General features: G+C 39.7%; 1 protein-coding gene across 3 annotated transcripts; it reads left to right on the plus strand.

The window, feature by feature from the left end:
- The first annotated feature begins 2,331 nt into the window (after positions 1 to 2,331).
- Positions 2,332 to 41,157, plus strand: RRAGB (Ras related GTP binding B). Of its 3 annotated transcripts, none has more exons than XM_054470935.2 (11): positions 2,460 to 2,549; positions 4,069 to 4,102; positions 6,948 to 7,047; positions 12,071 to 12,154; positions 14,059 to 14,125; positions 16,126 to 16,348; positions 33,479 to 33,574; positions 35,756 to 35,878; positions 38,215 to 38,306; positions 39,585 to 39,700; positions 40,629 to 41,157. In XM_054470935.2, the coding sequence occupies exons 2-11, from the start codon at positions 4,091 to 4,093 to the stop codon at positions 40,724 to 40,726; spliced, it is 1,011 nt and encodes a 336-aa protein (XP_054326910.1). In that variant the 5' UTR covers positions 2,460 to 2,549; positions 4,069 to 4,090; the 3' UTR covers positions 40,727 to 41,157. The 3 variants fall into 3 exon arrangements, with proteins under 3 accessions (XP_054326909.1, XP_054326910.1, XP_054326908.1); XM_054470933.2 differs by having other exon boundaries at positions 2,477 to 3,173; XM_054470934.2 differs by lacking the exon at positions 12,071 to 12,154 and having other exon boundaries at positions 2,332 to 3,173.
- The last annotated feature ends 30,932 nt before the right edge of the window (positions 41,158 to 72,089 follow it).

A 72,089-nucleotide genomic window follows, 5' to 3' on the forward strand; every position in this document is an offset into this window, starting at 1 on the left:
CCCTTTGGAGCTGCCACTGTGGGAAAATCACTTAGTAGGCTATTGTGGATATCTAGGCCAGAGATTATGATAGCTGGAACAAAAGGAGCGGCAGAAAGAATAAGAGCAGGCAGGTAGTAGAAAATAGACTGATCATGACCTGGTCTCATTGACACGTATGGAGGGCAGTGAATCTAAAGTGACTTCCTGGTTTGGGACTCAGGATCTTTCATCAGACAAGGAAAGCCAGAATGGAAGCTTGTTTCGGGGTAGTTGGTTGGAAGGAGACAAAAGATTAGCTAGTGATAGAGCGAAGGATCACTAATCAGAGTAGAATAACTTTTTTCTTGAGGCAAGGCAGTTGTGGAGAAAAGGAATCACACAGGACTTCAAGTGGAAAGTGTGGGAGCAGACAGTGTAACTGCCCAACGGGTTCACCTTGCCTGCCGCCTAGACAGAGCTGATTTATCAAGACAGGGGAATTGCAATGGAGAAAGAGTAATTCATGCAGAGCCAGCTGTGGGTGAGACTGCAGTTTTATTACTCAAATCAGTCTTGGAGGATTGAAATTTTTAACAATAATTTGGTGGGTAGGGGCTTGGGAAGTGGGGAGTGTTGACTGGTCAAGTTGGATATGGAATCATAGGGGGCTCTAAGTGAGTTTTTCTTGCTATCTTCTGTTCCTGGGTGGGATCGCAGAACTGGCTGGGCCAGATTACTGGTCTGGGTGCTGTCAGTGAAACCAGGAAAGTTCCCCTATCCCCCTTGCAGGGCATGCCGCAGACAACCCGCTGCTTCACAACCTCTACGGGGAGCATGCAGACGGGCAGGCTGTGGGGCTCCGACCCCATGGCAAGGTCTAGGGGTGAATATAACATTTGGGTGGGAAGGCAGGAGTGCCTATCCTCACTTAGGTACATGGGCACAGGCCCCAGGGTGGAGCCCTAGCCAGGGAACCACCTTTCTCTGCCCAGCACTTCCCTGCCCCGCTCCTGTATCATAAGCTGGTGCATCTGAATGCAGGGTCTGCAAAGCATATCAAACAGTGATCTTAGGTTTTAAAACAGTGATGTTATTCCTGGGAGCAATTTGGGGAGGTTCAGACTCTTGCAGCTGGAGGCTGCATGGCCCCTAAATTGTAATTTCTAATCTTGTAGCTAATTTGTTAGTCCTGCAAAGGCCGACTGGTTCCCAGGTAAGAAGGTTTTTTTTTTTAGTGGGCGGGGCGGGGGAGGCGCGGGGAGGGGGAAAGGGCTATTATCAATTTTGTATCAGAGTTAAACTATAAACTGAATTCCTTCCCAAGGTTAGTTCGGCCTATGCCCAGGAATGAACAAGGACACCTTAAAGGTTAGATGTAAGATGGAGTCGGTTAGGTCTGATCTCTTTCACTGTCATAATTTCCTCAGTTACAGTTTTTGCAAAGGCAGTTTCAATAATAGTACCCTGTTTCCTGCAGTTTCTCTTCCTTCCTTCCCTTTTTTTCTTATCAAAGTAATATATGTACACACTTACTTGTAAATAATACATGTAGTATATCATATATTAATTATAAATAATATAATTAAACTACACATGTATTAAAAATAACAACATATTTATAACATATTATTTAAGTATTAATTGATTATATTAAATATAATTAAATGTCATATGAATATCTTATTATTATATACCATTTATACATTATAGAACTATATATAGCACAGAAGGGCTTCAGATAAAAAATAATAGTCCCCTGACATATCACGACCTATCCCCTACCCCATTCTCCAGAAGCAACATCTTTGAACCCCTCTGGGCATTTTTCCTGGTATGTATATCCCTACTAGTAGTCTTTCTGTTCTCAATTCTAGACTTTACTTATTTATAAATGGGGTCTCGCTATGTTGGCCAGGTTGGTCTTGAACTCCTGGCCTCAAGCGATCCTCCCTCCCCAGCCTCCCAAAGTGCTCGGATTAAAGGCATGACCCACCACTCCCAGCCCTAGACTTTATTCATTGACTTCTTACTATGGTACTTCCTTCACTTCCTGTTTTAAACAAGTGGGAAGATGAATGTGTGTGTTAAAATTCCTGATGAATCCCTGGTTTCAGCAATAACGATAATTTATACAGTACTTCCTATGTGGAAGACACAGTTCTAAGTGCTTTGGATGTATTAATCATTTAATTACAAACTCGATTGCAAGAATTAACAATAAAAAGCAGGAAGGCAAAGACAATGCTCGGTCTTGCCAGTCAAAAACCATTACCGGTAACCAGCAGTAAAAAAGAGAAGCTCAGAGGCACTGAAATTGCAACCGGCTCCTTTAATTCTCCATAGCGGATGGGTGGGGCCAGGCCCACCCACATTAAAGAGGCTGAGGCTCCCAGCGCCCTACCCCGCCGGAGGCGCGGAGCCTGAGCCAAGGCCACGTGACGATGACAGACGGCACTCTGGCTTTCCTGGAGCAGTCTCTATGGTATTCTTCCCAGCCCACTCGTCCCTTTGGTAGCGGCAGTCACGTGACAGACTCCGGGTTTACGGCAGATGCCCACGTGATCCTGGCCTGCAGTCGGGTGGCTGCGGTGAGATACCTGGATTCCTGAAGGGCGGGTGGTTAGGTCGTAACTTCTGCCCCTGCCGGCCGACTCTCCGAGCGGCCGGGCTCGGAAGCCACGAGCCAGCTGAGGCGTTCACCGCTTAGTGCCTACGGCACGGGTCAGCTCTTTCTGCCACCTCCGCCTTCGCGGTCCTCACCTCTTTGCGGGTGAAGTTACCTTTGGGTTTCCAGACCTTGGGGCCTGAGGCCCAAACTCGGGACGAACCTCTAACCCACCTCTCTTTTCCTGTCATTCTCCAACTCTTACTTTGTACCACGGAATCACTTGGCCTTAGAGCTAGCCAGCTCGGCCGTGCCTTGAGGCCAGGTTCGGGAGATAAAGGTAACCGTGGGGAAAGCGGCCCCCCAGTGGACAAAGGCGGAGGCAAGAATAGAGCAGGCCTGAGGGCCATAGGCGATGAGAATAGGCGGTTGAGGGGTGAAAAAGAAAACAAACAAACAACAAACCCTGAAGAGTACTGAAGATTTAGAAGGGACTGGAAAGGACTTGTTGCGCAATGGAAGAATCTGACTCTGAGAAAACGATGGAGAAAGAAAATCTGGGGCCGAGAATGGATCCACCACTAGGGGAACCGGAAGGATCGCTTGGGTGGGTGAAGGGTATTATGTCAAACCTGGAAGTGGGGGTGTTCAAATTGAAAAGAGTATTGTGAATTAGAACACTTCTCCCCACCCCACCCCATGATAAATTGCTTTGATTTACCATTAATATTGATTGGTATTATGCTTTGGACGACAGGATAAACTGGAAAGCGAATTGGTGCTAACTGAGCCGAAACAACCCTTGGGAAGGGGCTGATAGTCCTGGTGGTGGTGCTGGGGGAGTGTTCTAATTAAAGCAGTTCTGAGTTGCTTTGAATTATAAGCAAAGGAGATTTGCTGTCACCAGGTTGGGGATGGAAAGACTAGAAAGAAGATTTGCATTTCCAGGTCAGAGCTTGAGGGTGCTTTCTGTGCCAATTTGTACCTGAATTTGAGACTTACATCTACTTTGTGCCTGTGATGAGTGAAATAGGGCTTGGAAGGACAGCTGAAGGACTAAAAAGATACTTCCAGATTTTAAAATTAAGAGGCTGAATGTTTTTTATAAATAGAAGGTATTCAATACTCAGTCCTCAAGTAGAAGATATCAATATATTCTATTTTTTTAGAAATAGAAGATATTGTTTGATTAAAGCAGCTGTGTTGCTTTGATTAAGATGATGAAAAATTGAATCTTGAATTTTAATGGCTCATTTGTATTCCTAAATAAATCTTCCTAGGAGTTCTCTCTTGAACTGCTAATTAGGAGATAGAGAGCACACACACAGTTTTATAATTTAGGAAAATGGGGCCTCTATTCATCTGAGGTCTCACACACACAGCTGTACTCAGCCGTTGTACTAAACATGCTGTTTTGTACCTCCATGTTTATTTATACTTCATTAATTTCAATTTCTAAGGGAATTGGATCATGGAAACTGTTTTTTGGTTTATATCTGCAGGTGGGTGCTACCAAATACAGCCATGAAGAAAAAGGTAAGACGTGTTAGATATGTCAAAACCGTGAAGGTAAAGGTAAGAAGTTGATATTCAGGAACTTTGTGACATATATACACCATCTTTTCTGGACTATTGCAGGAGCCTTCTATGTGGTCTGTCTGACTCTCTTCTCCTTGTATGCTATCAGATTTAATTTTTCTAATATGAAAATCTGACTGAGTCATCTACATACTTAAGAACCTTTAGTAACTTCTTTAAGCCCATAGAATAAAATCCAAATGATTTCATGGCCCTTTAAAATCTGTTCCTGACCAAACCCTCTGCCACACTTATGCACCCTATCACAGCTGTACAGAATTTATTGTTCTCCAGATTTACAAATTAATTTGCACTTTGTGTAAGCCATATACCACACACCATACAGGCCTCTGCACATTTATTTTTAACCTAACTCAAATGTTACCACTATAAGGTCTTATTGAGTTCTTCAGATGGAACTGGACACACCTTCCTTTGTGCTGTCATAGTACTGTGCCCTACGTTGGGGTTTAGGCAGAATTGCTAAGAGTGCAGCTCAAGCTAATTTCTTAACCTTTTGGGGCTTCAGTTTCCTCATTGTAAAATGGTAGTAATAATATTAACTGTATCATAAGATTGTTGTGACGTTTAAATTAGTAAATGCCTGTAGAACACTTAGATCAGTACCTAACATGATTAGCCTTGGTAAGTCTTTCATAGGCAGTTGAAAGAGGTACATTGTATAAATTAATAACTGAAGGAAATGTACCATATTTAGCCTTAGCTTCATCTAATAATTCAGTTCTGTAACTACAGTTTGCTAAGGGAATGTTCTTGATGAGCCTGTCTGAAGTTGCTTTCATTGAGAATGCCTAAAAATACAGAAATTTCTACATGATTAAGAACAAAAATTAGCTTGATTTAATCATTCTACATTGTATACATATATCAAAACATTGCATTGTACCTCCTAAATATAAAGAGTTATTGTTTTTCAGTTAAAATTTTAAAGTAGAAAAGCAAACTTTTTGTAGCAACTTTAGACTGGCTCAGCAGTGACATTTCCTTAGTGAGATAGTTATATAGCTAAATTTTTAGATTAAATCAAGTCTGAGTGTAGTATATTTTAATCAATACTCCTTATATTAGTTATTAGAAATTTGTATAAATTATCTTGGGATTGAAGGTAGAACATAGGTTCCCTTTATTTGAAAAGCAAGGTAAGGCTGGGCACGGTGGCTCATGCCTGTAATCCCAGCACTGTGGGAGGATGAGGCAGTTGCATCTCTTGAGGCCAGGAGTTCAAGATCAGCTTGGCCAACATGGCAAAACCCTGTCTATACTAAATATACAAAAAAAAAAAATAGCCAGACATGATGGTGCATGCCTATAATCCCAGGCATGGGATGGCTGAGGTGGGGGGCTCAGATGGGGTGGCTGAGGCATGAGAATCACTTGAACCCGGGAGGCGGAGGTTGCAGTGAGCTGAGATCATGCCACAGCCCTCCAGCCTGGATGATAGAGTGAGACTTGGTCTCGAAAAAAATAAAATAAGAAAGAAAGAAAAGGAAAGCAAGGTAATTGGAACTATATTTCATAAATTCTAGATTTGAAAGGACTCTCAAAAGTCACTTTACTAAATTCCCTTTTAGTACGAGAGTATACAACATCATTGACAAGTGCTCTCTGTGTGAGATGCTGACATTGACAGGAAGGCTGCTTCCTGTCATGAAGCATGAAGGTAGACCTTCATGAGGCTACCCTTTCCCTTGGACAGTTCTCACTGTCAGATACTCTCTTGCTTTCTATATTTGTTTTGATAACTTGCTTGTTCTTTTGATGTACATACTTTGAGCATCTGTTGTATGTTAGGCACTGGAGGTATGAGGGGACTCTCTCTCCCCTTCCAGAGCTCAGAGTCTTCTGAGAGAGAAGGACAGACCCCCCCAAAATAAGTAACTGCAATGCATTATAGTCTTTGCAATGAAATAACAGTGCCATGGGAGGACAGAGGTAAGACACTTAAGTCAGCCTAGAGCATTAGACTCAGAATATCTTCTTGCAAAAATGATTACTGAACCAAGTCTTGAAGGATAACTGCAATTTAGCTGAAGGAAGAAAAGAGAATGGATAGTTTACTGGCAGAGAGTACTACATGAAACAATGGCACAGATGCAGGACCTCCCAGAGGGCTGGGAGCAATCAGAGGGACTACCAGCAGTTCAATTAAGTGTGGCTGTAAGCTAAAAGTTTCAGGCCAGGTGGGACAGGAGATGAGGGATGAGAAGTAAATAGACTAGATCAAGGAGGGTCTTATATGTAGTCTAAGGACTTCATCCTGCAGGCCATGGAAAGCTTTTGAAAAGAAAAAGGAGGGACAGTAATAAATGGAATAAGAGCATAGAGGGAAGTGGAAGGGATGAGATCAAAGGCAGAGGTGAAAAGATTGACCTTGAGCAGAAGGAAGAAGAACTTTCAGTTATATTGCAATCTTCTGCTAGGTAATTCGGTTAACAAACATTGGGTTATGATAGAACAGGGTTTAGTTTCCTCTAAACGTGGTATTTTTCTAACCTGTTTCTGAACATATTAACCGTGCATCTTAATAGCATAAATTCAGTGTAATTCTGTCACCTAAAGGATGTGTGTCCTGTGACAGGTAAGTGCCTGGCTTCTGGAATTCTAAGTATCTCTGCATTCACCCTTGGTTGGGAAGAGTTTAGTTAGTTGTGAGTATCCGCACCAGGTTGTTGGTACTGTCAGTTCAGGAAAATATCAAATCCAGGAGAGGAATAGATCCCTTTAGACTTGATTTGCTCTAGATTACTAACTTTTCCTTTCCTTTTCCCTACTTTGTCCTTAGGTGCTGTTGATGGGTAAAAGTGGGTCTGGTAAGACCAGCATGAGGTCTATTATCTTTGCAAATTATATTGCCAGAGACACACGTCGCCTTGGCGCAACAAGTAAGATGTTTTATCTTATTGTAAAGTCAGGTGATCTTAACTATTAATAATCTGCATAACACACTTGGTTGCAGTACCTTGGGGATGCAGAGAGGTTGGGGGATTTGTTATGGAGCATGTTTACCCTTTTTGCATTCGTTTTCAAAGAGTTGTGGCCTAATTCCAGTTACTGCTGCTTGCTGTCTTGGGAGAGGTTCTTTTCTTTCTAGGTTGTTTATGAAGTGGATTGCCCTTGTCCAACTTTTTGTTTATCCTGCTATTTCTTAAACAAGCATTGTTTGTTTGTCTTGTAGGGAGAGTGTTTTTAACTCTTATACAAAGGGAAATCCATAGATATTAACAAGCATAACAGTAAAATATCCTAAGATTTTTTAAAGCAATAGTTACACCTTGTCTTCGTTAAAAGGTAAATTACGGTGGTGGGAAGGAAAGAAGTTAACTTGATCTGTACTCTGCTACTTCTTTGCTGGATACACATAGATGATCTCATTAGAGTTTTGGTTCTGACTTCGGGAATATGTTGTTGCCTTTTATAGTTTGAGTGTTAGTATGTACTAATTGGGCTGCCATGGACAGTGAATGTAGGATCCTGGGAGAGCCCTTCTGTCTCTGGGTTGTACTGCCATTTCATTCTGCAGCACTCAAGCATTTCTGGATTCTGCTTGGTCCTTGATTTTTTAGGGAAAGGCCACCCGCTACTCTATACAGTTCCTGAAGTTTCAAAAACAACATTTTAAAAACACAGTATGTTTCAGACCCTAGGAAATAAAGGAGAAGGAAACCTCATTTCTGTTCTTATGGTGCTTGGAGTGTAAGTGTAGACTCTCATAATTGGGGCAGCTTTGTTGACTAGAAAGCTGTTTCTTGAATGTATATATATGTATTTTTTGAGATGGAGTCTTGCACTCTGTTGCCCATTTTGGAGTGCAGTGGTGCAGTCTTATCTCCTGGGTTCAAGTGATTCTTGTGCCTCAGCCTCACGAGTAGCTGGAATTACAGGCACCCACAATGACGCCCAGCTAATTTTTGTGTTTTTACCAGAGACGAGGTTTCACCATGTTGGCCAGGCTGATCTCTAACTCCTGACCTCAAGTGATCGGCCCGCCTCAGCTTCTCAAAGTGCTGGGATTACAGGTGTGAGCCACCGTGCCTGGCCTATTTCTTTTTTTTTTTTTTTTTTTTCTGTTAGCTTGTTCTCTTTCTGTTCTCTTAAGCCTCTACAAATATTTGAGGATAGTCAATGTCTCAGTTTTTCCTAGCCATCTCTTGCCTCACAAATCTTTTTTTTTTTTCTTTTTGGAGATGGAGTCTTGCTCTGTCATCCAGGCTGGAGTGCAGTGGCATGATCTCAGCTTACTGCAGCCTCCACCTCCTGGTTCAAGGCATTCTCCTGCCTCAGCCTGCCAAGTAGCTGGGACTACAGGTGTGTACCGCCACATCCAGCTAATTTTTTTTTATTTTTAGTAGAGATGGAGTTTTACCATGTTGGCCAAGCTGGTCTCGAACTCCTGACCTCAGGTGATCTGCCTGCCTCGGCCTCCCAAAGTACTGGGACTACAGGTATGAGCCACCATGCCCGGCCATCTTGCCTCACAAATCATGTCTTCCTTAAGTTAAAAATGTCCAGCTCTTCCATCTGTTTCTCATTTGACATATTTTGAAACATTTTTGGGGACTTGTTCAAACTTGTTTACATTTTTCTTATGGTACTGAGAGTTAGATGCAGGTGGAGTCTGATCAGGGCAGAGTGGGCCTATCACATCTCTTATTCTGGACATTACATTGCTGTTAGCACAGTCTAACATGTATCCTCCTTTTTTGGAGTAACTTTCGTTATGAGGAGTCTTACTAAAAAACTCTTTCAAATATGTTCAAATTCCCTTTCAGATATGTTGTTATTAAAACACATACCCTTCTGGCTCTTGTGCAGTTAATATTTTGAACCAAAGAATAAATGCTTACTTCTATTAAATCATTTAGTTTTGTTTGTTTTAGCCCATGATATGTTCCTGTACCCTTTGTTTGTTAACTGTGAAATCCAGAACAAGTCCAATCCCTTTTTCCTCATCCATAAAAAAAGGGATTGGATCCTATTTTCATTTTAGCTACTTATTCTCTTATCTGATATATTAGCTATCTTTTCTAACTCTAATATCTGATACGTTAGCTATCTTTCCTAACTCCATGAAGTTTGTACATTTGATGAATATCTCATCTAGTTTTCATCTAAGTCATTGATCAAAAGTTTTGGTCAGGATAGTGTCCCATGGCCTGTCATGCCTCTATAATTGACATCTGTAGCTCTGGCCTCTGGAAAGTCCACCTGTCCAAACTTCTCTCTGCTTGATTTGATAGATTAAAACTTTTTTTTCTTTCAAGTTAAATATCTGGGCTTAGTTACCCTTATGGTTTCAGTAGATTAGAGGAAGCTAATGGTTATTGAACAACTGTTATTTGTCAGGCTTTTGTGTACTGTTTTATTTACTTTAGTTCTCATATTAACTTCATTTTTATAGAGAATAAAGAAGGAGGTACAACTTAGAAGTTAATATTACTGAGCTAGGAAGTATCAGAGCTGGAATGTCAATCTATGCTCTTCCTTTATTCCTTATGCCACATTCTATCTAGCTTACCCTCTGCTAACAATTCCTGGCAGACTTATTTTTATTTCTGTTTTAAATTCTGCACACTTTGTTGAAGCACCTTTTTCTAGTCCAATTGCTGTTGCTGTTTTTATATAGCTGATCAGAGTTGACTTATTACCCTGAATCCAGAGAACAGTCTTGCAACCAACATTTCAGAGCTATTCAAACTGCTTGAAATAGTTTTGACATAACCTGGCAGCCTTATTGTGAACAGAATTTTGCAAATTGTATGAACCCTATACATTAAGGCAAACCATTTATTCAACAAGTACTTTTCTGGAACTTTTTATGTAGCAGGCACAGAGAACGGGACAGAGCTCTTGCCCTTAAGAATATCTCAAGCAGGACCTTTATTACTAATACTTTGTTAGTAATCACTGTATCTCCTTACAGGTAGTGAAAGTATACTTTAAAATATTATGTTGGTCTTAAGGCTTTAGAATATCATCATTAGCTAGTTTGTCATTGCTAAAGAAATACCTACATTCTATTGCTGAACTTATAGACAAGTTCAAAATACATATATAGTGCATTGCTTTTTACTTGATAGTCCTCTTTATGTAGTTGCTGATTTTCTTTAAAAGTAGTAAGAGTACTTTTAAAATATTGCATTGATTTTAATGTTTTAGTGTTTTTCTGGTTTCTCATTGCTGAAAATAGTCCAGTTTTATTTTGTTAAACTTAGAGCCTACTGTGTTTTGAAATTTGAAGTAAGAATACATGATGGTGATATTATTAATTTATTAGGGGGCTGCTAAAATGTATTTGTTGGAACAGTAAACTTGTCAATAAAAATGATTATGAAGTATTTTAGTCTCAAACACTGTTGACGGCTCCAAGATTTCCTACCTTCTCAAAATTCTCTGTTCCCTTGGCTTTTATTTAATGCTCTATTACCCTGGTTTTCTTCCATTATCTTTAACCATCCCATCCCTCTTTAAAAAAAATCTTTATCATAGTATTTTCTTCTTTCTGCCCCGTAAGTGTGTGTCATTCCCCAAAGCTCTGTTCTTGGTTCTTTTTAGTTGTTCTTGTGATAATAGGGTAGGAAGACTAGGAGAGCTAGAGAGCAATATATGGAAGACATGAGACTAAAGAGGGAAGCAGGAAGTGGGTGGTTAGATCATAAAATGTCTTGTAAGCCAAGTTAGTAGGAACTGAGGGTAGAGAGAGTTTTAAACAGAAGAGTGATATTTTACAGGTCCCAGGGATTAGGGAAAATGTTAAAAAAAAAAAAAAAAGAAAAGCAACATGAGCAGATTTATATTTTATTATTTTTAATTTTCAGTTTTAATTACAAAAGTAGTACTTGTGAAAAATTCAAACATTACAGATGTGTAAAAAGCCTCTTTTCTCCCTCACTCTCAGGCCTGCTTCCTAGGGACAACCACAATTAGTAGTTTTGAGGTTATTCTTCTGGCCCTTTCTTTTCTGGGTGTATACAATCGGAGAGACATGGTTTTTTTCTGTTTAAAGAAGAATAAAAATCTGCATTTTGGAGAGAGATCACTCTATCTGTAATATGGAGGATAGATTGGAGGGAGGCAAGGCTAGAAACAGGTTGGTAAGTTAGGAAACTATTTTAATAGACCAGGTGAGAGATGATGGGGGCTTGATTTGGGCTAGGGTGATGATAGTGGATATGGTGAGAAGCAGATAGATTTGAGATCTATTTAAGAGATAGAGTCAGCCGGACTTCCTGGTAGATTTGGGGAGAATGATGAGGAAAAAAGTGGACTGAAGGATGAAACTGAGGTTTTGGCTTAGGCAACTGGTTGAATTCACTAAGATAGAGAAGACTGAAAGAGGAATAGATTTTGTAGGAAGAAAGGGGAAATGATGAGTTACATATACTTGGATACATTGAGTTTGGGATACTTGTTCATTCAAATGGAGATTTGTAATATATGTCAGAAAGGTAGGAGAGAAATCTGTCCTAGAGATACCTGTTTCTGAGTTGTCAGTGTCCAAATGGCAAATAAAATAATAAGAATAGATTAGCTTGCCTTGGGGAAGGTGGCCAAGGATGGAGTCCTGAAGAACTCCAACATTTAAGGGACAGAAAGAAGAATAGGAATTGTAAGGGAGGATCTGCCAGAGAAGTTGTAGGTATGATATCAGAGACCAAGAGAAGAGAATTTTTTGAGAAGAGAGTAGTCAACAGTGTCATGCTGCAGAAAGTAAGACAAGGACTAAAAAGTCCACTGCATTTGGTTATGGGGCCATTGGTCACTTGATGAGAATAATTTCTATGATATGGGAGTAGAAACCTGATTTCTATCCCATGTGCCCCATGTCTAAACAGTCACTGACTCCTGTCACTTCTTTTGTTATTGTCTTTCCCTTTCTCAGTAGCACTTCTTTCCATTTTTTTTTAGTACTAGACCGTATACATAGTCTTCAAATTAATAGCAGTTTGAGCACCTACTCTCTCGTAGACTCTGTTGGAAATACAAAGACATGTAAGATATGATTCCTTTTCCAAGGAGGGGGAAGTAAAGGGGAGAAGGGAAGTAGTTTGAGCACCTACTACATGCCAGGCACTTTATGTATGATAATTCATTGAATCCTCATAGTAATCCTGTGAGGTCAGTGCTATGCCCCGCCCCCCCCCCTTTTTTTTTAATAGAAGAGGAAACTAATACTCAGAGCTTAAGTGACTTGCCCAAGGTCACACAGAGAGGTAGAGCTGATATTTGAATGAAGATTTGTTCGATTCCAAAGCCTGTGCTTTTTAAAATAATGCTCTGCAGCTTGTGATGTAGTTTATAAGAAGATAAAATTGCACAAAAGTTAGATAGCAGTCAATTTAAGCAACAGCTTTGAGATAGTCATAGGAGAAATATCACTGTGTGATTATCACAAATTGTATAGATAATAATTCCTAGACTTTGATAAATTTTCAGGATAAAATCTTTCATTATTACTCCTTGGGATTTTTAGTGCCTGGCAGAGAGTAGATGCTTAATAAGTGTTTGAATGAATTCAGAGGGAGAGATGATGGTAAGTAGGGGTAGCCAGGCAGGGCTTTTAGAGGAGGTGGGATTTAGGATGGCTTTTGAAAGATGAATGTATTTTGAAAGAAAGATGGGGAGAGCTTTCCAGGCAGATGAACAGAGTAGGTAAAGAATAGAGGGGAGGGAAGTGTAACTCAGAGGTCGCAAACAGGCAGCCTATATCCTAGATAAGGCCTGTAGATGTGTGTTGTTTGGCCCATGTGATGTTTTCTAAAAATGGGAATTAGTTATCAACATGTAAAAGTTTTCATAAAAAGATGGATTTGACACTACTGCTGAAAAACTTAAAGATCTGGTAACCCAGAGCCCCCATTCCTGCATGGCAAATGAACCAGAGCTGAGTAACTGCTGCTCACTCTACTGTCTCATTGGGTAGATGTTTACATTCCATATGTGGCCAACTTTGCTCATATACGGTTACTGGCCTGGCCCCTGTTACCAAGTTTGCGACCCCTGGTGTAAAGTATTTTGGGGGTTGGGGAAGCAGTGGGGTTTGGGAGGACTGTGAATAAACCAAATTGGGCTGGAGTGAAAGGCTTTATTAATGTGGATCATTGGGGAATGTATAGGTAGATTGGAAGCCAAATTGTGAAGGACCTTGAATGCCTCCGCATAGGCATGGAGGAGCCATTGAAAGTGTTTTGAATGGGGAGTGACATGTTCAAAGTAGTGTTAAGAAGATGAGCCTGGCAGTAGCCTGTAGGATGAAGTAAAATTGAGTAAGGCTTTTTGGTGGGGAGGTCAGTTATGGAGCTATTGTAGTAGTGTAGACATGAGATGATAAGGGGCTTCCTTAATGTTTGTGGTGGGTTATAAAATAAGGAATGGATTTGAGAGAGATTACAAAGGATTAGCAATGTGTTGAATGTGGATAGAGGAGTCAAAAGTGGGAAAAAGTTAGGGTCATTAACTGGAAAGGAAATCAATAGCAGGAGTTCATTTGGTTATGTTTTATGTTTGGTTTTTGTTACTGTTTTTTTTTTTTTTTAATTTTTGTGTGTATGTGAGGTTGGTGGGGGCAAGTGGGACAGGGAAGACTGATTATATGGTATATATCTATTACATGTTGAAATTTTAACAGTATTATAATTGGAGATTGTTTCTGCTCTAAGTATTAAACTACTAAAAAGTAAAATGACTTACATGAGAGCCAGTTCTGTAGCCCAGGGTAGTTTAGGTGCCTACCTTGCCACTAAACCACACTACTCAGCTGAAAATCACCTTCTTGTTGTGGCTTTGAGCATTTCACTCCACTTTGGTCCTTCTAAATTTCGTGGGTTAGTGCTTTGCTTATTTTGAATTTCACTTCACCTGCTATAATTACTAGATTTGTCATATTTGTCTTCCAGTTGATGTAGAACATTCTCATGTTCGATTTCTGGGAAACCTGGTATTGAACCTGTGGGATTGTGGTGGGTAAGTACCATCTGCTTACTTGTTTGTGAAGCCAATGTCGGTAATCATGGCATCTAGTATATCAGCATGGCGAATACACCTAGAGTAACTATCATTTGTAATAGATTGGATAGAAATTACTTTAAAATTGACACTTGAGTCAATAAACATCTCTGACTTTTATGAAATTGTGAAAATGCCCTCTGTATGTGACATGTTTAAATAGAGCTAATCCAAGCTCCATCTAGGTATCTGTAGTTTGGGATAGATTATCCCCTTTTGTGGAGGAATAAATTAGGTTTCTGTCTCAGGCAGCCTGACACCAGTGCTGAACTCTTAGCTGTCACACCATACTACTTTGTTCTTAGTTATAATATGTCAATAATTTTCTCCAGGCAGTCTCAATACTGTAGATCAGACACTGAGCACACATTCTCTAGCTAAGTTACCTACTTTTTGAAAGAGTAGGAGTTAGCTCTTCCTCTTATGAGCAAAGTATTCACCACATATTCCATCACAAATGTACACACACTGTGGATGTATGCTGGCTATGGTGCATCTCTGTGCTGAAGGAGCAGTGTGCACTGCACAGTGGATAGCAGCATAGGTTTTGGAGTCAGATTGGGGTTTGTACCTCAGCTCTGTTAGCTGTGTTATCTTGGGTAAATCATTTAAACTCTCTGAGCCACAGTTTCTTCATCTGTACAGTAGTGAAGGCAGTGGTACCAGCTCATAGGGTTGTTTTGATGATTAAGTAAGATAATTTATACAAAGTTGCATAGCAGAGTGCCTCACAAAATACATAGATATTGTTAGCTCAGTATATCTCGCTCTTAGCATAGAGCCAGCCATAGAGTGGGTGCTCAGTGAATATTTGTTGAAAGAATAATGGAGTAGCTAAATACTCTTTAAGAAAATTACTCCATTCCTGCTAGCAGATGGATCACTTAACATCCTAGCACATATCTCCATACAAATCCTTCCTCTTTATCATTGGTTCTAATTTTCTAATCTGTGTTAAGACATTAGTCCCAAGTCCCTTGCTTTTAGGCACTAAGATGTGATGATCTTCATTTTTAGAGATAAGGCAACTGAGGTCCAGGGAGATTATGATTCTGCTGAGTTCACACAGTTAATTAATAGCAAAGTTCAGGACTAGAACCTAGGTTCCTGATTTTTTTCTCCTACTACCGGATGCTACTGTTTTCTGCTGGCCAAGTGGTAATTGAGAACCTCCTGGAAAGCAGCACTTAGCCTAACGAGCAAAGAGCAACATTCTGTTAAAAAGTTACCATTGGAGTAATTTTCATGTAGTTTAGAATATTTGACTATTGAGTTATTCATTCAGCAAATTTTCATTGAGTACTTAACATTCCATTAGAAGCTGGGAAACAATGAAGAAGAGTAACAGACATGGAACTTGCTGTCTAGGGAAGTGAATGGTATTAATGAAAAACTCACAAACAAGTGTAATAACTTGTGGTAAATGTTAGAAGAGGAATGTATTGATATAAGAGCCTATGCTTAGTGGATTGACCTGTCAGGAGGCCATGGGTAGTTTCTGTGAGGAAATATGGATTGAACTGAAATCTAAAGAGACAAGCAGGAGTTAACTAGATGAAGAGGTGGGGGGTAGCATCTGAGACAGAGTGAACAGCATGTGTAAAGGCCACATAGTGGATAAACCATGTGCCACTTGAGGAATTGAGAAAAAGTCAGTGTGTTTAGAACATAAGGAGAGGAGCAGAGAAATGGATCTGGTACAGGAGAATCAATGGGACCTGGTAAGAAACAGAAAAGGGGCTGCACCAAATTGTTGACGTGCTTTGCAAACTTCTTTTGTTGGCTCAAGTTGTTGCTCAAGAGGTGAGAAGGTAAGGCCAGACTTATTTGTTATGATTTGCCCTTTAAATTGAAGCCTTAAGATTATCTTTCACATTGATCAAGCCAGCAAAAATAGGTTATAAGGAGGAGTGATTGAATTGAGGATTTGCTTACTTTATATATTTTTTTTCTATCAGGCAAGACACCTTCATGGAAAATTATTTCACTAGCCAGCGGGACAACATCTTCCGAAATGTGGAGGTTCTGATTTATGTCTTTGATGTGGAGAGCCGCGAACTGGAAAAGGACATGCACTATTACCAATCATGCCTGGAGGCCATTCTGCAGAATTCTCCAGATGCCAAAATATTTTGCTTGGTACACAAAATGGATCTGGTACAGGAGGATCAACGGGACCTGGTAAGAAACAGAAAAAGTGCTGCACCAAATGCTTGACATGCTTTGCACACTTATTTTGTAGAGGTATAGGTAAATTTTTACCATTTTTTCAGGAATAAAAAGTCAGCAGAAGTTTTCAAAGTAAAGTTTTGTCATTTACTTTAACTAAACGCTCTTTTAAACACATTTTCAATAAGGGAAAGATTTATTAGTAAATAATTTTCAGAATTAGGCAAGGAATCTGTCCAAGTGATCTCACTAAGCAGCATTTATTTATTTTTAAAATATATTTGCTGCCCCAGTTTTATTGTCCTTCAAAGCAGGGAGATAGTGTCAAGGTTAAGACCCACTAGGAGTGAGATGAAGAGAGGTTGCTGCTTTCATTAGATTGACTTAGGAAACTGGTATGTACCAGGTCAAGTGCCAACCACAGTGTGTTAGGCACTATGCCAGGTCCCTCATAATTTCACTGATTTACTAGATTTCTCTTTTGTGACATGGGAGTTAGTACACACAAATTTAAACCAGAGAAGGCACAGTAGCGGTGTGATGTCACCAAGATAGTGGAGTAGGAGATAACCAGTCTTCATTCCCCTACAGAAAAACAAATATAGATAGCTATCCACAAACCAAAATAGCCCGGAGAAGGCTCAAAGACCCATTATAGAAAGACATAGTAAAATGGGTAAACTCCTGCTTAGCTGTGAGACTCCAGGATTGGCAAGTCATATAGTCTAGCTTCAATATAGTGTGTCTAGTTTGCTCAATATAAAATAAGAGGATTGGATTTTAAGGTCTATGCTGAAAGAGAAGATCCTCCTGTATTTCTAAGGGTATAAAACTAAGGAAAGCAGTTTTAGGATATGCTGGTCATATAGAGGAATACAGTTTCTCTTTGAGTTGGAGTATAAGAATCTAAGGAAATCCTTTAATGAAAGAATTTTTTGTAATTGCTGTGGTAAGGAATACTTTTTTATATGACTAGTTACAGGATTGCCTCCACTGTTCTAGTGTTTTGGTATTTATAGGTTAGCTTATAGGCTTTCAAAAACCATTTGAAGGGTTCCATATTTGACTCAGAAAACTGCTTTTGATTATTTAGTAGTCTTTTTAGCTCTTTCTCCCTCAACTTCTGTCATGAAGTATTAATTACTATTTAATACCTAATAATTAATATGGTTTTACTTCAGCAGAAAATCATGTATGTAGCTTGGGTCTTGAGTTTTTGAGGGCCTTGTTATTGCTCTTGCTGTTTTATTCTCATTTCCTTTAAAAATCACTTTATTTCCTAGCCAAAATTGCAGTAGAAAAACTTACAGCATTCCAATAAATGAGCTCCTTTAAACATTTAGAAGTGTTTTATTCACTTGTAATTTTCTGTTTTTTTAGTATTTTTATTTATTTTATTATTTCAGTAACTTTATGGTTATATGTGGTTTTTGGTTACATGGATGAATTTTACTATGGTCACGTCTGGGCTTTTAGTGCATTCATCACTTGAATAGTGTACATTATACCCAATAGGTAATTTTTCTTCCCTCACCCCCCACAACCTCCCCGTTTCTGTGTCTCCGGTGTCCATTATACCACTCTGTATGCTTTTGTGTACCCATAGCTTAGCTCCTACTTACAAGCGAGAATGTGCAGTATTTGGTTTTCCATTCCGGAGTTATAAACAAGATAGTTTGACTTCCTTTTTTCAGTTTGGATCCCCTTTATTTCTTTCTCTTGCCTGATTGCTCTGGCTAGGACTTCTAGTACTATGTTGAATAGAAGTTGTGAAAGTGGATATAATTGTCTTTTTCCAGTTCTTAGGGGGAATGCTTTAAACTTATCTCCATTCGTTTTGATGTTGGCTGTGGGTTTCTCATAAAAGGCTCTTACTATTTTGAGGTATGTTTCTTCTGTGCCTAGTTTGTTGGAGGTTTTTTATCATAAAGTGATGCTGAGTTTTATTGAATGCTTTTTCTGCATCTATTAAGATGATCATATGGTTTTTGTTTCTAATTCTGTTTATATAGCGAATCACATTTATTGACTTGTGTATATTGAACCACGCTTGCATCCCTGGGATGAAACCCACTTGGTCTTGTTGAATGATCTCTTTGATGTGCTGGTAGATTAGGTTTGCTAATATTTAGTTGAAGATTTTTGCATTTATGTTCATTGAGTATATTGATTTGTAGCTTTCTTTTTTTGTTATGTCCTTTCGTGGCTTTGGTATTAGGATGACACTGGCTTTGTAGAATGAGTTAAGAAGGATTCCCTCATTCTCAATGTTTTGGGACAGTTTCAGTTGGATTGGCATCAGTTCTTTGAATGTCTCATAGAACTTGGCTATGAATCTATCTGGTCCTGGGTTTTTTTTTTTGGTTGGGAAATTTTGGTTTTTTTTTGAGATGGAGTCTCGCTCTGTCGCCCAGGCTGGAGTGCAGTGGTGTGGTCTCGGCTCACTGCAAGCTCTGCCTCCCAGGTTCACGCCATTCTCCTGCCTCAGCCTCCCGAGTAGCTGGGACCACAGGCGCCTGCCACCACGCCCGGCTAATTTTTTGTATTTTTAGTAGAGACGGGGTTTCACCATGTTAGCCAGGATGGTCTGAATCTCCTGACCTCGTGATCTGCCTGCCTCGGCCTCCCAAAGTGCTGGGATTACAGGCTTGAGCCACCGTGCCCGGCCGGGTTTTTTTTTTTATTACTGATTACGTCTCACTGGTTGTTAGTGCTCTGTTCAGGATTTCTATTTTTTTTCCTGATTCAAGCTTGTGTGGTTGTATATTTCCAAGAATTTATCCATTTCCTTTAGATTTTGTACTTTGAGTGCATAGAAGTGTTCATAGGAGTCTTAGTCATCCTTTGTATTTCTGTGTTATCAGTATGATGTTTCCATTTTCATTTCTGATAGAGCTTATTTGAATCTTCTTTTCTTGCTTTATCTAGCTAGTGGTTTATTAATTTAGTTTATCTTTTCAAGGAACCAACTTTTTGTTTCATTGACCATTGTATTTTTTAAATTTATTTTCAATTTTCTTGAGTTCTACTCTAATCTTTGTTATTTCTTATTTCTTTTCTTCTGCTAGCTTTGGGTTTGGCTTGTTCTTGTTTCTCCAGTTCCTTGAGGTGTGATGTTAGGTTGTAAATTTGTGATCTTTTTGTCCTTTTGATGTAGGCATTTAGTGCAATAAACTTTGATCTTAGCACTGCTTTTGCTATATTCCAGAGATTTTGATAACTTGTGTCAGTATTTTCATTCATTTCAAAAAATTTTATAATTTCCATCTTGATTTTATTTTTGACCCAAAGATCATTGAAGAATAGACTATTTAATTTCCATATATTTGTATGGTTTTGAGAATTCCTCTTGGAATTGATTTCTGGTTTTATTCTGCTTTGGGCTGATTCAATACTTGATATGATTTTGATTTTTTAAAATTTATTAAGACTTCTTTTGTGGCCTGGCATATAGTCTGTCTTGAAAAAGTTCCATGTGCTGACAATCAGAATGTATATTCTGCAGTTTTTGGGTAGAATGTTCCGTAAATGTCTGTTAAATCCACTTGTTCTAGAGTCCAGTTTAAGTCCAGTGTTAGTTTGTTGACTTTCCGCCACAATGATCTATCCAGTGCTGTCCATGGGGTGTTGTAGTCCTCCACTATAATTCTATTGCTTTCTATCTCTTTTTCTTAGGTCTAGTAGTTTCTGTTTTTATGAATCTGGGAGCTCTGGAGTTAGGCGTGCATATATTTTGGGTTGTTATATCTTCTTGTTGAATTGATTTCTTTATCATTATATAATGACATTTTTTGTCTTTTTTACTGTTGTTGATTTAAAGTCTGTTTTATCTAAGAATAGTTATTCCCACTTGCTTTTGGTTTCCATTAACATGGAATATTTTTCCTACCCATCTACCTTAAGTCTGTAAGAATCTTTACAAGTTAACTGGGTCTCTTGAAGACAGCAGATATTTGATTTGTGTTTTTTTCCATTCTGTCCATCTGTTATCTTTTAAGTGGCACATTTAGACCATTTACATTCAATGTTAATATTGACATGTGATGTACTGTTGCAGTCATCGTGCTGCTACCTAGTTGCTTGGTTTTCTTCAATGTGTTACAGTTTTATAAGTCCTGTGAATTTTTTGCCTTCAAGTGTTTTTATACTGGTGCATATGACCTTTCATTTAGATATTTAGAACTCCTTTTGCATTTCTTATAGGTCTGGTCTGGTGGAGACAAATTCCATCAGCATTTGCTTGTCTGGGAGAGACTTCATTTCTCTTTCATGTATGAAACTTAGTTTTGATAGATACAGAATTCTTGGCTGACAGTTATTCCGTTTGAGGAGACTAAAGATAGGACTCAATCCCTTTTGGCTTGTAAGGTTTCTGCTGAGAAGTCTGCTGTTAGTCTGATAGGTTTTCCTTTGTAAGATATCCAATGCTTTTGTCTCACTCTTCTTAGAATTCTTTCCTTCATGTTGACTTTAGATAGCCTGATGACTTGGTAATGTCTTTTTTATAATGAATCTCCTAGGAGTTCTTTGAGCTTCTTGTATTTGGATGTCTAAATTTCTAGCAAGACCAGGAAAGTTTTCCTCAAATATTTCCTCAAATGGATTTTCCAAGCTTTTTGCTTTTTCTTCTCCCTCAGGAACACCTGTGATTCTTAGATTTGGATGTTTTATACCTAAACCCATATTTACTGGAGACTTTGTTCATTTCTTTTAATTCCTTTTTTAAAATTTTTATCTGATTGTGTTAATTTGAAAGCCTTGTCTTCAAGCTCTGAAATTCTTGTTCTACTTGGTCCAGTTATTTCTTTATGTTGGTTTCTAACTTTCTCTTGGATATCATTTAGCAACCTAATAATTAACATTTTGAATTCTTTATCTGATATTTCAAAGATTTCATTTTGGTTTGGATCCATCACTGGAGAGTTAGTGTGATCTTTTTAGGGGTGTTGTAGAACTCTGTTTTTGCATGTTGCCAGAATCATTTTTCTGGTTCCTTCTCATCTGGGTGGACAATTTCCTCTTATTATTTTTGAATGTATTTCTGATTTTACTGGGTTTTTAAATGTTTTTCTCCCCTTGAGGATGTGACTTTAATGTGTGTAGTGTATGGTCACCTAGCTTTGGCTCTGGGTGCTTTCAGTGGCAAAGACTGTGTATGAGCTCTTTGGTTGTAGAGAATCTTTGTGCAATGGCTTTCTTAGCTGCTGGTTGTAGTAGCAGTGTGCTGGGTGTGTGAGAAGGCTCACTGTCTCCCATGGGCCAGAATGGCAGAGGTCTTATGAAGCTTGTCTCATTTCTCTGTGCTGTGCATTTTATTATTTTTGTGAAAAATATACTGGGGAAAAAAATAACAAAGTGCATACCACTGGGGAATGAGATAAGCTTCATGAGACCTCTGCCGTTGAATAGTTCAGCCTTCATGCTAGTACAGGCACCCACAGGTAAAAACCAGCTGCAGCTGAAGCAGGTGGGTATATGCAGTACCCCATTTGTGGGCAGAAGGCCCAGCCTTGACTGAGCTGGCTGGGAGAGCTCTCAGTGAAATGTACTGAGGTCTTTACAGGGGGACAGAAGGGAGCCACCTCAGCTCCTCTCCCAGGCCAGCAGGAAGGCCATCTGCTTCCTCATCATGCCCTTGTCCCAGTGTTCTGGATATTCAGATCAGACAAGCACCTCTGTCCATCTGCAGGAATGCTGACATTCCATGTAAAGAGGGGTTGTGACTTTACTTCTTGTGCAAGCCTGAACCCAGAGGGCACTCCTCTTGTGGAGATGTAGTCACCCTGAAGTGCTCCAGAAAGACTGTCTATAGGCACACTCATGCTGAGTTCCTGGAAGAGAAGCCCCAGCTGTATCTGCAAGTGGTGGGCAAGGGGGAGAAGTTTCCTTCTCTGGGTCCCTTCATGAGCACCGGAGCTGCCTGACTGCTGGGGTAGAACTGCAGTTTTTCACCACTGAGCATGGCCTTGCACCTGTGCCTCTGCTGAAGGAAACTTCCCACAAGTGGAAACTTCTGGGACTCAAGGCCTGCAGTCTGGTTTCTTTTGTCCCACAGGGTGCTCCCTTGATGTGGTGCACTCCCTGTTCCCATAGGTGTGGCAGTCCCTCAGGGCCAGACTACTGCAAATCCTGCTGCCCATCTGGTCTAGCCACCTTGTGGGGCTTCCACACTCTAAGCTGGTGCTGGGGGAATATGTGCAAGGCATCCAGTGATGTGAACACAAGGATTGAAGGTCCCTGAGCAAAACAAAGTCTCACAATGGGTGCACATCCAGCATAGCACCCACTGCTATAGCTCAGTTCCGGGGGAAAGTGTGATGGGACCTTGTGCGAGCAAGGTAATGCCCTTGAGGAGTCCCTAAATCACAGCCCACTGTGGTACTTGTGCTCGTGAGTGCAAAGGAGTCCTCTTTGAGCTTGGATACCAGCAGTCTGCTGCAAGGGCCAGAGAGGCCAAGAGCACTCCCACCTCCTCTGTCCACAGATTACTGAGTCTCTGAGGGTTTGATCTCTGCCAGCTTCTTGTTACTTTCTTTTTTCTTTTTTGGTGTGTCACAGATTCTTCCACTGAACTCTGATAAGCTCCAGCACTCTCCGCTTAACATTCCATTTGGGCTATGATTATTCATCTGTAGTTTCGGTTCTTCCTTCTGAAGAGAATTGGTCACTGATGCTTCTTATCAGCCAAGTGGAGAAACTCTCTGATGCCAAAGGCTGTGGACAGGTCTGCAGGATGTGCAGTGGCTTAGGCTCTGCTCTGAGCTTCAGAGGGGGACAATGTTGGGTGGATCTGGACCAAGCTGCCCTGCCCTCTGGTCTCCCAGCAGGTGTAAGCACAAGCTCTGATAAGGGTAGCAGGGGAGTGACATAGACTCTGAAAGATTTCCCTGGCTAAAAATAGTCTTAGTGTGATGGCTCTCTCAAATCCCAGCTATAGTAGTAATGTACTAGGCACATGAGTAGGCTCAAGACCTCCTGATTAGCTGGGATGGTGTGGGTAAATGATGTTAGCTGAGGTCATGCAGAAGTTTTCTCCTTCTCAAGTGGTGTGTTATTGTGTCAGCAGATGTTGTAATGGGCTGCACCAGTTGGCCTCTAGCCAGGAGGTGGCGTTTGTAGGAGAGAGCCAATTGTAATAGTGGCCATGGGATTTGTTCCTGGCTTATGATACCCAGGGGAAGAACTTGTGTCTCAGGCTATGGGCAAGGCCATGGAACTCCCAAAAGTCCCTGTCTGTTGTGTTATGCTACCAGGGCAGGTGGAAGGGCAAAACCAGGTTTGGGCTGGGTCAAACAGATTTGCACTCTGGCTCCCCATGTGTAAGCACAAGCAGTGGTCGCAATGGGGCTTGGAGGGCAGTTCCCTGGCCACTAGGGTAATGTTCCAGGGAGAAGCACAACTGACTCTGCTGCACAAAAGAATCCACATTGGGAGAAGGAGTAGCAGGTGTCAGTGAGACCCACCCAACTCCCACACTCTTGACAAGGTGGGTATCACAACCACAGTCTTCTGCTGGCAGCAGCTAGCTGGATCCCAGGCAGTCTGTGTTAAGAATGCAAAACTGCCCCAGGCCATACGCCTTCCTGCTGCCTGAGACAGAAACTATGCCTTTCAGGCCTCACCTCTCCCTGTTTGTTCACGAAGCTGGGGCACTTGGCTGCTGCTCCTGTGGCAAGAGCGTACTTCCCACTCGCCCCTCAGTTCTGGCCAAGGGAGTTTGTCCCCACTCGAGAGATTAGACTGCAGATCTCAGTTGGGAGCTTCTCCCATCCTGTGACCACAGCCTGAGTTAGCTGTGAGGTTCCTCTATCAAGAATGGTTTCCTTCTGTCCCCACTGGGGTTTCAGGGTACATGCAAAGTACTTCTCAATACTGCTCTTTTTCATATACTTCCCACTGCTCACCAAATCAACTCCAGTGCTGGGTAGGGTTAAGGTGCTCCCCTGTGGCCTGGCTTGCTCAGCTTCTCAGTGGGAATGTGTATCAAGGAGACATTCTCTCCCCCTTTCATGCTCTGGAGACTCACAGTGGTCTGCCTGGCTCATGGTGTAGGTTGCTGCCCACCACTTCTTTCAAAGTGTCTGAAGCTTCTTTCAGTTTTTCTGTTGAGTTCCTGTGTTCCTTCTTGGATAAAAATTTACACTGTGAATCTCTACACACCACTCTGCTGTTTCCAAGCAGGTGAGGCCCTCTAACAAAGCCTTCAGTCTACCATCTTGGAAAAAAAAAATCACTTTTGATTAATCATCTTATTATTTTCTAAATGCGTATATAAAGATTTCCAAAGATAGATTAATATTCTTCAAGATACTTTAAGTTTAGTTAAGAAAAGTATATTATTTATTTTATTAAAAATGTAGACTTAGAAGTTTTAAGGTAAAATGGTTAGTGTACTTCCCTAAATATCCATTTCAGCTAAGATTGGTGCAAAAATAATTGTGATTTTGCCGGGCGCGGTGGCTCACGCCTGTAATCCCAGCACTTTGGGAGGCCGAGGCGGGTGGATCACAAGGTCAGGAGATCGAGACCATCCTGGCTAATACAGTGAAACCCTGTCTCTACTAAAAATACAAAAAATTAGCTGGGTGTGGTGGCGGGCGCCTGTAGTCCCAGCTACTCGGGAGGCTGAGGCAGGAGAATGGCATGAACCCGGGAGGCGGAGCTTGCAGTGAGCCCAGATAGCGCCACTATAGTCTGGCCTGGGCAAAAGAGCAAGACTCCATCTCAAAAAAAAAAAAAAAAAAAAAAAAAATTGTGATTTTGAACCATGAATTTTAAATCATTATGACTAGGCTCAAACACATCTTTCTGAATGAAAATAGGAACCATTACAATCAACACATTTTTGCCAACAAGAAACAAACTTGTTTATTCCTGTAGCACAAAAATCCGTGCTTCGGGATTCGACAAACTATTGGAAAGAATTTTCTGCATCCTGCTGGCTGTGGAAGTGTTTTCCCTGCAAAAGGTTGTCGAGATGCTTGAAGTGGTAGTTGGTTGGCAAGAGGTAAGGTGAATATGGTGGATGAGGCAAAACATCATAGCCCAATTTCTTCTACTTTTGAAGTGTTGGTTGTGCAATGTGCAGTTGGGTGTTGTCATGGAGAATTGGGCCCTTTCTGTGACCAGTGCTGGCTGCAGGCGTTGCAGTTTTTGGTGCATCTCATTGATTTGCTGAGCATATTTATCATATGTAATGGTTCCCCCGGGATTCAGAAAGCTGTAGTGGATCAGACCGGCAGCAGACCAACAAACAGTGACTATGACTTTTTTTGTGCAAGTTTGGCTTTGGGAAGTACTTTGGAGCTTCTTCTTAGTCCATCCTCTGAGCCAATTGTCACCAGTTGTCATATAAAATCCACTTTTCGGTGACATCTCAATCCAATTGAGAGATCATTTGTTGTTGCATAGGATGAGAGAAGACAACACTTCAAAATAATACTTTTTTTTTTTTTTTTTTTTTGCTCAGCTCATGAGCAAACCTTTAGAGCTTTTTCACCTTTCCAATTTGCTTCAAATGCTGAACAACCGTAGAATGGTCAACGTTGATTTCTTTGGCAACTTCTCGTGTAGTTGTAAGAGGATCAGCTTTGATGATTGCTCTCAATTGATCGTTGTCAGTTTCTGATGGCTAGCCACTATGCTCTTCATCTTCAAGGCTTGTGTCTCCTTTGCAAAACATCTTGAACCACTACTGCATCATACGTTCGTTAGCAGTTCCTGAGCCAAATGTGTTGTTGATGTTGTGAGTTGTCTCCGCTGCTTTATGACCCATTTTGAACTCGAATAAGAAAATCGCTCAAATTTGCTTTTTGTCTAACATCATTTCCATAGTCTAAAATAAATATAAAATAAACAGCAAGTAATAAGTCATTAGCAAAAAAACATAAAGTGAGAAATGAACATTAAAATGATGTCTAACATAACTACATTTACTTAAGAATGTATTCCAATATCAAATGGCAAATTTCAACAATACAAAAACCGCACCTAGTTATTTTCTTCTATGTGTGTATCTTAGGGTTCTCCAGGGAAACAGAACTAACTAATCGTGTGTGTGTGTGTGTGTGTGTGTGCGTGCATAGAAAGACAGGAAGAGACACACACACGCAGAGAGAGGGGTATTTATTTTAAGGCCTCCAACTGATTAAATAAGGCCCACTTATATTATAGAGGGTAATCTTTACCCAGAGTCTCCTGGTTTAAATGTTAATCTCATCTGAAAAATACCTTCACAGTGATATCTGGACTGCTGTTTGACTAAATGTCAGGATACTGTGGCCTAGTCAAGTTAACACATAAAACTAAATATTACAGTCACACCCCTTGTCAACTTGGCACTCATACACGTCTACTGAAACCATACCTAATCTTCAAATAAAAGCAATAACAAGGTCATACTTCCATTTAACATGATACAGTAATCCTGCATACAACCAAAAATGCAGTAATCATTTTCCCAGAAGAGGATGTAAAGTTATTGACTAATGTTTATTCTTCTTTTACATTATAATGTAAAGTTAACAATACTTAAATATTATGATATATCATATGATATGTTCATGATAAGAGATTAAAAGGGAAAAAACAGACATTTACTTTATATACATATATACATATTCATAACAAAATCAAGATGAAGTACTCATGACAATTGCAATTCTCATTTGTATATCTGGTCACGTGATTTTTAGCTGATCTTCATAACTGCCTTATTCAGTTCCAGATTACCTTTGCCCACAGCAATCACCTCAGCTTGTTGTATTCTCTGGTGGGGTGACCCAAAGACCATTAGTGGACCTTCCTGAATTGGGCATTGTCGTTTTCTATTGAGTTTAATCACAGAGCATGGTATTACTAAGAGACATCCTAAGAGCTCTCCTGTATTCCAGAAATACTCTTCTTCCTTAATATCTATTTTGGAGGAGCAATCCAGTTTCCCCATAGTAGTCAGGATCAGTCAGTCTAGTCAGCATAGTAACTTCCTTCTTTGCCTGTTGATTCAGAGGCTTGAGGGACCCAAGGTGGCTGGTTGGCAGTCTTAACTTCCAGTTCAGTGGAATCACTGTATCTCCTGGTAGACACATTTATGCCTTTGGAACTGAGACCTCTAGGCCAGCAAAGCATAAGGTCACAGGGGCAGTTTCCACCCCATGAATCCTCACTATAAAATTAAAGGTACCATTTACTGGACGCTGATTCAGAGCACATACAGCCTCCTAGAGAACCTTGCCTAGCTCTGCAAAGTATTGCAACTATCTAACATAGTTGGCACTGTAAATGAGTCTTCAAAAGGCCATTCTAACCAGGTATGATGGCTAATGCTTGTAGTTCTATCTCCTTGGGGGAGGGTAAGGCAAGAGGGTTGCCTAGCCTCATTGAAATCCAGCCTAGGAACATAGTGAGATGTATCTCTAATTAAAACAAAACAAAAGGCCGTTCTGACATTCTGTCAAGCCAGCTGCTTTAGGATGGTGGGGAACATGGTAAGACCAGTGAATTTCATGAGGATGAGCCCATTGCCTCACTTTATTTGCTGTGAAGTGAGTTCCTTGATCAGAAGCAATGCTGTGTACAATATTGTGATGGTGGATGAGGCATTCTGTAAATCCATATATGGTAGTTTTGGCAGAAGAAATGGATGCAGGGAAGGCAAATCCATATCCAGAATGTGTAATTCAGTAATCATGTCCCTTCCATGATGGAAGCAGATGAGTGTAATCAACCTGCCACCAGGTACTTAGCTGATCACCTTGGGGGATAGTGCCATATCAGGGACTCAGCGTTGGTCTCTGTTGCTAACAGATTGAACACTTAGTCATGGCTGTAGTCAGATCAGCCTCGGTGAGTGGAAGTCCATGATGCTGAGCCCATACATAACAACCCTGCCACCATGGCCACTTTATTCATGAGCTCATTGGGCAGTTACCTGCATGGTTGGAGAAAGAGGCTGAACAGGTCATCGTATCTACTTGATTATTAAAATCCTCTTCTGCTGAAGTCATTCTTTGGTGGCATTCATATGAGACACAAATATCCTCACATTTTTCACCCATTCAGAAAGATCTGTGTATATACCTCTTCCACAGACCTTTTTGTCACCAATTTTCCAGTCATGTTCCTTCTAAGTCCCTGACCATCCAGCAAACCAGTGGCCATAGCTCATGAATTGATAACTAATTGTACATCTAGCCATTTCTTCTTCCTAGCAAAGTGAACAACCAGGTGGTCAAAGTTCTGCCCATTGGGAGGATTTCCCTTTACCACTTTCTTTCAGGGCTGTCCCATAAAGGGGCTGTAGTATTGCAGTTGTCCACTTCCAGATGGCACCTGCGTATCATGCAGAACTATCTGTAAACCAGTCCTGAGTTTTCTTTCTCTGTCAGCTGATTGTGGGGAACTCCCCATAAGGCCATAGTTGCAGGCTGGAAAAGAGAGGGTAGTATAGGCCGGACATGGTGGCTCATGCCTGTAATCCCAGCTCTTTGGGAGGCCGAGGTGGGCAAATCACTTGAGGTCAGAAATTCAAGACTAGCCTGGCCAACATGGCAAAACCCCATCTCTACTAAAAATACAATAATTAGCCAGGCGTGGTGGTGTGCGCCATGTGCCTGTAGTCCGAGCTACTCAGGAGGCTGAGGCACAAGAATCACTTGAACCCGGGAGGTGGAAGTTGCAGTGAGCTGAGACTGCGCCACTGCACTCCAGCTTGGGTGACAGAGTGAGTCAAAAAAAAAAAAAAGTAGTATAGCAGGAATGGGGACTGTGGCCATGTTCCTTACTTGTTCATCCAAGGCCTACTTGAGCCTGATCTCATATATACCACTTTAATTTGGTGATGGAGTCCTACTGTGTATGCACAACTTTATGGCTTGGTAGGTCAAATAATACCCAGTTCATGATGGGTAGCTCAGGTCTCATGGTTACTTAGTGGCCCATGATTAAGTGTTCAGTCTATACTAAGACCTAATAGCAAACCAAGAACTGTTTCCCAAAAGGAGTATAGTTATCTATGAACAACAGCTGGGCTTTGTATGCTGAAGGCATGTGCTGCAGTTCACATATGGGGGCTTGCCAGTGACTCCAAATGGCATCCCTGTCTGCCATTGACACTTCAAGCACCATTGGATATGCTGGATCATATGATCCAAGTGGAAAGCAGCTTGAGTAGCAGCCTGAACCTTCTGTTCTGGGACCTACTTAAAACTGTCAGGTTTTTGGGTCACTTGGTAAATGGGCCAGAGTAACATAGCCAAATGAAGACTGTGTTGCCTCCAAAATTCAGAGACTTACTAGATGTTGTGCCTCTTTCTGGGTTGTAGGAGGGGCCGGATGCAACAACTTATCCTTCACCTTAGAAGGGGTATCTCTCCATACCACTGCACTCCTCAAAATTTCACTGAGTAGAAGGCCCCTGAATTTTTTGTCAGATTTCCCATCCTCTGGCATGCAGCTATCTTACCAGTAAGTCTAATATAGTTGTTGCTTCTCGCTCATTAGGTCCATTCAGCATAATGTCATCAATGTAATGGACCTGCCTAATATCTTGTAAAAAGGGTGGTGAAGATTCTTGTGAAGGTGGTCAAGATTCTTGTGAAGCAAATTATGACATAGGACTAGAGAGCTGATATACCCCTGCAGCAGGACAGTGAAGTGTATTGCTGGCCTTGCCCGCTGAAAGCAAACAACTTACAGTGTACTTATGGTGGGCCTTAATAAAGACAGGTATGGAGAAAAGAGCATTTGTTAGAAAACTAGCTGCATACAGGTACCAGGGGATATGTTAATTTGCTCAAGCAATGAAACCACATTTGGCACAGCAGCTACAATTGTAGGCACCATCTAGTTAAGTTTATGACAGTCCACTGTCCAGGAGCCATCTTTCTTCTACACAGGCCGAATACGAGATTTGAAGGAGGATGTGGTGGTAGTCACCAACTCTGCATCTTTCAAGTCTGATGGTGGCACTAACCTCTGCAATCCCTCCAGGAATATGCAATATTGCTTTTGGTTACCATTTTCCTAGGTGGAGGTCATTCTAATGGGTTCCACCTGGCTTTTCTACCACAACAGCCTGCACTCCACAGGTCAAGAGACCAATGAGGGATTCTGCCAGTTGTTGAGCATGTCTGTTTCAATTTTGTACTCTGGAACAGGGAAAATAACCCACAAGAAGGTTGCAAGGACCCACTGGGCCTACATGAGACAGACCTGAGCTAAAACTCCATTGATTACTTAACCTTTATAAGGCCCTACTTTGACTGGTGGACCACAGTTACATTTTAGGTCTCCCTGGAATTAGGGTCAATTCAGAGCTAATGATCAGTAGTAGATTATTTCCTTTTCCGTAATGCACAGTCACCCTGCTAAGAGGCCACATAGGTCCATTTGGAGGCTGGGAGGAAGACTAACAGTGTAAATACTTGGCAGTGTCCTTCCTCAAGGGGACCCAGGCTCCCCTTCATTCAAGGGGTCTGGGTTTGTAAACTGGTACAAGTCTGGGTATTGATTGAGAAGCCCTGACTCTCCAATTTAATAATTCAAATTAAATTTTTTATCACTTGACCTAGAATTCTTCCACATATACAGATCAAGTAAAAAATTAGTAGACTTCCCATCCATTTCACTTCTAGGAACATCATGATAACTAGCCAACACCATAGGTCTCTACGAGTCAGACTATTCTGATTAATGCTTTGACTCTGCTTCAATTATGGTACTATGACCACCTTGTCTTTGGTGATTAAGTGCCCCCACTTGGTTCCTGTCATTCTAGGATCCAACTACTCCCGTCGCATTTAGGTTTCCCAATTCAGTGGCAGCAGTTCCCACTGAAAGTTCTAGCCTACAGAGAAGAATGATCACATAATTGGGGAAAGAAGCCGGGGCTGCCCTTACAAATTTATTTTTCATAGTCGTGCTGAAAGAAAGGTGTGTCTTCTGGAACCTCGCAGGTTTGGTGAGTAGGCCTTAACTGAATCTGTTAATACTTGAACATTACAATGTCCCTAAAGCCTCTTTTTCTATGGATCTCTTCTTCTAGAATATACCAAGGCAGTTCTGTCATTTCAGCTTCATGTCGTTTAGGCCACCTTTTGGTCCATGTTTCATCCAGCCGTCCAAACAAACTGTTAAAGCTCTTTCTTACCCCATGGGCTGTAACATTAAGTATGGAACCTCTGCTTAATGAGCTCCTATCGGTAAATTTAGCCTGATCCAACTTTATATTTTTTCCACTATTATCCTATACCTTTAATATCTATTCCCATATATATTTCCTTGGTTTTTGTCTGTAAATTGGAGAAATTATATAGTTCTTTGGAGTATAGCATAATTCCTCATGGGTCATAGTTCACATATCACCTTTAGGAGCCTGCTGAGACTTGAACTAGTTATAGGTCTAGAAGCAAAGAGGGGTAGTGGGGGTGAATCAGGAGTGTCTTGCATGGCAGATACCTCAGAGGAGACCATTGCAGCTTTCTCAGGCCAAATAGAGTTAATCTCAGATATGGATGGAGTGGCTGCTTCTACTGGCAAAGAAGACTGAGAATTTAAGGTTTCAATTTTGCCAGCTTCATCAGGATCTTCCCAAATAACTTCCATTCCAAATTTTAGAATCTTACTTCTTCTTGGTCAATGCCTTCACTTTATTAGCAGATGCCCTGTGAGGTTGTGAATTCAGTTCGCATTGTAATTCATCCACTTAAAGGATGAGATTCTGAATTTGGTTTTCGTCAGTCTCAGCTCTGCAGCTATAGGGGGTAAGAGTTTTTTTTCAGGGCAGTCATAGAAACTTTCTGGTCATTTATAAAGTACTTATACTGATAATTCAGATCTCTGAGCTCATCCTTTCTCTACTTTGTTCAGCACAATTAGGATCAGCCGGCCAATCTCATATTTGTTATTTTGACAAAAATGTTAGAAATTATGTATGTGGTCACCTGGAACCTTGCCTCTTAAAAGTATTTTATTAGGAATATCCAGTGGTGGTATTTTGTGTATCTCTGCTGCCACATCACACTATAGATTATCAGTACTCTCTTTTCTACTGGAAAGTGAGTCATTAGGGCCTTTAAATCTAATCAGATTAGAGAACCAAACCCAGAACCAATTTAGAAAACTCATCCTTAAGATTATTCTCTAGAATCACTCTCAGTACTAAAGTCTGTGTTAGGGTTCTCCAGAATGACAGAATTAATAGAATATGTGAATATACATATACATACATACATACGTATGTGTGTGTGTGTGTGTATGTGTGTGTATTTAGAGAGAGAGAGATTGAGAAAGATTGAGATTGATTTTAAGGAACTTTCTCAACTAATTGTAGAGACAAGTCCAAAATTTGCAGGGCAGGCTGACAGACTGGAGACCCATGGAAGAGTTAATGCAGAGTTAATTTTGTGGTTCAGGTCAGAAAGCAATCTGGAGGCAAAATTCTTTTTTCTTGGGGAAATGACAGGCTTTTTCTCTTAAGGCCTTCAACTGATTGGATAAGGCCCACCCACATTATACAGAATAAACTACTCAGAATCTACTGTTTCAAATGTTAATCTTAACTAAAAAATGCCTTTGCAACAACATACAGATTGGTGTTTAACTAAATGTCTGGGTATCATGGCCTAGCTAATTTGACACATAAAATTAACCATAACAGTATGTATGTACATATTTAACAACAATCCACTGACTCCTGGGAAAATATCTGTGTATATATATTTATATAGACATTTTTCCATATGTATATATGTGTCTGAGAAAGATACATACAAGGGTTAAAATATTTTCATTTATATATTCTTGGTATGTGTATAACTATCTTAAAATGACCCAGATTTGGTGCTTTGGAGTGTTTGATGTATTTTATTAAGACTTCTCTGTATGATAAGCTTTATTTATAAACATAGTGCTCATAGTGAGTATTCAGCATAAGCAGGATAGGCCTGAAGAATTCTAACTGTTGCGCTTTTAGACCTGACCAGAAACAGTTTCTGCCATCCTAGTTTGTGAAATAGACATACTTAAAATTCCTCTTAGAAAGGAACAAAAGCTCCTGGTTAAAATATGATAAAATAACTACATCTTAGCTTGAAAGATGAGAACTATTATATGTTGATCAGTATGTTGGGCTTTTTAATTTAGATTTTTAAAGAGCGAGAAGAAGATTTGAGGCGTTTGTCTCGCCCATTGGAATGTTCTTGTTTCCGAACATCTATCTGGGATGAAACCCTCTATAAGGTGTGTATGTCTCCCTGAGTTCCCTCATTTTAAGAGCATGAAAAAAAACCTAGAAGGATATTAACAAAACTAAAAGATTTTAAACTATTTCATAGCCATCTAGATTTGTTGTACTAAAAAGAAAAATAATCTGCAACAAATTGTTTGAAGAATATCAAACTTAACATTAAGAGACTTGGGTTTTGATCTTAGATTGGGTCGACATAGCTACCAAGTCACACTGAATTAGCCAGTTTGGTCATGATTAATTTGATACTGGTCTTTGTGATAGCAGAGGTTTCACTTACTGGCGATCATCCATTTTGACCTGTTGTGGTCTCAATGCTGATTGGAGTTGTATCTAGTATTCAGGTACTTCTACATGATATAAGCTAGTCTGCCTAAGTTTGGATGGCAATAAAATGAAAATATTTAGGGAAGAGATTGGAGAAGGAGTCTTAGAATCAGACATGTTATGCCTAGCATATGGTATAATAGCTTCAACTTTCATGCCAAATTGGGGACAAGCATTCTTTCAACCAGAAGTACTGTTCCCATTGCTGGAATGGATACCACACTGCTTACACTAATTATGGAGATTACAACAATAGCTTTGTTATGGATGAAGCTGAAATTACCTTATAGGCTCCTTATTCTGATTCCTCTCTTTCTCCTACTGATCTAGTTATTTGAAGGACTAGGTCCTTTTGGGTCCTCCTGTAGTTAGCCCTTTCCTTCAGACTGCTTCTGGTATCCATTGACAAGTCTGACTCTGGGTAGGAAAGCACCCTTCTCTGTCACTGGTAGCTACAGCCTCAGTATCAACAGCATCTGACAAGTATCTACAACCAGAAGCACAGAAACCTGATGTGGCAAGGAGAAAAACCATTGGACTTTTAAATAGCCATTGCTTTTTTTTTTAACTAATTCATTTTCCCCAATATTATGTTGACCCAGCCTCACTCTAGTAACAGATCATTTTGAGATACCTGTCTAGGAAATACTGTTCTAGATTAATATGGGCCGAATTTCTCTCAAAGCCTTATTCCCATAGAACAGGTAACCGTGAATAAGGATGGACATGACGCACTGATAAGAACCAACTGCGGTGTGAAGGATGGCAATACATAACACGACCAAAGACAATTGGCTAATCACAACACTGCTGTGAGTGACAATGTCTCTGCTGTGGTTAGCTTTGGTGCCTTCTCCAAGGTAAATTCAGCAGTGACATTAACACCGACCTGGGAACTTGGAACCTGAACCCTCATGCCTAAGTAATAAAACTAATTGGAACAGAGACATGGCACTTCTATCTCTTACATCAATGTTGCATAGAGCTAACTTAAATTTTTATATTAAGTTTTATTCAACAAGCACTCATTACATACCTGCTTGATGCTGTTGGATACACAAATGACTAAGACCAGGTTCCTGCCCTCTTGTAGGGGAGAGAAGAACAAAGTACACCTTACCAGACAAATTGGAGTGAGAGTGAAGAAAGTATTATAATGAAAATACAAATAAAAGAGCCTACAAGAATAGAGGGAGAGTGTGGTTAATTTCAACTGCTTACATTAGTCATACTCCTGGATGAAGTCAGTTTTAGGCAAAAACACAGTAGACCATTTTGAATTCAATTGGATCAATAATTTATGCGGATAACAACAAACCTTTGGGAATGATAATGCCACTAGTTTCTCTTTTAATGGTATATTATTCTATTGAGGGGAGGGGCCATTTGTCTATGTGGCTCTGCTACTTTCATAAAATTGATTCTTAGGTATATGTTAAATATAGCATAATTAGGTTCTGATCTTTAGAGAAATCTACACTGTTGGACTTAAATATTTGTGACTAGATTAGGAGCTTTTTAACAAAGTAGATCATATTTTTCAACTTTTTTCCTAAGGCAACATGATGGCATTAAATATTTGTTTGCTTTCAATTATCAGTGGAAAGAAGTTTCTCCAGCATTTTAAAAAGTGTTTGAACTTAAAAAAAAAAATCAACTCAAGGATAAAAATCAGATGCTAGCTTCATTTTCTCATTTCATTTGTGTTATATCATATTTAATGTCAGTATTTGGGACTGGATTATCATCATATTTTGCTGTCCACATGTTATAGTGTACTTACTAATTTCAAATGTCTGGGACTGACTAGCTGTTAATAATAGTACACTGTGTTTCTGTTCTGTTAGGCTTGGTCCAGCATAGTTTATCAGCTGATTCCCAATGTTCAGCAGCTGGAAATGAACCTAAGGAATTTTGCTGAAATTATCGAAGCTGATGAAGTACTTCTTTTTGAGAGAGCTACTTTTCTGGTAAGAACTTTCTGCTTTGCAAATGTGCTTCACACAGTACCTTCTTTGTTTTCAGCAACAGAGAACAGCATGTCACTACTTTTAGGAAGAACCTTTTCCCTCTTGTCAACTTTAGCATGTGCAGCCTTATTTATAAAATAGTATTGTCAGCAAGTGACCTGAAAGAAGCCTTTTTGGTGTGTAGCTCTTTGGAAGTTAGTGAAACTTAGATTTTTCCAGGTATGTCTTATTAGAGAGTTCAGATTGTTGGCTGGGCATGGTGGCTCACGCCTGTAATCCCAGCACTTTGGGAGGCCGAGGTGGGTGGATCACCTGAGGTCGGGAGTTAGAGAACAGCCTGACTAACATGGAGAAACCCCGTCTCTACTAAAAAATACAAAATTAACCAGGTGTGGTGACATGTGCCTATAATCCCAGCTACTTGGGAGGCTAAGGCAGGAGAATTGCTTGAACTCGGGTGGTGGAGGTTGCGGTGAGCCGAGATCATGCCATTGCACCCCAGCCTGGGCAACAAGAGCGAAACTCCGTCTCAAAAAAAAAGAGAGTTCAGATTATTTATGCTAGTAACTGTTCATTTATGTTAAAGGATTCCTATTTCCTGTGGACTTTTTATTATGAAATGTGGGATATTTTCCTTTTGAGAAAACTCACATCCTATCCTTTTCTCTAAAAGACTCATTGAAAACTTTTAATGTAGAAGAGACGTTGTGGTCATCTCAGTGACATAGGAGTTCACATGAAGAAGTGGAGAGGGAAAGAGGCATGTTGGTATTTTTATTTTTCTGGTAAATTGAACTTAGCAACTATATTGGAGCCTATTGTTTGTATAACCCTGAAGGGGGGATGCAAAAACCAGTATTGTATTTGTAAATACATTTTTAAAATAGCAATAATAGAAACTAATTTAAGGTGTCACAACACACTGCATAAGTAATTGCTAATTAGCCTCGGTAAATGTAACTCTAAGAGCAGTTCCCAGTAAATAATTTGTTTCTGAGCCCTGCCAATGCTTGATGATTTTAGAAACAATTCTTAATCTCTAGGGACTTGTTTTCCTTCTACAAATATCTATATCATAGGTTTATTGTGCAGATGAAAATGGGACACAGGAACATTGAGCACCCAGCAAGCCTTGGCATTTAGTTGACAAACTATTAAATATTGATTCCTTTTGCTACTATAGCAACAGGGCAGAGAATCCAAAGTACAATTTTTCCCTCTTCCTTTGTGGAAATATTATTTGTAACCCCAGAGGTATTTGGGAGCCATCCTTCTAGCTGGTATAGATGGGGCAAGGAGTCCTAATTAGAGTATCTTTCTGTCTCAGCCCACTGGCAGAGGTCACTTGCTTGGAATTGTGCTACCCTGAGCCTGTTTTTCCTGCTAGTGTGAGTAACAATGAGCAAGAAAGCTATTCTGTCTTGATGTACGTGGCAGGACCGAAATCTGCTTCAGCAGTATTCCCCTACTATGTCTGCCACACATGGTTGTAGAGGTTAACCTAATATAAGCTCCCTGTTCCTTACTAATAGTAACAGGTAGTTTTTGTTTCTCTTGAGACCAAGTTTAGATGTGACTGAACATTTTCACTGAGCGGGGTGAAGTCAAGCAAGGGGGATTTGTTCTTCCACTGGTATAGAAATTATGTTTTGAAATGTTCACATTGTCTCATGGAATTTCCCTGTGAGTTTTCTTCTGGTGAGTGACTCAGTTTTGCTTCCTGCTAGACACTCTGCATCTGTATATTCAGCCTATAGGTAATACTTGTGTGGTTTTATTAAAATCTGAAAAAGTTAGAAAAAGTGTTTTCAGCTGGTGTGGGTGTCCATCCTGAATAAGTTCATTTGTAAATGTTCCTCAGGGATTGGAATCAACCAGTTAAGCTTTTAAAATATAATTCCAAAAGCTATTTGGTTAGCTTGGCCTTTATTAAAATTAAACACATGAAGTATACCTCAAGAACAGCTAGGAATTTTTATTTGTTTTTCTTTTTGATTGGTACATTTTAAAAATCGAAGACCATCATGCGAAATATTGAAATAAAATGAATATTTAGTGATTAAAGTTAGAAAAAATAGCAGTGAACCAAAATAGGCAATATGTAAATGATTTAATAAATTATAACCAAATGGTACTAGATGGGCCATCTGAATGGACGTTGAAATCACACAGAATGTTGATAAGATATAGGACAGAGGAAAAGAGACAATAAGCCAGGTGCCAAGTCTACCCTAAAAACCAGTGACCAAGGGACTGACAAATGTCTGCTTTGAGGAGTAGCAGAGGATGATATGACTATTTTGCATGGATTCAAAGGACAATATTCTTTTTCATAGGTAATTTCTCACTATCAGTGTAAAGAGCAGCGTGATGCCCATAGATTTGAGAAAATAAGCAACATTATTAAGCAGTTCAAGCTGAGCTGCAGGTAAGAGATCTAGTAGGAATGATCTGTTTATCTCTTGAAAAAATTATTACCATTTTTTAGAAGTTCAAATAACTATAGTTAACTGTACTTCTATATTCAGAATAGTTCCTTCAATCAAAGACAAAGCTAAATTCTAAGGGGCCTCCAGTTGACTGAAATGCAGGTCGTTGTCCTTTAATGCAAACTCAGCTGGTACAGAAGCATATGAAAAATATCGAAACAGAATATCCTTTTGAGATGATTGATACTATTTGGGAAGAAATAAATAGAATATTCAAGGGAGTTTTGAAAAAGAAGGAGGAAGGAGAATTTGCCTTACTGAATACCAAAATTTACTCTAAAACTACTACTTTAAGTATTTACTATTTGACTTTAAAATAGTGAGGTACTGATTCAGAAATGGTACAGAGAATGGAGAGTCTAGAAATGTTTAATCACGTTGTGTCAGCTATTGTTAAATAAAATTTGAATCATAGCATTGTGAATCTAGGAAAAAGGAATGGCTGAACATCATAATTTAGCAAAGATTTAATAATCAAAATCCTTACCCTGATAAAAGTTTGATTCCAGAACGGCAGGAATAAGTTTACTCTGTTTATGCCTTAGCACACTTTGAGACTTTCTGGAATGTTTATGCTAACATTTTGAAGAAGAAATAGCCAATGACAAGCAAATATAGTTGCCTTGTTTGTTTTCAAAGAAAAAAGACCATTTCTTGAATTTAAATGTAACACTGAAAGATATAGATATTAATCTCAATGATAAGGAAATTTCAACTTAAGATGCTTATTAAATATTGAAGAAGTCTTCTAAACATGATTTTAAACATGGATCTAGGTCTAAGCCAATTTTCATTTCACAGTCAGTTTCAAGTGCTTTAGCCAGATGTGGTGGTATGCACCTCTGTAGTCCCAGCTACTTGGGAGGCTTAGGCAGGAAGGATCACTTGAGCCAGGATTTCAAGGCTGCAGTGAGCCATGATGGCACCACTGCACTCCAGCCTGGGTGACAGAGCGAGACTCTGACTCATAAAAAAATAAATTGAAATTTAAAAAATTTTAAAAATCAAGTCCTAGCCCACTTTTGTCCCAGTTACTTTTCAAAACATGTTAAATTCAATATAAGAGTTTCCTTGGAAAAAGTAGAGTTAGTGATTAACCATCTTAATGAAGTGGTGAATTGAGGTATAATGCTATAAAAAAGATGTTTAACATAAATAAGAGCTTGTTGTAGTGTTATTATTTCATTCTTTAACCTCTCTTCTTCTTTTTCCTATAGCAAGCTGGCTGCCTCTTTCCAGAGTATGGAAGTCAGGAACTCTAACTTCGCTGCTTTCATTGACATCTTTACATCCAACACTTATGTGATGGTTGTGATGTCTGATCCGTCCATTCGTAAGTTTAAACTTGGCTGACCTAGGTTCAAAGCCACATACTCTATTTAAACAATTGTCGCAGAGGTAGTACTTTATTAGATACTTAAAAGCTATTTTATAGTGGGGATGGTTACATAACAATGTGAGGGCACTTAATCCCAATGAACTGTATGCTTAAAAATAATTTAAATGATAAACTTTGTGTTATGTATACTTTACCACAATAAAAAAAACTATTTTAGTACTAGTGGTAAATAGTTTTTATTTAATAGACTTATATTTTAAAGCTTAAAAATAATTTAGCCTCTAGGGTATTACGTTTTTCTTCATGGGAACTTCAAAAAGCAAGTCACTAAATCCAAGAATTTTAAAGAAAAAACCCAAATACATCATTTATGCTGCATCTGGTATAGATTTTTTAAAGACTAGTCAATCTAAGCTCTAAACTATTAAATGACAAACCATTTTATATGTCATTGCATATTCCTATGTACCACATTCTCATATTTCTGTTATGGGCATGAAGGGGTGTTTGATGCTTCCATACCATAGTAACCATGACTATCACAACCATTGAAATAAAGGTTTTTGCAGTATTTTCAGGATGGTCCCAGAAATTTAAATTAATCTTTCATCCATTGGCTTTTGCTACTTTAGGTTAATATTAAAATATAACATACATTTATGGGGTTTATGGGGTTTATGCTGTTAGCTCCAAACCAAAAGATTTTGGAAATTTATTTTGGAAATTTTGTGTTTAGAATATGAATAAATCTTCTGCTTATTCAGAAAAATTAAACCTTGATAACTTGGGACCTCCTATTCCTGTATGTTCTCTGACATACATTGAGGGATTTGGCTCTCTTTTGTTTATTTGTTTTACTAGTCAGACACTCCTTTGGCTGCCCATACTTAATTCTGTTGGGTGTTTCCGCCCCCACCCTCAGCTTCTGCAGCTACTCTGATCAACATCCGCAATGCCAGGAAACACTTTGAAAAGCTGGAAAGAGTGGATGGACCAAAGCAGTGTCTTCTCATGCGCTAAACATTGATGAATATTGTTTCACACAAAAATGAAAAGTTTCCTAATTAATGTTGTATTCATATATGTAGGCTCTGAAATGTTGTGATGCCTATTGCTTCTGTATTTCTTCTCTACTCCCTAGTCTTAATGTTTAACCTTGAATGCTATTAACTTAAATAGCCATTGAGGAGTTAGAAGATGAATTGTTCATGAAGTCGGTGTTACATAAAAGTAGGTGATATGTAAGTTTTCTGATAACAAGGTTCTAATAGTGTTTAAATGTACTGGCAACCTGGTTCCAACAGTTGTGTTTGCCAAAGCCTTTCTCAGCATCATCTTGTATTCCTTATCAGATAGTAAGTAACCTGTAAGTTTGGAGTATTACTGTTTTCTCAGCATGCATTAAAAATATTCCTTAACTTCAATTGTAAATAAACTTTTGGTGTTAGGGATTTCAGTGTCTATTTTTCTTTTCCTTGTTTCTTCAACTTTGTCCTAAGAAAGAGTAAAGGAATTTCACAGTTATCCTAGGTGAAGGGGACCTTCTGGTTGGGAAGGCACAAAATAAAATTGGATGGGAAGAATGTAGCCAGATTATGGCCTTAAAGCGAGGCAGAAGAATTCAGATATAAGACATCTAAATGTGATAGGATATAGGAAAGCATTGTGGGGAATTATGTGAAAGCAATTTTGAAAGAAAGTTAAGCTAGACCATATGTACTGACTGATGGCAGCTGGGGAAACTCTGGTAGTAATCCATGCCTGAAGTATATTGAAAGTCTGTTCAGGATGCAACTGGTGAAGGAATGCATAAAAAGTGGAGGGAAAATAGGATTTATGAGGTCCAGGAGTGGTTAATTAGGTGTAATTCCATAACACCTAATGAGATGTACCTTCATTATTCTATCAAGCAGTATTAAAACCTTTTTCAAGCTGGCAGTTGTCTTTAATTTTGTCTGCTAAGGAAAAAATGAAGCACTGTGAACTGTGAGAAACGGAGTTTGATAACACAAAGCCCTAACCTTTTCAGTTTCCATTTGCAGGAAAAGAGATGACAGAACCATTTAGGGAATCTATAGCACAGTAGACAGTAGACTCATCTCATTTCTCCTTCTGCATGTCATTAAGGAACTTCTTCTAAACCACTGGTTTCTCACCTTTTCTCACCTTAGTTTAATAGTCCTAGTTGAGGGATGAGTAGAGTTTTCAATGAGCAGCAAAAAACATGTTTTTTTTTGCTACGTGACCTACGTTATGTAGACTAAAACTCTCAACTTGTAAAACAATTTTTGGGAATATTTCTATCAACAGTTGTGTTAATCTTCTGCAGAAGGAGAGATTTAAGTGTTCCAGGGTCTTTGTCCTATTAGCATCTAGGAAAATGAAAAGAGTTCAGGAAAGTGAAGAGTCATTGAACAGGGTTGTATTCTGTGACTAGTAATGAGTCATTATTTGGCATGTTATTTTCAATATCTGGGGTGGATTTAGAAGTGGGATTCACTTCTAAATCAGAACACTCACACTACTTGAATGTGTTCTTTATAAGGTGGATAGATATTCGTACATATAGAGACATTAAATTAGATGAGCCCAGAAAAATCATAAGGTTATGTCTTTATCCTATTTGCCCTTAGTTCATTCAATCCTTGCTCAGATTATAGTTATAACTTGGACATGGATGTTTTGAAAGGTTAGACAAATGAGGTTCTGATTAGACTTAATCCTTCTTATGGTGATGGCCAGATAGCTGTCTTTGTCACTGAAGACAAAAGAGTTTTTATATATATATTTATCCAAAGATGCAGTCACTTAGAAACAGAAGTGGAATCAGGTGGATGGTGAAGGCATGCACACAGAAACAGATGGAGAAAAGAAATCAAAATTAGAGAGGAAATGAAATGATACAATGAAATAATGCTTTTTATAGGCCGTGTTACCTATGTCAGTAGGATAGGGGCCAGTGGGTCTCAAACTTGAGCATGCCTCAGAATCACTTGGAGGGGGGCTTATTAAAACAGATTGCTGCCCCACCCCAAAAGTGTCAGATTCAGCAGGTCTGGGGTGAGGCTCATGAATCTGCACTTCTAACACGTTCCCAGATGATGCTGATCCTGCTGGTCCAGGGACTACACTTTGGAAACCACTGCTTTAGGGAAGGGAAGACGAAATGTAGACAGGAAACAAGTATGGGAAAAACATGTGTTCACCACTTTGGCAATAATGAAGTGAAGGCATCATACCAAGTACGATATATATGTTGTAAACCACTAATTCTCAAAGTGATCTATAAGTTTGAGAAGCACTGTTGTAGACAAAAGCAATGCCTGGGAAGCTTGTGTTTCATACGTAATATGTTCACATGGAAACCCTTGCTAGTATAAAGAGACTGTGGGTACTGATTTGTATCGGGACGACCTAGCTTGTTCCAGTTTCATCCAGCTTTATTTGCTAACTCAATAGGATACCAAGAAAAGTTAGGTGGATTGCCAAATGAAAATGGTGCTATCCTTTAGTTGAGTACTTACCAAGTATCAGTGCTTTATAAGGATTATCTAAGTTAATCTTCACAAGAACTGCATGGCATAAGTACTATCACTGTCTCCATTTTGAAGATGGGGAAACTGGGCTCAGAGAAGATAAGAAACTTGCTAATAGTTATTGTAGTAATGGCAAAGCTGGGATTTGAATTCAGTCTAACTCTGGAGCTCATGTACTTATTCTTAACCTTGAAGTTATATGGCCTTCCTGAATGTAAGGGCCTATTCAGGGTGGAGAGTATGAGGTGCACCCAGGTGTGGTACCTCACTGGGAGACTACCACTATTGGCTACTATGAAATAGTAAAGCAAACACCTGTGAACCTATCTTACTCCTGGTTTTACTGGAGCATAGGAAGCCTTACCACAGTAGGCAGTACAAAGCAGTCACCAGGAAAACAAAGCAAAAATCCCTCCAGCTTGAAGGATTTAGGTCAAACCTAAACAGTCTTTTAATATTTAGAAGTTTTGTCCCTGAATTGGGTTACTGTAAGCAGTTATAGCCTCTACTTCTCTGGGGCCATTTGTTAATAAAAATAAGAGGGAGAAAGTGTATAACTTTGTAACTTTTTTAGGTCTCTCACAACAGTGCTTTGCATAGGCCAGTTTAATATTTCCCACTCAAATTCCTAACTCTTCATTATAAAGCAAGAAGTAGTTAGGGCCCTCCTGTAGCTCTCACTAACAAATTTCTGGCCTCATTAGTTTAGTCAAAAGATATTTTTTCAATACTTACTATGTTTCAGACACTGTTTTTGAAGCCCAGGATATGAGAGTGAACAAAATAAAGCCCTTGTACTCATGGAGTTTATATTCTAGGAAGAGGAGACAGACAACAAATTAAGTAAACATAATATATTAGGAAAGACAGGTATATGAAGAAAATTTAAGCAGTAATGTGGGAAGGGGCTGGGGGCAGGCAGAGTAATGGCCCCATGGAGGATTACATCCTAATCCCTGGACCTATGAATATGTTTTGTTGCATGGCAGTGAGGAAGTAAGGTTGCAGATGGAATTTAGGCTACTAATCAGCTGCCCCCAAGATAAGGAGATCATCCGGGTTTATCCAAATGGCCTAATGTAATCATAAGGGCCCTTTAAATGTGGAAGAGGTAGGTAAGAGAGTCAGTGTCAGAATGACTTGCCATGAGAAAGACTCAATTTGCTGTTCCCTGCTTTGAAGATGGAGGCAGGGGGCCATGAGCCAAGAAATGTGAGCAGCCTAGAAGCTGGAAAAGGCAAGGAAACTGATTCTTTCCTAGAGTCTCAAGAAAGAAACAAAGCCCTGCTGACGTCTGGATTTTAGCCCAGTGAAACCCACATCAGACTTCTGACATCAAGAACTATAATATAATAAATTTTTATTGTTTTAAGAGACTAAGTTTGTGGTAATTCGTTAGAGAAGCAATAGGAAACTATATTAATCAGGATTCTCCAGAGAAACAGAACCAATAGGGTGTGTGTGTGTGTGTGTGTGTGTGTGTGTGTGTAAAAATTTATTAGGAATTGGCCGACATGATTCTGGAGGCTGAGAAGTCCAAAGATCTGCAGTCAGCAAGTTAAAGACCCAGGAGAGCCAATGATGTAGTTAAGTCTGAGTCCAACGGCCAGAGAACCAGGAGAACTGATAATATAAGTTCCAGTTCAAAAGCTGGCAGGCTTGAGACTCAGAAAGAACCAGTGTTTCAGTTCAAGTCTGAATGCAGGAAAAGACTGATGTCCTGGCTCAAGGCAGTCAGGCGGAGAAGTTCCCTCTTACTAATGGGAGAGTCAGTCTTTTTGTTTATTCAGGCCTTCAACTGATTGGATGAGGCCTACCCACATTAGAGAGGGCAATTGCTTTACTTGGTCTACCCATTCAAATGTTAGTCTCATCTAAAAACACCCTGACAGACACACCTAAAATAATATTTCACTAAATATCTGGGCACCTTGCAGCCTAGTCAAGTCAACATGTAAAATTAACCAAGGATTTATTTAGTCAGGGAGATCAGAGATAGCTTCCAACATGAGATGACATCTGAACAAAGAACTGAATAAAATCTGAGAGAGAGAGCCATGTGTATAGCACGTTAAAAAAAAAGACATTTTAGGCAGAGAAAACAGCAAGTACAAAGTCCCTGAGGTGGGAGGGTTCTCGGAATATTAGAGAGGCAGCAGCAAGTCCAATGTGGCAGCAGTCGACTGGAGGCAAGAGTGGTAAGAAGAATAGGAGACTGAGGTGAGGAATTAGATAAAGATGGGGTGGAAGAGAAGACTGTGTAGGGCCCTTTAAGCCATTGTAAGGATGTTTGTGTTTACTACCAGTAAGATGGGAAAGCCACTAGAAAGTTTTGAGCAGAGGGGTGATGTGATCAGACTTACTTTTTAAAAAAGATCACAGCTAAAGAATAGACAATTTGGAGATAAGAATAAAAGCAGGGAGACCAGTGAAGAAGCCATTGTGATACGTAATATTAGGTATCAACTTGACTGGATTGAGGGATGCCTAGATATCTGGTAAAGTATTGTTTCTGGGTGTGTCTGTGAGGGTGTTGCCAGGGGAGATTGACACTTGAGTCAGTAGACTGGAAGAGGAAGACACCTTCAGTGTGGGTGGGCACCATCCAGTCAGCTGCCAGTACTGCTGGAACAAAGCAGGTGGAAGAAGGGGGTTAAAAGCAGCTTGTTTACTGAGTCTGCTTATTCTTTCTTCACATGCTATACCTGATGCTTGGCTTCCTTTCCTCCTGCCCTGGGACATCAGACTCCAGGTTCTTTGGCCTTTAGACTCTAGAACTTGCACCAGCAGCTTCCCAGGGGCTCTTGGCCCTTTGGCCTCAGGCTGAGGGCTGCACTGTCAGCTTCCCTGGTTTTGAGGCTTTCAGACTTAGACTAAGCCATGCTACTGGCTTCTCTCCCCACCTTGCAGATGGCCTATTGTGGGACTTCACCTTGTAACTGTGTGAGCCAGTTTTCCCTGACGTGCTCCCTCGTGTATGTGGGGAGCATATATACACACATGAGGGAGCATATGTGTGCGTGTATACACATACACACATATACACAGGGGAGTACATGTGTATATGTTTGTGCATTTTCTGTTGTTTTTGTCCCTCTGGAGAACCTTGACCAATACAACTATTAAAGTAATAAGTGAGAGATGATGGTGACTTGGCTTGGGTCAGAATGGTACCAGAGGAAGTGATGAGAAATGGTAGGATTCTTGCTAAGTTTCTAATGTCAGGCCAACAGGGTTACTTAATGAAGTGTGTAGGAGAAAGAGGAGTCAGATAACTTCAAAGTTTTTGGCTGGAGCAACTGGATTAATGAAGCTGCCTGAAACTGAGAATGTTGAGGGAGAACCTGGCTTGAAGAAGAAAACAAGGGTTGGGAGTTTTGCACATGGTATGGTAAGCTTGAGATACCTGTAATACAAAAATGGAGTTGCTGAGTATGAGTATGAATATGAGTATGATGCATAAGTGTCAAACTCAGAGGAGAGGTTGAGCTACAGATTCCAATTTAGTTTTGACATTGGATGAGATCAACTCAACGAAGAGTGTAGATAAAGAAAATAATTAGTTATTTAAAATTTATAAAGAAAGGAGGAAATAGCTTGCCACAAGCATTAGAATAGATAGCTGATGTAGAATCTCAGACTCTTGAACATATACAGTCGTGCGCCACATGACATTTTGGTTAATGACAGACCACATATATGATGGTAGCTTCATAAGATTATAATGGAGCTGAAAAATTCCTATTGCCTAGTGGCATTGTAGCCATCTAACATTGTAGCATGACACATTGCCTTTTCTATATTTAGATACACAAATGCCATTGTGTTACAATTGCCTACAGTATTCAGTACAGTCACATGCTGTACAGGTTTGTAGCCTAGGAGTGATAGGCTGTATTATATAGTCTAGGTGTATACTAGGCTATACCACCTAGGTCTGTGTACGTATACGCTATGATGTTTGCACAATAACAGAATTGTCTAACAATCCGTTTCCCAGAACATGTCATCATTAAGCAATGCAAAACTGTATTGTCATTTTCTGAAAAACTGAGGGATTGAAATGGATAACTCCTTAAGCTTACTTTCAGGCCTGTATATTTCCTTAATATTGATTGGCTGAATGCCTACAACAAGAATAGCAAATAATATTTACTGATCTGTTAAGACGTGCCAGGCATAGGATCTAATTGTTTTTACATGTATTCACTCACTTAACTGTCACAGCAGCCTTATGAAATGGGTATTGTTATTTCTTTATTTTGTATGAAGAGACCAATTTGTACTTTAATCAAAAATCCCTCTAAACTTATAATTCTGTCTTGTGAATATATTTTATAGTTCTCACATTAGTTTCTCATACATTGTCTTTTTTGTTCTTCCCAACAATCTTGTGAAATGGATAGGAAAGGTAGTAGCACAGTTTTATAGATAAGGCAAGTGAGCATCAACAAGGTTGTGATTTATCCAGTATCACAAATTAGTGAAGAGTGTAGTTGGCACTTAAACCCCAGTTCTGATTCCAAGCCAGCCTCACCTATACGTGCCATACAAACTTGCTCTAAGACAGCACTGTCCAATAGAGGTCTCTGTGATGATGGAAATGGAAATTTTCTAATCTGTGCTGTTCAGTATGGTAGCCACTCAGCACATGTGGCTATTGAACACTTGAAATGTGGCTAACAAAACTAAGGAAATAATTTTTTTATTTAATTTTAATTAAATTTAAATGAATATAGCCAGATGTGACTAGTGGCTGCCATATTGGACATTGCAGCTGAAGAATATGAATAATCATTAGCAAATGAAGATTATATGAAAATGTTACTATGGAATTCCACATCTCTTTGTGTCACAAATAGACTCTGATGAATTTTTTCCAACTGTTTCAAGAAGAGTTAATCCTGTATTGTACTATTTCAAAATACAGAAAAGGATGCTATGCTGTCTAGCTTGATGAGACAAATAAGGTTTTGATCCCCAAACCCCAAAATAACTTTACCACAAATGAAAATTTCAGGCTGATCATAACTTATGAACATCAGTCATTCTAAATAGACTTGGCAAACCACACATTGCAAGTATTCCACATGATCAAGTAGAAATTTCAGCTTAAAATTGTTATAACAGAGTGGTTATTTAAAATATATAATAAATATATTTATTAAAATAAATATAAATTTAGCTATGTAGAAAAAAAACACCAAAAGGACAAATAATGTATGACACAAGTAAAAGTTAGAGTAGGTAAACAATCTAAATGGTCACCTCTGTTTAATATCCAAATTTTACTTGACAGTTTACAAATTAAACAAATGCTTACTCCAGGACCCTCAGTAGTTGTGATAGGCAGTCTCCATGCATTTGTGTTATCCTTTCCCCTTAAGTGTAGACTGGATTTAGTGACTCTCTTCTAACAAACAGAATTTTGCAAAAATGATGAGATGTCACTTAGATTAGGTTACAAAAAGACTCGCTTCTGTCTTGCTTGCCTTTTCTTGCATGTTTAGCATTAAGAACTGAGGAACTGAGGATGGCTTCTGGCCAAAAACTAGCAAGAAGCTGAGGCCCCTCAGTTCAGTAGCTCACAAGGTTGTTGAATTCTTCCAACAACCACATAAGTGAGCTTGGAAGCAGATCCTCCCTCAGTATAACCTTCAGATGAGACCAGAGCCCCAGCCAACACCTTTTGATTGCCAGATTGTAAGAGATCTTGAATCCTTGAGGCAGAGCCACTCAGCTAAGCCTCACCTAGTTTCTTGACCTGCAGAAACTGAAATGATAAATGCTTATTGTTTTAAGCCATTCAGTTTTAGTGTAATTTGTTACACAGAAATAAAATCTAATATACTAGGGAAATCAAAGATGCACTGGCTTTGCTTCAGCCTCATTAGGGAGCTTCCTTTCAAGTAGGGGAGAATGCATGAGGTGACACACAAAGTAGATGCTGAAGTAGAAAAAAATGCATTGCCTATGTAGCCATCAAAAATACATTTTTAAGGTACCATTATGTACCATTCAAATGCAAAAAATGACAGGGCTATTGTCAGCATATTGCTGAAATATACTTTATATATTGCTGAAAACTCCAAATCGGTCCTTTCTGACAAGGGATCTGGCAAAAATAATATTACAAAATTTTTCTTACCCTTTGATGTGGTGATGATTCCTTTTTGGCAAGATATCCTAAGAAAATATCCAAAGTATATGTGGTTTTAGAGGGAAAAATTTTTAAATATGACTAATGCTGCACTATAAATAATAGCAAACAATAGGAACATTTCAAATACCTAACAGTGGATTAAAGATGTACATCTGATGCAGCAACTTAATGGAATACAGTAGAGTATCATATTGTCTAGGATTATGTTTGGCTACAGATAACCAAAAAACCCAAAATGGAGTAGCTTAAATAAGACTTTATTTTTTTCTCAAATAATAGAAGTTTGGAGATAGATCCTCTAAGATTTGGCTGTATGGTAAAATCAGAGACTCAGGCTCCTTCTAGTTGTTGCTTTGTTATCTTTAAAATGTTACCTCATGGTCCAATATGGCTATTTAAGCTCCAGCCATCACATCCACATTTCAGCCAGCAGAATATTTTAGCAGACTTCCTGAAAACCACATACAGCACTCATTCATATCTCACTGTCCAGAATCTAGTCACACGATCATATGTACCTACAAGGGAGATTCAGAAATGCCATCTTTTATTTCATGTATTTATTTATTGAGACAGAGTCTCACTCTGTCGCCCAGGCTGGAGTGCAGTGGCGAAATCTCGGCTCACGCAACCTTCGCCTCCTGGTTTCAAGCGATTCTCATGCCTCAGCCTCTGAAGTAGCTGGGACTACAGGCACATACCACCACACCCAGCTAATTTTTGTATTTTAGTAGAGGTGGGGTTTCACTATGTTGTCCAGGCTGGTCTCAAACTCCTGACCTCAAGTGATCCACCTGCCTCGGCTTCCCAAAGTATTGGGATTGCAGGAGTGAGCCACTGTGCCCAGCTGCCATCTTTTAGTTAGGTACATTGCCTCCCCAAATGAAACAATGTTTTGTTACTAAGGAGCAAGGGAAGAATGGATGTTGTGGTAGGAAAATAGATTTTGCCACAAGCTGCTACTTATAATTATGTCTATGGATTGAGTTGATAAATGGAGATATGCTTAGCTGACTCTTGGCATTTATGAGGGGGTATCATCAGAGATCTTAAAAATTCTAGATCTGTAAAAGTGAAAATGTTGATTTAAGTGCCTGGCTTTTTTCTGGAATCATTTCTGTTGAGTTATGTATTTCCTATGCTTTGTCTCACAACACAAGTTAATCCCTTTCAATTTCGTTAAGTTTCCTTGGTAACTATTTTTCACAAAGAATTATTTTTCTCGCTTGATAAGACTGCTGCCTATATAACAACAAATACAGAGAAAAAAAAGAATTAGGGATGCTGGTTATTTTTAACACGGGAGGGTGACTTGCTTTTGTATAATTCAAATTTGTACCAGAGGAGAATGACCAATTACTAAGTCTTAGACTTTCAGGGAGTTGAAAATACTAATTACACAAGTGTGTACATTGAAAAAGATCAAAACACGACTTGAATAATTATTTTTAAAAGCCATCATTATTAAGTTGCTAACTTAGTTTTATTAAAATGCAATTCTGTTTCCTCAACTCTCATTCATTCCTCTACCTACTCCATTCTGGCATCTGTCCTCACCATTCCACCAAAATAGCTCTTGTTAAGGACACCAGTGCCATCCATGCCATGAAATACAATGGACGCATTTTAGTATTCATCTTATTTGACTATTAAAGCAATATCTGGCTCTGGTGAGCACTCATTTCTATTTTTAAATTTTTTTTATACTTTAAGTTGTAGGGTACATGTGCACAATGTGCAAGTTTGTTATATATGTATACATGTGCCATGCTGGTTTGCTGTACTCATTAATTCATCATTCACATTAGGTATTTCTCCTAATGCTATCCCTCCCCCATCACCCCAACCCATGACAGGCCCCGGTGTGTGATGTTCCCCGCCCTGTGTCCAAGTGTTCTCATAGTTCGTTTCCCACCTATGAGTGAGAATGTGTGGTGTTTGGTTTTCTGTCCTTCCGATAGTTTGCTGAGAATGATGGTTTCCAGCTTCATCCATGTCCCTACAAAGGACATGAACTCATCCTTTTTTATGGCTGCATAGTATTCCATGGTGTATATGTGCCACATTTTCTTAATCCAGTCTATCATTGATGGACATTTGGGTTGGTTCCAAGTCTTTGCTATTGTGAATATGGCCGCAATAAACATACGTGTGCATGTGTCTTTATAGTAGCATGATTTATAATCCTTTGGGTATATACACCGTAATGGGATTGCTGGGTCAAATGGTATTTCTAGTTGTAGATACTTGAGGAATTGCCACACAATGGTTGAACTAGTTTCCAGTCCCACCAACAGTGTAAAAGTGTTCCTATTTCTCCACATCCTCTCCAGCATCTGTTGTTTCCTGTCTTTTTAATAATTGCCATTCTAACTGGTGTGAGATAGTAGCTCGTTGTGGTTTTGACTTGCATTTCTCTGATGGCCAGTGATGATGAGCGTTTTTTCATGTGTCTGTTGGCTGCATAAATGTCTTCTTTTGAAAAGTGTCTGTTCATATCTTTGCCCACGTTTTGATAGGGTTGTTTGATTTTTTCTTGTAAATTTGTTTGAGTTCTTTGTAGATTCTGTATATTAGCCCTTTGTCAGATGGGTAGATTGCAAAAACTTTCTCCCATTCTGTAGGTTGCCTGTTCAGTCTGTTGACAGTTTCTTTTGCTGTGCAGAAGCTCTTAAGTTTAATTAGATCTCATTTGTCTATTTTGGCTTTTGTTGCCATTGCTTTGGTGTTTTAGTCATGAAGTCCTTGCCCATGCCTGTGTCCTAAATGGTATTGCCTACGTTTTCTTCTAGGGTTTTTATGGTTTCAGGTCTAATATTTAAGTCTTTAATCCATCTTGAATTAATTTTTGTATAAGGTGTAAGGAAGGGATCCAGTTTCAGCTTTCTACATATGGCTAGCCAGTTTTCCCAGCACCATTTATTAAATAGGGAATCCTTTCCCCATTTCTTGTTTTTCTCAGGTTTGTCAAAGACTAGATGGTTGTAGAGATGCGGTATTATTTCTGAGGCTTCTGTTCTGTTCCATTGGTCTATATGTCTGTTTTGGTTACTGTAGCCTTGTAGTATAGTTTGAAGTCAGGTACTGTGATGCCTCCAGCTTTGTTCTTTTTGTTTAGGATTGTCTTGGCAATGTGGGCTCTTTTTTGGTTCCATATGAACTTTAAAATAGTTTTTTTCAATTCAGTGAGGAAAGTCATTGGTAGCTTGATGGGGATGGCATTGAATCTATAAATTACCTTGGGCAGTATGGCCATTTTCCCGATACTGACTCTTCTTATCCATGAGCATGGAATGTTCTTCCATTTGTTTGTGTCCCCTTTTATTTCATTGAGCAGTGGTTTGTAGTTATCGTTGAAGATGTCCTTCACATCCATTGTAAGTTGGATTCCTAGGTATTTTATTCTCTTTGAAGCAATTATGAATGGGAGTTCACTCATGATTTGGCTCTCTGTTTGTCTGTTTCTGGTGTATAGGAATGCTTGTGATTTTTGTACATTGATTTTGTATCCTGAGACTTTGCTGAAGTTGCTTATCAGCTTAAGGAGATTTTGGGCTGAGACGATGGGGTTTTCTAAATATACAATCATGTCATCTGCAAACAGGGACAATTTGACTTCCTCTTTTCCTAATTGAATATCCTTTATTTCTTTCTCCTGCCTGATTGCTGTGGCCAGAACTTCCAACACTATGTTGAATAGGAGTGGTGAGAGAGGGCATCCCTGTCTTGTGCCAGTTTGCAAAGGGAATGCTTCCAGTTTTTGCCCATTCAGTATGATATTGGCTGTGGGTTTGCCATAGGTAGCTCTTACTATTTTGAGATACGTTCCATCCATACCTAGTTTATTGAGAGTTTTTAGCATGAAGGGCTGTTGAATTTTGTTGAAGGCCTTTTCTGCATCTATTGAGAGAATCATGTGGTTTTTGTCATTGGTTCTGTTTATGTGATGGGTTACGTTTATTGATTTGCATATGTTGAACCAGCCTTGCATCCCAGGGATGAACCCAACTTGATCGTGGTGGATAAGCTTTTTGATGTGCTACTGGATTCGGTTTGCCAGTATTTTATTGAGGATTTTTGGATCGATGTTCATCAGGGATATTGGTCTATAATTCTCTTTTTTTGTTGTGTCTCAGCCAGGCTTTGGTATCAGGCTGATGCTAGCCTCATAAAATGAGTTAAGGAGGATTCCCTCTTTTTCTGTTGATTGGAATAGTTTCAGAAGGAATGTTACCAGCTCCTCTTTGTACCTCTGGTAGAATTCGTCTGTGAATCCGTCTGGTCCTGGCCTTTTTTTGGTTGGTAGGCTATTAATTATTGCCTCAATTTCAGAGCCTGTTATTGGTCTATTCAGGGATTCAGCTTTTTCCTGTTTAGTCTTGGGTGTGTGTATGTGTCTGGGAATTTATCCATTTCTTCTAGATTTTCTAGTTTATTTGCATAGAGGTGTTTGTAGTATTCTCTGATGGTAGTGTGTATTTCTGTGGGATCATTAGTGATCTCCCCTTTATCATTTTTTATTGCATCTATTTGATTCTTCTCTCGTTTCTTCTTTATTAGTCTTGCTAGTAGTCTATTTTCTTGATGTTTTAAAAAAAAACAGCTCCTGGATTCATTGATTGTTTGAAGGGTTTTTTGTGTCTCTATCTCCTTCAGTTCTGCTCTTAGTTATTTCTTGCCTTCTGCTAGCTTTTGAATGTGTTTGCTCTTGCTTCTCTAGTTCTTTTAATTGTGATGTTAGGGTGTCAATTTCAGATCTTTCTTGCTTTCTCTTGTGTGCATTTAGTGCTATAAATTTCCCTCTACACACTGCTTTGAATGTTTCCCAGAGATTCTGGTATGTTGTGTCTTTGTTCTCATTGGTTTCAAAGAACATCTTTATTTCTGCCTTCATTTTGTTATTTACCCAGTAGTCATTCAGGAGCACGTTGTTCAGTTTCCGTGTAGTTGTGCAGTTTTGAGTGAGTTTCTTAATCCCGAGTTCTAATTTGATTGCACTGTGGTCTGAGAGACAGTTGGTTGTGATTTCTGTTCTTATACATTTGCTGAGGAGTGCTTTACTTCCAACTATGTGGTCAGTTTTGGAATAAGTGCGATGTGGTGCTGAGAAGAATGTATATATTCTGTTGATTTGAGCTGGAGACTTCTGTAGATGTCTATTAGGTCTGCTTGGTGCAGAGCTGAGTTCAAGTCCTGGATATCCTTATTAACCTTCTGTCTCATTGATCTGTGTAGTGTTGACAGTGGGGTGTTAAAGTCTCCCATTATTATGGTGTGGGAGTCTAAGTCTCTTTGTAGGTATCCAAGGACTTGCTTTATGAATCTGGGTGCCCTGTGTTGGGTGTATATATATTTATGATAGTTAGCTCTTCTTGTTGAATTGGTCCCTTTACCATTATGTAATGGCCTTCTTTGTCTCTTTTGATCTTTGTTGGTTTAAATTCTGTTTTATCAGAGACTAGGATTGCAACCCCTGCTTTTTTTTGCTTTCCACTTTCTTAGTAGATCTTCCTCCATCCCTTTATTTTGAACCTATGTGTGTCTCTGCACGTGAGATGGGTCTCCTGAATACAGCACACTGATGGGTCTTGACTTTTTATCCAATTCGCCAGTCTGTGTCTTTCAATTGGGGCATTTAGCCCATTTACATTTAAGGTTCATATTGTTATGTGTGAATTTGATCCTGTCATTATGATGTTAGGTGGTTATTTTGCCCGTTAGTTGATGCAGTTTCTTCCTAGCATTGATGGTCTTTACAGTTTGGCAAGTTTTTGCAGTGGCTAGTACCGCTTGTCCCTTTCCGTGTTTAGTGCTTCCTTCAGGAGCTCTTGTAAGGCAGGCCTGGTGGTGACAAAATCTCTCAGCATTTGGTTGTCTGGAAAGGATTTTATTTCTCCTTTACTTATGAAGCTTAGTTTGGCTGGATATGAAATTCTGGGTTGAAAATTCTTTCCTTTAAGAATGTTGAATATTGGCCCCCACTCTTTTCTGGCTTGTGGAGTTTCTGCCGCGAGATCTGCTGTTAGTCTGATGGGCTTCCCTTTGTGGGTAACCCGACCATTCTCTCTGGCTGCCCTTAACATTTTTTCCTTCATTTCAACTTTGGTGAATCTGAGAATTACATGTCTTGGGCTCTTCTCAAGGAGTATCTTTGTGGTATTCTCTGTATTTCCTGAATTTGAATGTTGGCCTGCCTTGCTAGGTTGGGCAAGTTCTGCTGGATAATATCCTGAAGAGTGTTTTCCAGCTTGGTTCCATTCTCCCTGTCACTTTCAGGTACACCAATCAGACGTAGATTTGGTCTTTTCACATCGTCCCATATTTCTTGGAGGCTTTGTCTGTTTCTTTTTACTCTTTTTTCTCTACACTTCTCTTCACACTTCATTTCATTAATTTGATCTGCAATCACTGATACCCTTTCTTCCACTTAATTCAATCAGCTACTGAAGCTTGTGCATGCGTCATGTAATTCTCGTGCTATGGTTTTCAGCTCCATCAGGTCATTTAAGGTCTTTACACTGTTTATTCAGTTAGCCATTCGTCTAACTTTTTTTCAAGGTTTTTAGCTTCCTTGCGATAGGTTTGAACATCCTCCTTTAGGTCAGAGAAGTTTGTTATTACCAACCTTCTGAAGCCTACTTGTGTCAACTCGTCAAAGTCATTCTCTGTCCAGCTTTGTTCCGTTGCTGCTGAGGAGCTGTGATTCTTTGGAGGAGAAGAGGCGCTCTGATTTTTAGAATTTTCAGCTTTTCTGCTCTGTTTTATCCCCATCTTTGTGGTTTTATCTACCTTTTGTCTGTGATGATGGTGACCTACAGATGGGGTTTTGATGTGGATTTCCTTTTTGTTGATGCTGATGCTATTCCTTCATGTTTGTTAGTTTTCCTTCCAACAGTCAGGTCCCTCAGCTGCAGGTCTGTTGGAGTTTGCTGGAGGTCCACTCCAGACCCTGTTTGCCTCAGTATCACCAGCAGAGGCTGCAGAACAGCAAATATTTCTGCCTGATCCTTCCTCTGGAAGCTTTGTCTCAGAGTGGCACCCGGTTGTATGAGGTTTCTGTCGGCCCCTACTTGGAGGTGTCTCCCAGTTAGGTGACATGGGGTTCAGGGAGCCACTTGAGGAGGCAGTCTGTCCGTTCTCAGAGCTCAAACACTGTGCTGGGAGAACCACTGCTCTCTTCAGAGCTGTCAGACAGGGACATTTAAGTCTGCAGAAGTTTCTCCTGCCTTTTATTCAGCTATGCCATGCCCCCAGAGGTGGAGTCTACAGAGGCAGGCAGGCCTCACTGAGCTGCGTTGGGCTCCATCCAGTTCGAGCTTCCTAGCCACTTTGTTTACCTACTCAAGCTTGGGCAATGGCAGACGCCCCTCCCCCAGTCAGGCTGCCGCCTCGCAGTTCGATCTTGGACTGCTGCACTAGCAGTGAGCAAGGCTCTGTGGGTGTGGGAGCCAGTAAGCCAGGCACAGGAAATAATCTCCTGGTGTGCTGTTTGTTAATACCATTGGAAAAGCACAGTATTAAGGCAGGAGTGTCCTGAGTGTCCCGATTTTCCCAGTACAGGCTGTCACATCTTCCCTTGTCTAGGAAAGGGAAATCCCCCGACCCCTTGCGCTTCTCCGATGAGACGATGCCCCGCCCTGCTTTGGCTTGCCCTTCGTTGGCTGCACCCTGTCCTACCAGTCCCAGTGAGATCAACCAGGTACCTCAGTTGGAAATGCAGAAATCACCCATCTTCTGCGTTGATCACTGTGGGAGCTGCAGACCAGAGCTGTTCCTATTCGGCCAACTGAGCACTCACTTGTTTTTGGAACACTCTGTTCCCTTATCTTTCTTGATAGCATAGTTGTCCCCACCTCTTTGGCTGCTCTTGTCAGTATCCTTTGCAAAAAAGTAAAGGCCTCTCTCAGCTATACTATTTACCGAGACAAGTTTATATGCTTCAAATTCCATTATATGCTAAGCCTTCCAAATGCCTATATGATCTCTACAACTGCCTATGTAATAAGCGCAAATGCTTACATGATATCTCCACTAGGATTATCTTCAGCACACCTCAAATTTTCTAAGTCTGGAAACAAATCCATGATCATTCCCTAAAATGTTAATATCAAGTGATCATACAGGTTTACAATTATGGAACAGAGTCTAGCAGGGGCTTTGTTAATGTGCATTAGGAGGCTGAATTAATTAATTAAAGGTATATTATGCCTTTATGCAATGCTGAAGAAGTAAGGAGAGCATGGAATGTAGATGTGGTGCATTACTAATGATTTGTGTTGATGTTCCTACCATTCTGATAGGATGGGGCATGGGATGGGATGCTCAAAGTCATATTTATTTTTATTTAAAGAAAATAAAAGATATATGACATTTCTTACATATCTAACTTTGTGGAATAAGATTCATACCTGTGACATAATTATACATTCATTAGTGTGATTATTTGATTAAAATCTATCTCTTACATTTATCTGCATGCTTGATAAGTACAGGAATTATGCCTGTTTTGCTTACTGTTGTATCTTTAGTACTAACATAGTGCCTAGCAAGTAGTAGGCTTTCAGTAAGTGTTCAACGCACAATTAGTGGTCTGTATTTTCTTCTGTGTATTCTATTATGCGCTCAAGTGTAGTCTGATTTACTCTTATTCTTTGTCCAAACATATATGCCTCCATGACTTTAAAAAGTGAAATTAGGCAAACCTGGCCAGAGAATAAGTAATACCAGACATATTCTCAGACTACTTTGTGAAGCATGGGGCATGCTGAACCTGTAGGTAGAAGCTGAACCTATTCATTTAGAAGAGCCATTTGTTGCCTAATCTTGTTCTTATGCAGTTTGTCATTCTCAGTTTTGGTTCTGTCCTGCTTTTTGTGTTCTGTCAGATAGTCAGCTTCAAAAAATTATGTCCAAAATCAGAACAAAAAACATGACAGATGGAAGTTGTCGAGGCAGGGCCCTAGGAATGCATAAACATTTGACTGTGTGAGGATTGGAGGGTTACTAAAAGCAAGGATTATATGGTTTACTCATGGATAACCTCAGCAAAGAGACTAGAAAAACTGGAGGCACTTATGAAGTACAGGAGGAAGGCAGAGAATAGACTGAGTACCTGTTGGAAACAGCTGTTGCAATGGACAGCAGTCAGAAAAGGGCTGGGGCCAGGAAATGTGTTGTGATAGACTGACTCTTTATGTCTTTTGGAGTAGACCATGGCTTACTCTTTTTAAAAAAAAGCACCAGGATCTCTCTATGTTAACATTACTTTGCATTTCAAGGCTTCCAACTTATCTTACAGATAAGTAGTCACCTGTTGTTCTGATCTGGGTCTTCTTTTGGTTCTGTGCTATCCCTTTGGGTTTGCTCAGACAGAGGGAGGTGCTTATGGTCCCAGCTCTTGGAGATTGTGCAATCCTGGACATTCTGACCAAGTGCTTTGTGCTTTGTGAACCCAGAAAATCTGAGACAGGTGTCAGTTAATTTAGAAAGTTTATTTTGCCAAGGTTGAGGATGCACCTGTGACACAGCCTCAGGTAGTCCTGAGGCATGTGCCCAAGGTGGTTGGGACACAGCTTGGTTTTCTACATTTTAGAGAGACATGAGACATCAATCAATATATGTAAGAAGTACATTAATTTGGTCTGGAAAGGCGAGACATCTTGAAGCAATGGTAGAAAGACTGGAAGCTGGGAGGGCACTTCCAGATCACAGGTGAGACACAAATGATTGTATTCTTTTGAGTTTCTGATTAGCCTTTCCAAAGAAGGCAATCAGATATGCATCTATCTCAGTGAGCAGAGGAGTGACTTTGGATAGAATGGGAGGCAGGTTTGCCCTAAGCAGTTTCCAGCTTGAATTTTCCTTAGTGATTTGGGGGGTGCAAGATATCCTTTCACAGCTTCCACTGAGGATTGTCCTTTAAGTCCTTTCAGCATAAATGGAGAAACCTTGCGGCCATTCAAGGGACAGGTAAATATCACCTGAGAACCTAAGAAAATGCATTTCTGTGTCAGTTCCCAAGCTCAGTGTGCCACGTGGAGGACCAAGGCATCATGGTTTCAAATTCCAACATTGCTCCTTATATGCTATGGGATTCTGCCTAAATCTTTAGGTCTCTGCAGTTCAGTAAAACACTTTTCTATAATATGTGAATATTTTTTTCTGGATCCCTAATGACCATGTTCCACTCTCTTTTAGATACTTTTCAGTGTGTCTGGCAAAGTATATAGGGATCAATATTTGGTGTGTATGTGTGTATCTGCATGTAAGAGAGGTCTATAATCCCTTTAGCAAATGCACACAAACACACACATACACACATTTGTAATAATTGCATAGTAATTATAGAATTACTATAGTATGTTTAGTAATATCCTGAGGCAAAGTGTTTTAAAAGGCTGTCATCTAATTGACCAAAGAAGTGATTTCCTCTATTCCATTCCCGCTGTCTTGGAACAAGGGACCAGCTTCTCACTGCCAAACAGGAAGATCTAGAAAAGCAACTGGAGTGTGGGCTGAGAGGGTGGTGATCAGTCAAGAGTCAGTGTGATTGCCACATAACACTTCTCATTCCAGACACAAATTCTATGGATTATGCCTTATGTGTGGAGAATGGTGATCTGGCCTTAGCCTCACTCCCCTGGGCAAACAATACAAGGCTCCTATCTGGAAACCTTGATAGGTTGCTTCAATGGGGCTGTGCTGGGTAATTTAAGTAGGAGCAGTGATGGGAAGGAGAACTAACATTTATTTCATAAGCAAATATCATGTGATTTCATTTTATCTTCACAACAATCCTATGATATAGGGATATTAAATATCTCCCATTTAAAAGATGAGAAAATAGAAGCTCAGAGAGGCAAAGTAACTTTCCCCAGGTCACAGAGCCAGAAAGTGAAATTCCAAACCATATCCTTCCAAATCCAAAACCTGTGTTATTTCTCTTATGCTATTTGGCATAAAAATGCAGGCAGGGAAATGGTTAAGAACAAGGACTCTGGGGATGGATTGCCTAAGGCTGAATAGATGTGTGATGTTGGCAAGTCACTTCCCATCTCTTGGTTTTAGCCTCATTATCTTAAAATGGGTACAGTAACAGTACCTACTTCCTAGGGTAATTTGAAGATTAAAAGAGATAACACAAGAAAAGTACCTCCAGTGCCTAGAGTAAAATATGCAAGCTATTTATTTTCATCCCACAGTGCTTTGGAGCTCCAGCCCTCAGAGTATACTGGTAGCACAGGGCTCTCACATTCCTGGCTCTTGCCCTCACATCTATAGCCTGGGGCCTCTTTAGCAGGGATTGTCTACTGCTAAAAGAAATAAGGCATTTTCCTGGTAGCCTGCAGTGAACTAACTCTAATTGGCTTTTAGTATTACTCAGTTCAGCTTCTCAAGAGAAGGAGTTTTTAGTGCTGTGGGGTCATTCCCACTTAAGGAGGGGCATGGTAAATGGACAATTTGGACATAAAAGCAGCTTAATTTTTTTTTTTTTTACTTTTATTTTAGGTTCAGGGGTACACGTGTGGGTTTGTTATATGAGTAAACTTGTGTCACAGGGGTTGGTTGTACAGATTATTTCATCACCCAGGTACTAAGCCTAGTACTCAATAGTTACGTTTTCTGATCATCTCCCTCCCCCAACCCTCCACCCTCAAGTAGGCCCCAGTGTCTGTTGTTCCCCTCTTTGTGTCCATGTATTGTCATCATTTAGCTCCCAATTATGAGTGAGAACATGTGGTATTTGGTTTTCTGTTCCTGCATTAGTTTGCTAAGGGTGATGGCCTCCAGTTCCACCACAGAAATTTAATGCACAGAAATGAACATTCCTTGAACAAAAATCTTTGTCTATCTAACTGTACCTTCTTAGTGCAGATTTCTTGAAGTGAAGTGGCTGGATCAAAGGATAGAAACATTTTTAAAGCTCTTTAAATTTAGTATTAAGTTGCTTTTTCCAGGCAAATAATATCCAAACCAACACATAAGATGGTCATGAACCTGCCTATTCAATGATACCTCCATAAGCCATAGTGTTACTTAAAATGTTTCTTCTGAAAGAAATCATAGATGGCACAAACAAATGGAAATACATCCCATACTCATGGATCAGTAGAATCAATATTGTGAAAATGACCATACTGCCAAAAGCAATCTACAAATTCAGTGCAATCTCCAGCAAAATACCACCATCATTCCACACAAAATTAGAAAAAAAATTTCTAAAATTCATATAGAACCAAAAAAGAGCCCACATAGCCAAAACAAGACTAAGCAAAAAGAACAAATCTGGAGGCATCACACTACCTGATTTCAAACTATACTATAAGGCCATAGTCACCAAAACAGTATCGTACTGGTGTAAAAATAGGCACATAGACCAATGGAATAGAATAGAGAATCCAGAAATAAACCCAAATACTTACAGCCAACTAATCTTCGACAAAGCAAACAAAAACGTAAAGTGGGGAAAAGACACCCTTTTCAACAAATGGTGCTGGGATAATTGGCTAGCAGCGCGTAGGAGGATGAAAGTGGATGCTCATCTCTCACCTTATGCAAAAACCAACTCAAGATGGATTAAGTACTCAAACCTAAGACCGGAAACTATAAAAATTCTAGAAGATAACATTGGAAAAACCCTTCAAGACATTGGCCTAGACAAGGATTTAATGACCAAGAACCCAAACACAAATGCAATAAAAACAAAGATAAATAGCTGGGATCTAATTAAACTAAAAAGCATTTGCATGGCAAAAGGAACAGTCAGCAAAGTAAACAGAAAACTCACAGAGTGGGAGAAAATCTTCACAATCTATACATCTGACAAAGGACTTATATCCAGAATCTACAAAGAACTCAGGTCAGTAAGAAAAAAACAAACAATCCCATCATAAAGTGGGCTAAGAACATGAATAGACAATTCTCAAAAGAAGATACAGAAATGGCCAACAAACATATGGAAAAATGCTCAACATCACTAATGATCAGGGAAATGCAAATCAAAACCACCTTGTGATACCACCTTGCTGCTGCAAGAATGGCCATAATCAAAAACTCAAAAAACACTAGATGTTGGTGTAGATGTGGTAATCAGGAAACACTTCTACACTGCTACACTGCTGATGGGAACGTAAAATAGTACAGCCACTATGGAAAATAGTGTGGAGATTCCCTAAAGAACTAAAAGTACAACTACCATTTGATCCAGCAATCCCACTACTGGGTATCTACCCAGAGGAAAAGAAGTCATTATTCGAAAAAGATACTTGCACACTCATGTTTATAGCAGCACAATTCACAATTGCAAGATCGTGGAACCAACCCAAATGCCCATCAAACAAGTGGATAAAGAAACCGTGAGAGATATATATATATATATATATTTATATGTACACATATATATGTGTACATATACATATATGTGTATATATGATATATCATTATATATGTATATATCATATATGATATATATGATATATATATGTGATGGAATACTACTCAACCATAAAAAGGAATGGATTAACAGCATTTGCAGTGACCTGGATGAGATTGGAGACTATTATCCTAAGTGAAGTAACTCAGGAATGGAAAACCAAACATCGTATGTTCTCATTGAAATGTCGGAGCTGGGGGAGGAGCCAAGATGGCCGAATAGGAACAGCTCCGGTCTACAGCTCCCAGCGTGAGCAACGCAGAAGACGGGTGATTTCTGCATTTCCATCTGAGGTACCAGGTTCATCTCACTAGGGAGTGCCAGACAGTGGGTGCAGGACAGTAGGTGCAGGGCACTGTGTGCCAGCCGAAGCAGGGCAAGGCATTGCCTCACTCGGGAAGCACAAGGGGTCAGGGAGTTCCCTTTCCTGGTCAAGGAAAGGGGTGACAAACGGCACCTGGAAAATCGGGCCACTCCCACCCGAATACTGCGCTTTTCCGACGGGCTTAGGAAACGGCCCACCAGATTATATCCTGCACCTGGCTCGGAGTGTCCTACGCCCATGGAGTCTCGCTGATTGCTAGCACAGCAGTCTGAGATCAAACTGCAAGGCAGCAGCGAGGCTGGGGGAGGGGCGCCCACCATTGCCCAGGCTCGCTTAGGTGAACAAAGCAGCTGGGAAGCTCGAACTGGGTGGAGCCCACCACAGCTCCAGGAGGCCTGCCTGCCTGTATATGCTCCACCTCTGGGGGCAGGGCACAAACAAACAAAAAGACAGCAGTAACCTCTGCAGACTTAAATGTCCCTGTCTGACAGCTTTGAGGAGAGCAGTGGTTCTCCCAGCACACAGTTGGAGATCTGAGAACGGGCAGACTGCCTCCTCAAGTGGGTCCCTGACCCCTGACCCCTGAGCAGCCTAACTGGAAGGCACCCACCAGTAGGGGCAGACTGACACCTCACACGGCCGGGTACTCCTCTGAGACAAAACTTCCAGAGGAACGATCAGACAGCAGCATTCGCGGATCACGAAATTCCATGGTTCTGCAGACCCTGCTGCTGATACCCAGGTAAACAGGGTCTGGAGTGGACCTCTAGCAAACTCCAACAGACCTGCAGCTGAGGGTCCTGTCTGTTAGAAGGAAAACTAACAAACAGAAAGGACATCCACACCAAAAACCCATCTGTACATTACCATCATCAAAGACCAAAAGTAGATAAAACCACAAAGATGGGGAAAAAATAGAGCAGAAAAACTGGAAACTCTAAAAAGCAGAGCGCCTCTCCTCCTCCAAAAGAACTCAGTTCCTCACCAGCAACGGAACAAAGCTGGACGGAGAATCACTTTGATGTGTTGAGAGAAGAAGGCTTCAGACGATCAAACTACCCCGAGCTACAGGAGGAAATTCAAATCAAAGGCAAAGAAGTTGAAAACTTTGAAAAAACTTTAGATGAATGTATAACTAGAATAACAAATACACAGAAGTGCTTAAAGGAGCTGATGGAGCTGAAAGCCAAGGCTCGAGAACTACGTGAAGAATGCAGAAGCCTCAGGAGCCGATGCGATCAACTGGAAGAAAGGGTATCGGTGATGGAAGATGAAATGAATGAAATGAAGCGAGAAGGGAAGTTTAGAGAAAAAAGAACAAAAAGAAATGAACAAAGCCTCCAAGAAACATGGGACTATGTGAAAAGACCAAATCTACGACTGACTGGTGTACCTGAAAGTCACAGCAACAATGGAACCAAGTTGGAAAACACTCTGCAAGATATTATCCAGGAGAACGTCCCCAATCTAGCAAGGCAGGCCAATATTCAAATTCAGGAAATACACAAAATGCCACAAAGATAATCTTCGAGAAGAGCAACGCCATGAGACATAATTGTCAGATTCACCAAAGTTGAAATGAAGGAAAAAATGTTAAGGGCAGCCAGAGAGAAAGGTCGGGTTATCCACAAAGGGAAGCCCATCAGACTAACAGCGGATCTCTCGGCAGAAACTCTACAAGCCAGAAGAGAGTGGGGGCCAATATTCAACATTGTTAAAAGAATTTTCAACCCAGAATTTCATATCCAGCCAAACTAAGCTTCATAAGTGAAGGAGAAATAAAATACTTTACAGACAAGCAAATGCTGAGAGATTTTGTCACCACCAGGCCTGCCCTACAAGAGCTCCTGAAGGAAGCACTAAACATGGAAAGGCACAACCAGTACCAGCTGCTGCAAAATCATGCCAAAATGTAAAGACCATTGAGACTAGGAAGAAAGTGCATCAACTAACGAGCAAAATAACCAGCTAACATCATAATGACAGGATCAAATACACACGTAATAATATTAACTTTAAATGTAAATGGACTAAATGCTCCAATTAAAAGACACAGACTGGCAAATTGGATAAAGAGTCAAGACCCATCAGTGTGCTGTATTCAGGAAACCCATCTCACATGCAGAGACACACATAGGCTCAAAATAAAAGGATGGAGGAAGATCTACCAAGCAAATGGAAAACAAAAAAAGGCAGGGGTTGCAATCCTAGTCTCTGATAAAACAGAATTTAAACCAACAAAGATCCAAAGAGACAAAGAAGGCCATTACATAATGGTAAAGGGATCAATTCAACAAGAAGAGCTAACTATCCTAAATATATATGCACCCAATACAGGAGCACCCAGATTCATAAAGCAAGTCCTGAGTGACCTACAAAGAGACTTAGACTCCCACACCATAATAATGGGAGACTTTAACACCCCAGTGTCAACATTAGACAGATCAAGGAGACAGAAAGTTAACAAGGATACCCAGGAATTGAACTCAGCTCTGCACCAAGCGGACCTAATAGACATCTACAGAACTCTGCACCCCAAATCAACAGAATATACATTTTTTTCAGCACCACACCACACCTATTCCAAAATTGACCACATAGTTGGAAGTAAAGCTCTCCTCAGCAAATGTAAAAGAACAGAAATTATAACAAACTGTCTCTCAGACCACAGTGCAATCAAACTAGAACTCAGGATTAAGAAACTCACTCAAAACCACTCAACTATATGGAAACTGAACAACCTGCTCCTGAATGACTACTGGGTACATAACGAAATGAAGGCAGAAATAAAGATGTTCTTTGAAACCAACGAGAACAAAGACACAACATACCAGAATCTCTGGGACACATTCAAAGCAGTGTGTAGAGGGAAATTTATAGCACTAAATGCCCACAAGAGAAAGCAGGAAAGATATGAAATTGACACCCTAACATCACAATTAAGAGAACTAGAGAAGCAAGAGCAAACACATTCAAAAGCTAGCAGAAGGCAAGAAATAACTAAAATCACAGCAGAACTGAAGGAAATAGAGACAAAAAAAAAACCCTTCAAAAAAATTAATGAATCCAAGAGCTGGTTTTTTGAAAGGATCAACAAAATTGATAGACTGCTAACAAGATTAATAAAGAAAAAAAGAGAGAAGAATCAAATAGATGCAATAAAAAATGATAAAGGGGATATCACCACCGATCCCACAGAAAAACAAACTACCATCAGAGAATACTACAAACACCTCTATGCAAATAAACTAGAAAATCTAGAAGAAATGGATAAATTCCTCGATACATACACTCTCCCAAGACTAAACCAGGAAGAAGTTGAATCTCTGAATAGACTAATACCAGGAGCTGAAATTGTGGCAATAATCAATAGCTTACCAACCAAAAAGAGTCCAGGACCAGATGGATTCACAGCCAAATTCTGCCAGAGGTACAAGGAGGAACTGGTACCATTCCTTCTGAAACTATTCCAATCAATAGAAAAAGAGGGAATCCTCCCTAACTCATTTTATGAGGCCAGCATCATCCTGATACCAAAGCCTGGCAGAGACACAACCAAAAAGAGAATTTTAGACCAATATCCTTGATGAACATTGATGCAAAAATACTCAATAAAATACTGGCAAACCGAATCCAACAGCACATCAAAAAGCTTATCCACCATGATCAAGTGGGCTTCATCCCTGGGATGCAAGGCTGGTTCAATATATGCAAATCAATAAATGTAATCCAGCATATAAACAGAACCAAAGACAAAAACCACATGATTATCTCAATAGATGCAGAAAAGGCCTTTGACAAAATTCAACAGAACTTCATGCTAAAAACTCTCAATAAATTAGGTATTGATTGGACGTGTCTCAAAATAATAAGAGCTATCTATGAAAAACCCACAGCCAATATCATACTGAATGGGCAAAAACTGGAAGCATTCCCTTTGAAAACTGGCACAAAACAGGGATGCCCTCTCTCACCACTCCTATTCTACATAGTGTTGGAAGTTCTGGCCAGGGCAATTAGGCAGGAGAAGGAAATAAAGGATATTCAATTAGGAAAAGAGGAAGTCAAATTGTCCCTGTTTGCAGATGACATGACTGTATATTAGAAAACCCCATTTTCTCAGCCCAAAATCTCCTTAAGCTGATAAGAAACTTCAGCAAAGTCTCAGGATACAAAATCAATGTACAAAAATCACGAGCATTCTTATACACCAATAAGAGACAAACAGACAAACAGAGAGCCAAATCATGAGTGAACTCCCATTCACAATTGCTTCAAAGAGAATAAAATACTTAGGAATCCAACTTACAAGGGATGTGAAGGACCTCTTCAAGGAGAACTACAAACTACTGCTCAACGAAATAAAAGAGGATACAAAGAAATGGAAGAACATTCCATGCTCATGGCTAGGAAGCATCAATATCGTGAAAATGGCCGTACTACCCAAGGCAATTTATAGATTCAATGCCATCCCCATCAAGCTACCAATGACTTTCTTCACAGAATTTGAAAAAACTAAAGTTCATATGGAACCAAAAAAGAGCCCACGTTGCCAAGGCAATCCTAAGCCAAAAGAACAAAGCTGGAGGCATCATGCTACCTGACTTCAAACTATACTACAAGGCTACAGTAACCAAAACAGCATGGTACTGGTACCAAAACAGAGACATAGATCAATGGAACAGAACAGAGCCCTCAGAAATAACGCCGCATATCTACAACTATCTGATCTTTGACAAACCTGAGAAAAACAAGCAATGGGGAAAGGATTCCCTATTTAATAAATGGTGCTGGGAAAACTGGCTAGCCATATGTAGAAAGCTGAAACTGGATCCCTTCCTTACACCTTATATAAAAATTAATTCAAGATGGATTAAAGACTTAAATGTTAGACCTAAAACCGTAAAAACCCTAGAAGAAAACCTAGGCATTACCATTCAGAACATAGGCATGGGCAAGGACTTCATGTCTAAAACACCAAAAGCAATGGCAACAAAAGCCAAAATAGACAAATGAGATCTAATTAAACTAAAAAGCTTCTGCACAGCAAAGGAAACTACCATCAGAGTGAAAAGGCAACCTACAAAATGAGAAAATTTTTGCAACCTACTCATCTGACAAAGGGCTAATATCCAGAATCTACAATGAACTCCAACAAATTTACAAGAAAAAAACAAACAACCGCATCAGAAAGTGGGCAAAGGATATGTACAGACACTTCTCAAAAGAAGACATTTACGCAGCCAAAAGACACATGAAAAAATGCTCATCATCACTGGCCATCAGAGAAATGCAAATCAAAACCACAATGAGATACTATCTCACTCCAGTTAGAATGGCAATCATTAAAACGTCAGGAAACAACAGTTGCTGGAGAGGATGTGGAGAAATAGGAACACTTTTGCACAGTTGGTAGGACTGTAAACTAGTTCAACCATTGTGGAAGTCGGTGTGGCAATTCCTCAGGGATGTAGAAGTAGAAATACCATTTGACCCAGCCATCCCATTACTGGGTATATAACCAAAGGACTATAAATCATGCTGCTATAAAGACACATGCACACCTATGTTTATTGTGGCACTATTCACAATAGCAAGACTTGGAACCAACCCAAATGTCCAACAACGATAGACTGGATTAAGAAAATGTGGCACATATACACCATGGAATACTATGCAGCCATAAAAAATAATGAGTTCATGTCCTTTGTAGGGATATGGATGAAATTGGAAATCATCATTCTCAGTAAACTATCGCAAGGACAAAAAACCAAATACCGCATGTTCTCACTCATAGATGCGAATTGAATAATGAGAACACATGGACACAGGAAGGGGAACATCATACTCTGGGGACTGTTGTGGGGTGGGGGGAGTGGGGAGGGATAGCATTAGGGAGATATACCTAATGCTAAATGACGAGTTAATTGGTGCAGCACACCAGAATGGCACATGTATACGTATGTAACTAACCTGCACATTGTGCACATGTACCCTAAAATTTAAAGTATAATTAAAAAAAGAAATAAAGTTAAAAAAAAAGAAATGTGGGAGCTAAGCTATGAGGACACAAAGGCATAAGAATGATACAATGGACTTTGGGGACTTGGAAGGAAGAGTGATAGTGGGGTGGGGGATAAAAGACTACAAATATGGTGCAGTGTATACTGCTCGGGAGATGGGTGCACCAAAATCTCACAAGTTACCACTGAAGAACTTAACTCATGTAACCAAATACCACTTGTACCCCGATAACTTATGGGAAAAAAATATTCTGTGGTATTTAGTTCCCTTAGTGAAAGTCAAAAGCGTGAAGTAACAATTTTAAAATGTCAACATTTATAACACACCCAAAATTATATCTTTTGCAAGTATTTAAAATTATCTTAAACATTTTTAGAGGTCGACCTAAAAATATATGAGGGCCTATATAGTTTGCAAACTTTTTTTGTAATGATTCTCATCCTTGGCTTCACATTGGAGTTTCCTGGGGATCTTCACTACATGAATGACTGGGTTCCACTTCCAGAGTTTCTGAAGGAATTGGTATGTGGTACAGCCTGAGCACCAGAAGTTTTTTAGCTCCCCAGATAAATCTAATAGCTAAAGTAGAGAGCTCTGGTTTTAGGGTAGGTATGTGAACAAAAATTTGTAAAGGCCATATTTTACAGAAATGCCTTTTTTGTCACTTCTCATCCCAACCCCATTCCTGGAGGCAGTCACTCAATGTTAAGATCCTGGCCTCATTAGTCCACTGCAGTTTCCATCTCCAGGTGCTTCAGGTTCTCCCGAACATAATTCTTGAGCCCCTGGACTAGGGTTTTCTCATAGTACTGCCTTTTGTTCTGAAGAGAAGCATCAAAGAAGGTCGTAATCTGGGCCATTACCTTTCCAAGATCTTAAGACAGAATCCTTCCCTCAAGCAGAGGACTGTCTTTTATTTCTTACTTTTCTAACACATCACCTACTACCTATCCTCAATCATGGGCTTTGTACAGTAACTGGCATTGAATATATCCTTATATCTCTGGATTCTCCCAAAAGAAATGGTATTTTTTAGTTTAATTTAATTTTAAATTAAAACTTCTTTACCAAAAATGTCTTGTATGCCCATGCCATAAGAATGAAAATATAATAAAACTAAATTGCCCTCACACATCTGTTCCTAGCAACCCATTTCTTCTTCCAGGAGGCAACTCCTATTAATGGTTTCTTATGTACCCTTCCAGAGACACTTCATACATTTACATTTAATTATGTATAAGTGTCCTTTTTCAACTTTAGTTTTTATTTTTGCACAAATAATATCACACCATACACACTTCCCTGCACCTTATGGATAGCTTCATATCAGCAATAGTCATCTTAGTTTCTTATATGGATCTTAGCATATTAGCTCTGGTCTCTTTTGCACTTCTCACCTCCTCAAGATCCAGTTTAATGGTTAGCTTCTCTGTCTAATGCCTAAGGCCAACCAATGTGAAATGAAACCCTACAATAAGTGGCTTTTTGTGTCTGGCTCAATGTGAAGTGAGTTTATACTATGCTGCATCTCTGGTGTTATGCTGTGGTACATGTGGTCCCACAGCTGATTCAGCTTTATGAAGGAGAATGAGACTGAGAACTGTAGTATTCTGAAGCAGATGTTCAAGAACTATTTTCCTGTCCCTCTCTTGTGTCTTAGTTGTTGACCTCTTCATACAAGTGAACTTCTAATTGCTCTATTTTTTTCTCTTTATTAACAGCTATGTGCATAAATGTAATCCAGCATATAAACAGAACCAAAGACAAAAACCACATGATTATCTCAATAGATGCAGAAAAGGCCTTTGACAAAATTCAACAATGCTTCATGCTAAAAACTCTCAATAAATTAGGTATTGATGGGACGTACCTCAAAATACTAAGAGCTATCTATGACAAACCCACAGCCAATATCATACTGAATGGGCAAAAACTGGAAGCATTTCCTTTGAAAACTGGCACAAAACAGGGCTGCCCTCTCCCACCACTCCTATTCAACATAGTGTTGGAAGTTCTGGCCAGGGCAATTAGGCAGAAGGAAATAAAAGGCATTCAATTAGGAAAAGAGGAAGTCAAATTTTCCCTGTTTGCAGACGACATGATTGTATATCTAGAAAACTCCATTTTCTCAGCCCAAAATCTCCTTAAGCTGATAAGAAACTTCAGCAAAGTCTCAGGATACAAAATCAATGTGCAAAAATCACCAGCATTCTTATACACCAATAAGAGACAAACAGACAAACAGAGAGCCAAATCATGAGTGAACTCCCATTCACAATTGCTTCAAAGAGAATAAAATACTTAGGAATCCAACTTACAAGGGATGTGAAGGACCTCTTCAAGGAGAACTACAAACCACTGCTCAAGGAAATAAAAGAGGATACAAAGAAATGGAAGAACATTCCATGCTCATGGGTAGGAAGCATCAATATCGTGAAAATGGCCATACTACCCAAGGTAATTTATAGATTCAATGCCATCCCCATCAAGCTACCAATGACTTTCTTCACAGAATTGGAAAAAACTAAAGTTCATATGGAACCAAAAAAGAGCCCGCATTGCCAAGGCAATCCTAAGCCAAAAGAACAAAGCTGGAGGCATCATGCTGCCTGACTTCAAACTATACTACAAGGCTATGGTAACCAAAACAGCATGGTACTGGTACCAAAACAGAGACATGGATCAATGGAACAGAACAGAGCCCTCAGAAATAATGCTGCATATCTACAACTATCTGATCTTTGACAAACCTGAGAAAAACAAGCAATGGGGAAAGGATTCCCTATTTAATAAATGGTGCTGGGAAAACTGGCTAGCCATATGTAGAAAGCTGAAACTGGATCCCTTCCTTACACCTTATATAAAAATTAATTCAAGATGGATTAAAGACTTAAATGTTAGAC

This window comes from Pongo pygmaeus, chromosome X, assembly GCF_028885625.2.
Source record: "Pongo pygmaeus isolate AG05252 chromosome X, NHGRI_mPonPyg2-v2.0_pri, whole genome shotgun sequence".
NCBI classification, from domain to species: Eukaryota; Metazoa; Chordata; class Mammalia; order Primates; family Hominidae; genus Pongo; species Pongo pygmaeus.

Excerpts from the sequence above, each read along its gene's own strand:
- RRAGB (XM_054470933.2), top strand. The coding sequence starts at position 3,082 with ATGGAAGAATCTGACTCTGAGAAAACGATGGAGAAAGAAAATCTGGGG. Across the intron at positions 33,575-35,755 it reads GGGATGAAACCCTCTATAAG|GCTTGGTCCAGCATAGTTTA; the intron begins GTGTGTATGTCT and ends CTGTTCTGTTAG. Across the intron at positions 39,701-40,628 it reads GATGTCTGATCCGTCCATTC|CTTCTGCAGCTACTCTGATC; the intron begins GTAAGTTTAAAC and ends CCCCACCCTCAG.